Below are 72,089 nucleotides of genomic sequence, written 5' to 3'. Positions count from 1 at the left end.
GATCAAGGCCAAGGGAATTGAAGAAATTAACTAAGGTGTGACAAACTGGCCTTTCAGGGTAGTGACCTATACCTCTTTCTGGTCAAGAGATGTGTGTGGTCAGACCTAAATCCACACAGAGCATTTCTTTGCTTGTTGGTATCTATACTGAAATGTTATCTTAAGTCATAAAATAATAATAGTTTTGTCTGTGATATCTGTTTTTGATTCATTCTCAAATAATTCCATTCTTTCAAAGCTGACATTTAGCAGATATTCCTCTTATCAATAATAAACATAAGAAAGAACTTTTCAGATATGACCATTGATATTGTCATCATCAAGATCATGTTAGCTAACATTCAGTGAGATTCCCTAAGTGTCAGGTAGTTTGTTCTACATGCACTATCTCAATCAGTCCAAATAATAATCTTGTGAGAAATGACCAGTCTCATCCATCTTGTGCATATGAAGAAACTAAGGCTTATGGGGTTAGGTAACTTGTCTAAAGTCACAAAACTCATTAATGAGATTCCAGGATTAGACACCTGGCCTGTCTTCCTCTCCGCCCCAGCTTTAACATTAGTGCATAGGCAATCACTTCCTATGTCCTACCTGTATCACTGCACAGTAATTAAGTGGAATAGTCAGGAGTATATAGAATTAAAGTGCAATATGTACACAACTCCATGAAAGGTAAGTAGCATCAATATATTTATTTTCCAAGCTTGCAAATATAATTGCACCATTTATTCTTCACCCCATCAGTACTTTTATCATATCTCACACTATCAGAATAAAAAGGAACCTGGGGCCTCCCTGGTGGCACAAAAGGTTAAGGCACAGCACTATGAAGCAATCCGAAGCCACTGTAGCACAAGTTCAATCCCCAGCCAGGGAGGTGACCCACATGGTGCAGAAAACCTCTCCTGCCTCACCTGCTGCTCCCCTCAAGCAATGTATTTCAGTAGATCTGCCTGTTCTGCTCCCCACTCTGTCTCTGGTAAATCCTCTAACCCCCACCCAACACCCCTCTGGCCTGTATCCCAGCTCTTGTATGCATAAATATTTTTTTTTAAAGAAAGAACCTGATATTGATTATCTTTTAGTGTAAACAAGTCTCTATTAATTTATCCGCATGTGGAAGATAAGATGGTATAGAATTGTTTTTCAGAACTATCTAGACAAATGTGTATGTAGTGCTGCACCACCATTGTCTCCCTACTCACCTGAATTGACCTCATCCTCTCTCTTTTGTCCCAACAGGCCCAGTTCCTTGCCCTTCTTCCTTTTCTGGCTCATCACCACAAAATTTTCCAGGTGTGCCTGCATATGCACTTAGAACTTATCAATACACTGATCATATAAAATGTTACCTGTTTCTTTCATACCTATTATTATCCCTGGCTTTTAATCCTGGCCCTCTGACACACTAATAAAGAGAATATTTTTTATTAAAAGTTAAGTTGGATTTTTAATATCATATACATCACATCCTATACATCACATTCTATGATATAGCATTTAACTTGAATAGACAGATGACTGAAAAGATAGATAAATGGACACAGTATTGATGAAGCACATTATTAAATATGGCCATTCCTAGTGAGTTCCAACCTTAACTTTTTTTTAAGATTTATTTATTTATGCATACAAGAACTGGGGTACATGCCAGAGGTGTGGGGGGTGAGAGGATTTACCAGAGACAGAGTGGGGAACAGAACAGACAAATCTACTGAAATACACTGCTGAGGAGAGCAGTGGGCAAGTCAGGAGAGGTCTGCTGCACCATGTGGGTAGCTCCCTGACAGGGGATCGAACTCGTGCTTCAGAGGCTGCGGATAGTTTCATAGGTTGTGTCTCTACCCCTTGCACCACCAGGGAGGCCCCCCTTAACTGTTCTTTTTATGCTCTGCTCTGCATCATTTGTGTGTCAGTAATCGATAACCTATTTAACTGAGTCACATTTTCAGTTTAATTTCAGTGTAATTTTAGTTTCATAGTTGATGAAGCTGTTAAAAGGGAATAATTCATTCATTCTTTACAGACCCACTCTCTTCTTAGTCTGACTCTAGATTTCCTTTCCTTTGAATATCTGCTTGGGTTTTTGTGGTGGGAGGTTTGAAGTGAGAGATCACACCATATTTAGTCCCACCGTCCCAGTTCTACCTGCTGGGTCATAGTTTAGGAGTGACTGTTTTTCTTCAGACTACAGCTCCCACATTTACCACTCTCACAGGACTCTGCTAAATTGTTTGCACTCCTGAATACTTCAAGTTGAAGGACATTAAGGGCTTGCTGCTATTGGTGAGCATTAGATACTTCTCTATTACTTGTTGACTTCTGTGACACTGCCCATACCTCCATAAGGGGGTCATTCAATTCCTTTTTTACCCCTTTCATTGTGCCATTTGTTTTCCTTCTTGGTATAATGTAGACTAAAAACATCCTAGACTAGGAAAAAGGTTTTAAATCAGTCAAACACAAAATGCTCAGATTGTAGCAACCATGTAATTCTATCATCATCACAGAATAAAACTGGATGAATGTTCCAAAGCATATCATGTAGCTCACCAAGGCCTAGAATTCCAAAAACATTGTGCTTCTCTATACAATGTGATTCAAGGTATCTAAGGTGTATTTTCCTCCAAGTTTGTGTGTGTGTGTATGTGTGTATTGTGTATATTTCAACTAAGGATGTGCTTGTGTGACTTTAGTGGGTATAATAGTAGTATTGATATGACAAGAAGCAAATTACATGGATGTGGATCCCCCATATAAAATATGTGAATTATGATCTAAAAAGAAATCTTTTTTTGAGGTTTTTGTCACATAAAATCATTCTTTCCATTATAGTACATTCTTTAGGGGCCAAGGTTGAAAAAAGTAATACTTTTGTCAGCCTTTAAAAAAGGGTATTCGATACTCACAACCAGGCAAATTTAGAATAGATTATCTAACACCGTAATAAAGTGTTGGAATTGAAAGAACAGGAAACTTCAGATTTGAAGCTTACCACTACATATAAATAAAAAGGAAAAATGTAATTCATCTCCATTTGATTATTTCATTAGTATGATGGTTCATATCAAACCTATCAAACAATGAAAGAAAGCAGTTTGTTTTTAAAATTAATCAGTAGAAATAGCCTTTAATGATTGCAAAATAATCAGACTACAGGTGACTCTGAATAGGGCTTAGTTCCCTAATGCAGAAAGGTAAGGTTTAAACAACTACTCTTAATTTAGAATGATATATTTTCTTTTTATCTCTCCAGTACTGGTATTTACTTGTATTTTTAAAACTTTATTTTAATTTTGAGGGTTACAGTTTTGCTCTTCCATGTGTAGACACGTTCCACTCACCCACCATCAAACAACCTTTGCCAATACTCTGTTCCTGACTACCTGTATACATTTCTAATTTCCTCATTCAAATGCAACAACCCCTGAGTACCTTCTCCTAGGGGCTTTGAGGTTAGAAAGACTGGACTGCTCACTAGTGACCAGCTGCATCTGGAAACAAATGTATCCAAGGTGAAGATGATGTCAAAGTTGAAAGGTGAAGGCAGAGGAAAGGCCTGTATTCAGTATTAACATCAGACAAACTGTGTCAAAAGAAAATCAACCTACTTGCACTGTCACTATCTCAGAAAACAATGGTATTGCATTGAAACTGGGAATTTGATCTCATAAGCAGATAATAATGTAATGATTCCCAAAGTATATGCCAGCCTAGATCTCCTCTTTATTTACTTAGATGTCCAAAACTAGGTGTCTCATCTTCCCTCTGCAATCTAGCATCACTTACAGTTTTCCCCCTCTCATTAATAATAACTCCACATTTCCAACTCCACGAGCTAAAAATTTGGATTTGTTTGATTCTCTCATAAACCACATCCAACCTATTAGCAAATCCTATTAGCTTTGCCTTCAAAATATATCCAGAATCTGTCCTTGTTTCACCTCATCTGCCATTGACTCTCAAGCCATCATTACCTCTCGCCTGGATCACTGTAGTAGCCTTTTAATCCCCGCTTCCAAACTTGTCACATTATAGTTTATTCTCAAGACAGAAGTCAGCACAAATGAAAATCAGGTGATCCGCTCCGGGATGCCTACCTCTCACCCAGATCTTAGTGCTTTCCACTTTCTCACTGATCTTGAACATAACAAGCAGGTTCGCAAGTGTAAACATGTTGCACTTTCTGTTTCCTTTGCAATCAAGGTTGTTGCCCCAAATATATGCATAGCACTTCCTTTCTAATACTTCAGTATTTAATCAGAAGTCACTTAAAATTTTTAAAACACCCACCCCCTAATTCTGTCATTTCTCATCCCCTATTTCTATGGTGCTTATCTCCATTTCAGGTACTATTTTATTTGTTTGTTTGCCTGTTTGTTTGAGTATTCTATGTCTTCCCCCACTTTCACTGGATGCAAATTCCCTAAGATTAGAGATTTTTGTCCTGTTCAGTATTGTATTCCTAAGTACCTAGAACAGAACTTGGCAATGGTAGTCACATGCTAAAAATGATTAAATGAATATAATAGGTAGATTTTTAATAAGTATTTGAAATTGTTAATGTCTTAATCTTTACCTTTATTTTGGGGATTTTACCTTGTCTTAATACTGCTTCATTTGGCTTTTTCACTGTTTGTGTGTGTGTGTATATATTTTTTATTCCATATAACTCAGGCACTACTGTTAAGGCAGGTGACATGCTGAACATAATGTTATTATAGGCATATGCAGAGGGACCAGACCCCAAATCCTAAACTCTCTCTTACAGTTCACTCCTTGTGTAAACAGAGTTACATATAAAATTGCGAACAGAATGGAATCATTTGGGGAAGGTAGAATGGAAAAGTGAGTGGGTAGTTAGAGAGAAAAACACTGGAAGTCATAATTTGCCTTTCATAAATTCACACAAGTGAGAAATTCATCTAAAAATGGAAATTCTAAAACAACCAGGAAAAAAAGCAACATTATGAACCAAATCTTTGTTTTTCCTTCTCTTCTGTGAAAGTGTCTTCCATTTCCTGTGATTTCATCACCCAAAAGGGACCATCGACATTGATAAATGCACTCCTGGGTCACATCTGTCCTTTCATCTCTATCAATCAGCAATTCTTACTGCAAACCAAATGTTGATACCTCCCTGTTTGAAAATAATTAGACAATACTATCACTATTCTCCTTAATTTTTCCAATTGAAACGAGGAGCATTGGAAAGGCAACAGTAGTTCTTTAATTCACACTTCACTAAAGCTGAATTTGGAATTATTCAGAAGGTGGCTAGACTAATGTTTATACTGTCGCTAAAGAAAGTCTTTGTTAAATGAACAAATTTTACACAAAATTTCATCAAAACTGTTTAAGCTATTTTATACCAATATTTTCAAGTACCTTTAGGAATTTAAGATAACTCATTTACACATAATTCATTATTATGCTATTTAAAATAATCATGATCTATATTTACTAAGAACAAATCAGCAAAGGACATCTAAGCCAATGTTTCATTCAGACCTAATTATGGTACCTCCCTTTAAAAAGGGAGGTATTTTAAAGTATCTTCTCTAGAATTCACAAATTTAGCTGAGGCTTTGTCATATTAAACATAAATTAGAATGCCATACTTTGCTATACTTCTAACGAGTTTTTGAAACATCCTTATAACTAAGTTTTACAGAAATGAACACAAATGTTCATCTAGGTAGAGAAAGAATAGCACAGTTGGGGAAGGGGGGAGAAAGGAGGTAAAAGAGAGAAGTCTTATATTTAGAATCAATGATCTTATACTAAAACTGAAAAGTCAAGCAGTAATAATACAAGTATTTTTTTTTTTTTTAGTGGTATGATAAATGCCCAGAGAATCAGCTAAAGGGTGTAAAAGTGACTCTTTTCTGTGGAAGGGAACATACCTAGTGGGATGGTCATTTTTAACCAGGGTTCCATGAGAGTAGAGGTTTGAGGTTTAATGCCCTAAAGTGTCCATTGTATGTTGTCAATGAACTCTCTCCTATGTATCATGAAGGGTACTATTGCTGTACTATCCACGGAAGGTTTGGAAAATATTCACTCAGTATTCTGTAGAGCTTAGTTCTCTCGTGTCACCCTGGTTGAGAAAGATGTTTATTTGCACAGAAAAGTAAAAGGAGGAGTGAAAACAGCATCTTTCAAAGACTCAAAAGCTTCACTGTTAATAGATGAAGAGGAGGTTCTGATGAATCTACAAGGTCCCTGAATAATTTTAGATACGAGGACAGGCACTTCTTCCATAACTGATAAAGAGAGAAATGGGGTGGGTATTGTTCAATTTTAGGTGTGTAGCAGAAAGTTGAAGAAATTCACACATGAAAACTCTTCTCTGTGCAAAAAAAATGTTTTGCATAATTCTTCATTTGCCCCTCTATTTTGACTGTCAGCTATAAAATGAAGCCATTAGGATACCACAATGTCAGGAGATCACTTTGTCTTTTTCTAGATAAGTAATACAACTTCAGCTTGGTATTTCTGTCAACATCAGCTAATAATCATTTTCTGAAGTATTCTATTCAATTTACATCTCTCGCCTCCTAGAAGAAAGAATGTTAGTGGTGAGGAAAGCTGTCAAGTCTCTGATTACTGCCTACAAATGTTATCACTTGCTACTGTTCAACAATGTTCTGATGAAAATATTACTACTAATGGAACAACATGCATATGTTCTTAGGATAGAAATAGTGTCGCTACATTCTGTTTGCTTACAAGTAAAGTAAATTATCGCTGAACTGAGGTGAAAAGTAATTTCTTGAGCAAAGTTCTCATGAAATTTTAACTCAGAAAGCACACATTTCATAAAATATTACAATTTCATAAAATATTGCAAAAGATTTCAGACTTAAACACTTTACAAATAAATCCCACCACATAGTAGGGAGTGTTACATACACAATAATATAGTATATTATTATAGAGTGCTAATACTATGAAAGCAGTTAAGGCAATTCCTAGAAAACCAATTTTATATTTCTGGGGATACTTCATTGTGTTTGTTGTCATAAACTTCCCAAAGGGCATAATAAAGGACAAAAGTTAAAGCCAGAAACCACTGTCAAATCAATCTCCAAGCAATTTCACACACACCACCAACTATCAAGTTTTCTTTCTTAAATGCAAACTAAATTTTATAAAATCATGCCCACTATCTATCTTCAGTGATAGTGACAGAACTATAAATTTAACTGTCAATTAGTTTTAGTGTGTTAGTTTCAGTTATAATGTATTAAACAGCAAAGGGTAGATAGGGGCAAGAATTTTACATGAATATGGAATAGTGAAAAATACTTAAAACCATAGAAAATGTGTATTTATCCCAAGTCTTAACCTTTTCATTTACTTGAGTCAATAGTGAACTCTATTCTAAGGAAATAACTTTAAGTTTGGATGCTATTTAAAGGTAAAGATTTTCATCGTAGCATTATTTTTAGCTTAGAATGATTTTTAGTTTTAAAGTTATGAAGCAGGCTATGTCTCAATTCTTTTTTTTAAGACTTATTTATGTATATAAGAACTGAGGTACAGGCCAGAGGTGTGGGGAATGAGAGGATTCACAGAGACAGAGTGGGGAACAGAGCAGGCAGACTGACTGAAATACACTGCTGAGGGGAGCAGTGGGCTAGACAGGAGAGGTCTGCTGTGCCATGTGATTAGCTCCCTGGGCAGCTGGGATTGAACTCATGCTACAGAAACAGCAGACAGCTTCACAGTGCCGTGCTTAATCCCTTGTGCCACCAGGGAGGCCCTATATCTAAATTCATAAGGGTAGAAGTGGGCAGTAAGAAAAGGTTAAATAGACAATGATGTAAACCTATATTAACTCAATAAAAATAATGTTAAAATTAGGAATACACAACATAAAATCAATTGAATGAAATTTCTATGCAACCATCAAAATTATTTTATGATATAATACTACACAACTGTTTAATGGGAAGAGTAAATACATAGATGATTGATAGTATGATACCCAAAATGTATTATGATAAATGTATGTTGCCAAACTGTATATTAAGTGTGACCCCAGGTTTGCAGATATACAAATGTATTTATCTGTATATATGCATACCAGTTTGTAGTTAAATACTTAGGCAAAAATTTGGAAGGATATACAATGAATTTCACTGTATTTATTTATTTATTTATTTTTAATTAATAAATTTTATTTTTATATTCCCCACACAATTGCAATCCCCCCATTCTGACCCCAATCCCTCCCCTCCCGCCCCCCATCCCCCAAAAAGTGTCTCTGGTTCATAGTTTTTGTTGATTTTGATTTTCACTTTCTTATAGTTATTCATTTTCCTGGTCCCTTATTTAAGTATTCTAGATTCCTGCTATTTCTATATGTGGGACTATGGTTGATATATACACTTATGTATCACTTGAAATCTATATAGCATTCATGAATTATTCATATGAAAATAGGAAACAAAGAAATATCAATTTTTGCTTTAAAATTATGTTTTTAAGTCTTTAAATGACTAAGAAATCTTTATGTTCTAATATTAAATATGAAAGCAGGATATGAAATTATATACATAGTAGTCTCAAATATCTAACAAAAGATGCAGGACATGTGCCAAAATGAGGAGTAGGATTTTGAATGACTTTTTCATACACATTTACTTTTTCAATACTTTTCAAAATTTCAAAAGTGAATGTTATTAGTTTAAAAATAAGAAATAGACTAACATAAAGCTGCACAGAAAGTATGGAATTTACTAAACTATGAACTAATATTTACTGTTGGAAAATTCCCATGCTTGGATATGCAGAATACTTGTGACAGTTGTTTCCTCCCAAGTGATTTCACTTGAAACTTTTCATAGATTAGAGCTCTCAACTCTCTAGCTTCTGGGGCTGTAATATTGTTAATTAAAGCAAGTATCAACAATTCAGTCACTAAGGTAGTTAAGTTTTTAATGAAAAACTAACCAGTTGCATAATGTATCTTTGAGCTATTGTCAAGTGGATAAATACAAAATATAGATAACAATGCTTTAAATTCCAAGGTTAAAAAAGATGGTGCTGTTCTGAGTTATGAAAATTTAATAAACTGGTTGTAAAGGAGTGTCAGGAAGGCTAACATGTATAGACTTAAATTTGACTAAGATTAGGGAAACTACTTCTTGTCACCATGTACATAACTCAGTTGAAAATTAACCTTATCATGCAAATCTACAAGGAAAATAATTTATTTGCATATTATAATGGTCATAATAGTTATCTTGAGCCCAATCCTGTAGGGAATTGGTACAGAGAGCAAGTACTGTAGGTTAAAGGACACAAATTTACCAAATGTTGGTTTCTCAGTCTCTTAAACACATATTAATATGTTTTTCTTTTTTTTCTTTTTTCTTTTGTTTGTTTGTTTTTAAGATTTATTTATTTATTTATACAAGCACTGGGTACAGTCAGAAGCGCGGGAGGGTGAGAGAATTCACCAAAGCCAGAGCGGGGAGCAGAACAGGCAGAAGGACTGAAGTACACTGCTGAGGGGGGCAGCGGACAGCAGGAGAGGTCTGTGCGCTATGTGGAACCCTTGCCAGGCGGCCAGGGATTGAATCATCTCTGCAGAGGCTGCGGGCAACTTCTCAGCCCAAAGCTCAACTGCTGCGCCGCCAGGGAGGCCCCCCATATTAATATGTTAAAGATTAATGTTCAGCCTTTCAGAGTTCCTTCTAGAGCCAATAGAGGAATAAGTTATTCTATGTAAAAAGAATAGTTGCTTAATCACAGGTTCTTAAGTTTTCTGATCACATTTCCTTCTCCATAGGCCTACCACGGTAAATTGGAAGCATGGCATAGCTTTCAAATAATGGATTTGTTCAATTTGGTCATGGTCTCTTTACCAAGAACAGATGTTAATTTTGGACTAGTATAGTCTAAATCTCAGTCAAAAGACTGAATAGAAATGTTTTCTCAATTATCAAGGTGCCTCTTCCTTCCCATATTATGAAATGTCACAATTGGTTTCTTCCTAGGATAGCTACAGAGAAATAATCTCTTATAAGGAATTTAAAAGCACTTATAAGTCCTCTCTTTTCTCTAAGAAAGTGCCTAAAATTTTTTTAGGCTCAGTGGTTTGAAGTATAGGGAATCAGGGAAATAGTAATGCCAGTAATATTTTTTAAGCTTTCTCCCCCCGCCCCTTCCACCCAACTTTCCAATCATGCCACCCTCCTGCATTACTGACTAGAGGAATAATTGTCCACCATTCACTTGGTGGCTCTTGGTTCTCTACCTTTATCTCCTCTATTAAGAAACCTCTCCAAAGCACTCTGCCTTAGATCCTGAAGAAAGAAGGAAGGTATTGGGCAGAGACGATCTGGGCTAAAGGGCCAGCTACATGTTATGCCTTGTGATTCATTTAAAATTGCCCTTCCCTTCTGACTTTCACCCACTGTCTCTGGGCCAAGACTGTGAACCTCAGGTTCAGCCTGGGGTGACCAGCTGGGAACTGCAACAAATCTAGTTATTGGCTTTCCTATGAGACCTTCATTATATTTCAAGAAAGCTTGGATGTGTCTGATTTCTCCATATCCCAGTTTAGGTATTCCTGTGCCTCTCCCACCACTAATCAAATGAACTGTGTACCCACCAACTGCCAGGACCTGAACTTCAACTCAAGTTGAAATAAAAAGATGGAAAAGTTTTTCTCTACACTAAAATACATCAGAGGCTTAGGCAGAATTAAAGGTGGATTTGCAAAACTTTCAGTGTAAGAATGAACTGTAAAGGGTCTATGAGGGGGGTGGGTACTGGAGATGTCTGGAAAGTAAACTGGAGCTAGATTATAGAGAACCCTTAATTCTGAGGAAAAATGATGAAATGCAACAACTCTTATTCTTAAGCAGTGGTATTTCTGTGATTTATGTCAACAGTTTATTTTGGAATTTTAAAAAAAGTTATTTTGGTCACTTTAAATATACCACAAGCACATTTTTAAACTCATAGATTTTGTTAACACCTGCAGCTTTGTCATTGTACAAAATAAGTCACATTAAATGTTCAGTGGGAATGCTTAAATTAAAACTTTCAAGAATAGCCTCATCTGGAAACCAGTGCTTATGTGAGGTTTGGATCACTACTGCTCTAATACCATGCTAATCATTCTTAAATTTGACTCTAATAAATACTCAAAAAGATGTGAAGAAAGGAAGCAAATCATTTGCTGGTCATTCATCATAATCATTACTGCATATCTATTAACACATGATATTATGTTAGGTGCTACTTAGGAGAAAAGTAAACATGAATTTCCCCCTTCCTAGCCCAAATAAATATAACTCTAATGCCTTGAATCAGAATTGGTGTTGACATTTAACCTATCGTCATAAATCTTACATAATCTACTTTTTCAAGAACCTCTTGCCAATAATGCAAAAATACATTTTAGTTATTGAGTGCCTTACTCTATTTACTGAAAATCATAATGTGTCTGACCTTTATATATATTACCTAATTTAATCTTCACAACTCACAGGATAGATTTTACTACCCTCATTTCAAAACAAGTAACCTGACTCTCAGCAAAGTATAGGATTTAGTTACACAGCTAAAAAACCACCAAACCCAGTTTTGCCTGATTGTGAAAGCTGTGTTCTTTCTCTTTCATGTGTTGCCTGAGAATGAAGTTAAGAAAAACACTGTTAACCCTAGAAAGTTGACTATAGAACTGAGGCTACCAGAGAGGAAGAGGGGAGGGGAGGGGCAAGAGCAAGGTGGAGAGAGAGCACAATGGACTGTGATCATGGACTGTGGGTGTCTTTTGTGGTGTGGTAACCCTTTAGTGGGGAGATCCTATACTTCTAATACCACAAACAATGATGTAAACCAATGTTATAGCAAAATAATAATAATAATAAATTATATATAAAAAAGTAAAAGAAATGTATAGTAAAGAAGACATATATCAGGCATGGAGGGTTCTTAAATATCAGCATATCTCTTTTTGCTTAATAAAATTGGTTAGCAAAGAAATCTCCCCCTTGGAAAGGTAGAAACGTAGATCCAATTTTAAAGGACAAGTACTTTGCTAGCGTCATGTTCAAAGACAAATGAGTGAAAAAGCAGGTTGGTTTCAGAAGACTTTCAGGTGATTTGATCAATGTTAATGTACAGAGTAAGTAAGGAGAAGTGATATACTGTGAATTAAGAAGGGCATGTATCATAAAAAAGCTTCCAAAAATTTGGTTTGATAGGAAGGTCTCATTTCCAGAAAATGAAAGTTTCATTTAAGGGAATTCTATGGTTATAACAGGTTCCTTTGCATAAGTTGTGAAATGGAAATATGGCACCCGGACAAAAATGTTTTGCTCATTCATTAGTGATTTATTGAGTATTGTGATATGCCAGAAATTGTTTTAGGTGATGAGTATCTTATATCAACACCATAGATGGCTAAATATACTTTTCTATTTAGTATATTCTACTGTAATTGTTTGTGAGATTGACTCCCCCATCATCCATACCGGAACTTCCCATGGGTGTAGTAGAAATGTAAATTGGAGGACTGACCCCATTCACAAAATAGTAATGATTTTCCAAGTCAAATCTAATAATTCTATCTCCATTTCAGTGATTGGTTCCAGAAAATGGAGCTTTAAAATGTCCTTAAAATAAATCTTGTCCATAGGTGTACTCAGTCCAATTTTAAAAGACTGATGGATGGATTAATTGATATCTTATTTCAAAAAAAAATTTGAGGCAGCTTCAAATGTAGATATATATACAAAATATGAATAACCTAATGAAGAACTGAGAATAAATAGATAGTAGTGGCTAGCCACTAGAAAAAAGAAAATTTGATTCTAAATTTGATTACAAAGAGAAAAAGCATAATTCTTGAATATCTTAAAAATCACCTATTCCATGATAACAAAACAGTGATTTGTTTATACTTAAGAACTTATGTTCCAAATACTGTCCAAGGTGTTTATATTATTTAATTTATAGAACAATCCTATAAATGCAATAAAATTTTTAGACCCACCTTTGAAAGGAGTCAAAGTGGGGCCCATAATTACTAAATAAATTATCAGTCTTAGATCCAATCAGTGATACAGCTAGTGAAAAAGATTAAATCAAATGAGTAACTTAGGGGACACATAGTATTCCTAATATATTGTCAGGAGAGAAATCTCTCTCATGGGTCCTTATAAAGGTAGATTTTACATTATAAATAGTTAACTTGGTTGTGAAATAATGAAGAGAATTCCATGATGGGTAAATAAGTTTTTTTTTTTTTTAAGTGTAAGGATATGTCCATGAAGGATGAGACTTTAAAGTGAAATCTAGATACTCTGAATGGTCTTTGTGTTTCCCTTTGGTAGTTATGATCCTTTTCCCTGCCAGAAGAGTATGATTTCAAGTTTCAAAAATATAAGCTTAAACTGTGAAATGAGTCCTTCATTGGAAACTGGAAAATCTACTTGCCTAGCAACTATTTTTTAAATATATACATGTATGTTGTTATTTGAACTTTTCACTAGAACAGCTATTTTGAGAAATAGTCATTTCTGTATTCTTTCCTACAATAAATAAAATGGCAGGGCACCTTAAGAACTCATGTATTTCCAACATCAGGAACTTTTTGGATTGTCTTCTACTTGGATAGTGATTCTGACATTAAAATCATGGGTGAATCTCTGGTGCTCTACTACCAGACATGTGACCCAGATTGACATGGTCCTTTACGTAGTATCCTCTTACTACACCTGAGTCACTCAGTCTCTACTCCCACCCCTACCACACATATACCAGCCACACCCACTTTCCTCCTCTTGTTTTCATCAAGAGGAGTTCCAAGAAAGGATCTCCCATAAAGTTAAGAACAGGTGAAACATAATATCTGCTTTCATTTTAAACATGGAAAGAACCAGAAGGATTCCATCACTGAATGCAGGGGTTGTCTGAGGCTGGCCACATTTGGCCTTTTAAGAAAATACAACAAGTTAAGGGAGGGAAATAAGGATGAAAAAAGCAAAAGGAATAAATTTCACAAGTTAAACAATTTATATTTTATTCTTATTTAAATGCCAAAGGAGAAAACATTTTTTATGAATGAAGACATGAATGTTTTCACTATATCATCACATGGTAGATGTTATACTTGTTTTTGCTAAAGAAATTTCAAACTTACAAAAAGATAAAAGCAAACTTACTTTTCAAGTCCAATGCTACTCAATGTTTATCCACAGATCAGTATAGTTCTATGAGCTCTTTGCTATTGGTTTATAACAAGTATATATATATATATATATATATATATATACAGACATTAAGAATAAAAATTTGAGAGACAGCATTTTAGAGCAGTATGACAAAATGTCTATTGCATCAAATTATTCTAAATAATGGAATTTTTGTCTTTTTTAAAATATCCTTTTTCTAAGTAATTTATTTGTTAGATAGTATTTTACCAAAGAATTTGGCCTGCATTAGACTGGATATTTTTTTAAAAGTAACTATCTCTTCACTAAAGTTAGTTTGAGATGTATGAAACTAGACCAGAGCAGTGTGCTTCTCAACTTAAAGCATGTACAAGTCACTTAGGGATCAAGATTTTGTTTCAGCATTTCAGGGAGGAGCTCAGGATTCTGCATTTCTAAGGAGCTGTCAAGTAATGTGGATACTGCTGATCACAGGTCACACTTTGAATACAATTTAATTTTAATTGTTCTACAAATAAAATTTTTATTTTCAGTAGGATCCCCCCAGATGATTCTCTGGCATGTTTAGGTTTGAGAAGCACCGTCCCCAAGTTTTGTGGGTAAAGTAATGGCATCTGAATAAACTTGACCTCCTGCTTCTGCCATTTGGTGAACTATTGCAGCTCACATTTGTGGAAATCTTTAAATCTTGAGGTCTTTGACACACACAACACTGATGTGTGATACATACAATGCATGCACTTTCTCCTGTTCTCTTGGACTTACCTATTTCCTGCACCCTGAGATTCTTTATTCTTAACCATCACAGTGACTGATTCTATGAGAACCTACTTGGTTCTTGCTTCTGAGAGAATTGCATCTTCTGAAACTGACCTGCCTTACCCTGTGGAGTCCATTCTAAGCAATGGCAGAGAGTCACTAATGCACTTTCTTTTTCCCCTTACCTTTTTCTCTTCAAGATGCAGTTTTTTATAAAACCCTCTCAGGACTCCTGCAAGGTTGAGCAGATGCAATTGCTAAGCAGCAGCCATTTTTGTTTTGAGCTTGCTGAAGTGGTCGGAAGTATTGGCATGCATTTATGTCCCATTTTTCCCTGCCTCGCATCCCTTTTCTTTCACTTATATGCCGTAATTGCACTTTTTAACAAATGTTAGCATGCAAGCTTTGTTCAAGTTCTATTTTCCAGAGAAAATGGGCTAAGACAAATTTAGTATGTTTAAACGTATTTAATTTTGTGTTCAATGGGATAATCTGAATATTTTTTTCTAATATAAACTGGTACCAGATGTCAAAGATTTAATATTTTATAGATTAGTCGTCTATCTATGAATTCAACTTTTGTGTCTGTGTTTATGTGTCAATTAGAAAACAATTCCATTATCTTTGTTATCAAATGTGTATTGAGGAATCAATATTTGAGAAGCATAGTAATTAGGTAATAAAATACTAGATGACAGAAGATAAATCAGTTTCCCATGCATTGTTCGAGAGTAGCTAATTGGAGGGATCTCTAGTGATGGGGGCTGTTGTACTTTTGTGATTGATCATAAAGTATGATTAATAGAATCATAAAAAATAACATTAAAAAATCATGAAGTCCTACTTCTTTGTTTTAGCAGACGGACTCAGAATAAGGAAGAAAATGGAAATAAAAAGATGAACTCTTTGGTAAGAACTGTAGTTCCCATTAATACAAATATTAAAATGTCCTTTTTTGCTATTTTTTGAAATTCATAATCATACAATATTAGCACAAGAAGAAACCTTTGGTATCATAGAAAACAGCTTCTAAATTTTACATATAAGACAACTGAATGCTTAAGCAATTGGGATTCTCCTAAGTGAAGTGAAGCCAGAAAGAGAAAGATAAATATTGGATGATTTCACTTATACGTGGAATATAGAGAAACCAAACAAAGGACAGAATAAAGACAAAGTTTAAAAAAACAATTCTTGAAAGCTGACCATAGGTCTGAGGCATCCAGACAGGGTAGATATTCGAAGAGAAGGGGGGGAAAGGGGAGAGAGAGCTGGAGGAGAGCACAATGGACTATAGTGGAGGATTATGGGTGTTTGGGGGATGGGAAAACTCAGATGAACCCCCACCAAAGGAGAAAACCTATATTGTGAAAAACAAACAAGGATATAAAATAATGGGTATGTCTTTAATTTTAAAAAGACATAAATAATAAATAAAAAATAATAAATAAATATTTATCATAAATAAATTTTGTAAGTTAATATATTTTAAAAAAAATTTTTAAGCAGTTAAGTAAATTGCCCAGTACTTAAGGAAGGAAGATCTAGAGAATTAAAATCCAGGTATTTGACTCCCACTTCACTAATTTCATTTAGCACAGTATCATTAGGGCTTTTAAAGAACTATTATATTAATTCTTTAGGAAAAGTCTTCAACCAGTACCTAAAGTTGTAAATTTCATAAGAATGAAACATTGTTTGCTTATGTAAAACAATGAAAATACAATATTTATATAAAACTTAAATGATTAACTATAATTAGGGGACCAGAGCACTTTTGCCAAGTAAAGATAATTGTATCTGGGTGAATGATATATTCCAAATGATTCTAAAGTACAGTCAAGGTTGAGAATCATGGTTTTAATACTACTAAGTCCAGAAAAATTCCTGGACTTGAATATGGAAGTCTGTATTTTCGGAAAGCAACCCAGATGACACCAATGATAGACCACATTGGGAATTTCTGGTTTAGAGCATGTACACCCCAACCATTTAGACAAGGACCCATGTTTACAATTATAAAGTCTCAGAAAACATTGCCGATGGAGCTTTGAGACAGCAATTACTTGGTAATATTTTTGATTCCAGTTCATGAAATTGGAAATAACATCTTAAGATCTCACCATTTAGCAACTTGTAAATAGTACTTAGGAGTTGGAGGTTTAAGGTAAAATTTAAATGTATATTTTCCCCTTCAATTTACTAAAATCATAACCCTTCACATTGATCCAACATAATTTGTCTTTTACCTGCCAGGAATTATTTCCATATGCAAATTATATAAAATTCAAGCCTTATAACATAAGAGACAGAATTAAAAAAAATCACAGCTATGTAGCAACCAAGCAAAAACAGTGCTGATTTATGAAACTTCACAGATTTAGAAACAAAGCACTAAATATTCATGAAACCCCATACAGTCACATCTCAGTGATTAGTAACTTAGTTATAGGGAAAAGTAATCTGAGCACATCCAAACATATGGAACCTTTCAAATGTTAAGTTTCACTAATTTTTGGTCTTATTTTGTTTTGAGTCATAAATTGTGAATATGCTGTAAATGGTTGGCCATAATCTAAACCTCCCAAAGAAAAGTAAACAAATACTCCATGAGCAAAACAAGAGAGTAACTATGGAAAGAAGCACTTAATGAAAATGTTCTGTAATTGTAATGTTTTTGAAAAGTGGTAAAAGCCCTTTAAAGATGCAAGTGAATGAAGCAAGTAAAATTCTGTTATTTAACAAGGCAACATCTTTAGACTGTCATGCCAATAGAGAGTTAAAATGAGAAAACAATTTGCCATATGCTCTTTGGATTAATCATAAATTAAGAAACAATGTGATAGCTAATACAATAATCAAGGGAATCTTAAATTTCACTGAGATACCTTGCCAATTTTGGTTCCAACTTCAAAACATAATTATCCCAATTTTATTTAACTGTACTAATGACAGATGCAGACTTCAAATACAAATATTATGCGTGCAATCCATGTTTAAACTGGAAAAATTAGAAATGTATCAGTGGTAAAAATCTAAAAGTTCATCCAAGTTCTATTTATTTATGTCAAATCATTGACTTTTTAAAAGAAATATAATTCCACAAATTACCTAAAATCCATTATTTTCATTGAACTATTTTTTCCCCCTCAATGTGTAATAAGCCATAATTAACCCCAAGTAGCTCTGGAGTCCCAAGCTGTTCTTTAGCAACTGTTAAAGAACTTGTTGATTAGAAAAACATCTCATTCAGATATGTTGTTTTGTGTGTATGAGTGAAGGGAGAGTGTTTTTCAAATGGCCTTAGTTTACCTGTGACACAAATAAGTGCTCAGAGATAAAGTATCACCTCCATTGAAACACTTTTACCTTCTTAAAAAAGCAAGTGTGATACTGGGATGTATAAATAGTAGCTAAGCATTAGGTCTGTGAGGTGACATATCCAGTATAATACTACACTGATCAGACCCACATGAGCACAATTGTTTAGATTTAAAGATTTAGGACAGAGATATGGAAAGCAGTAAAAATGATCAAAGGATTTAAAAATAGAACCTATAATGAATATCTTGACACAATGAAATTATTCATCAAACAAAAATTGTAATAATGGTTCTCAAGTATATGAAGAGGGAGATATCAGCTGCCCTTCATCTTTATTGAGGAATGAATAAGCAAGAATGAGATTAAACTTCAGGAGAACAGACGTAAGTGAGATACAAGAGAATTTCCCAAATGAGTTATTTTCAAAAGAACAAGTCATCAAAAGGGTCTGTGGAATTTCCTTCCCCAGGGATATTTATAAATAAGACATATATATATCCTTGTTCAAAATGTTTCAGTAATGTCCTGTTGAGAGGAATAATCTACTGTCATAGAATCTCAGGTTAGGAAATCATGTTTCTTGATCATCATTTATTAATAAATATATTCACAATTGAGGCTTAATGTATAGTTAAAAGAAATTAACATTGTTACCTTAATAAGAAATATTAGTTAAAAAAAATTAACTTTGAGACATTCAAAAAATTTTACGATCTGTAGTTAAAATATTTAACCCCTCTAAGATAAACAGGAAAAGGAGAAACCATCCTCTTTTAGTTAACCAATAATTTGCCAAATGGCTTTATGACTAAACTACCTTTTAAGGAATTTATTCTATTCTTCTGTAAGAACAGAATATCGTAAAAATGCATTAAGATGTCAAAGTAAAGATATCCATATCTCAGACCATGGAAGAAATAAATAAAATTGTAGACAGGCTCTACACCTACCTAGAATCCTCTAACATCACATGAAAAGGTCTCTTTTGATCTCACGCCACACATTCATGGTCATTTTGTTGTCATTCTTCAGGCCATACTTTGTCCATTACGTTCAGCAGAAAACCATCTTATTAATAGTTTATAGCCTCATTTTGCACTTCAGATTGTTATTGGGCCATCCCAAATTTCAGTTGCTGTAGGAGTCCTTGAGTAATGATGCTCTAGTTCAGATGGAGTGAGTGAGTGAGTCAGATGGAAACATGCATACTTTGGAACAGGCACATCTTCAACATGTCATACTCTTATCACAGCTTACTCTAATCCCTTGAAGAAGTGTGGACACAGTAGTAATCTGCTGGTTCTACTGCAAATGTAAGAAAGGAGTTGAACTATATAGATTCTGCTATCAATAGTCAAATTTTTCAATATCAATCTGAATCCTGAATACACAGCTAATATTTATAAAGTACATGTGATACGCATATAATATATAAAATATTGTGACATATATAATATATAAGATATATCATATATAATGTATAAAATACTGTTGCCCATTTTAATGATAAGGAAAATTTGGCAAAGATATATTAACCAATTTTCCCAAAGTCTCCCAGATATCAAGCTATAGAACCAGGATTCAAACCCTAGCAGTTGACACCAGAGTCTGTGTGCACATCTGTGCTATAAAAATGTCACTCTGCAGTTGAATTAAGCTTAAAGGAAATAAGAAATCTACTATTTCCATTCCTCTTTTTACCATTCATTATAATTAGTGGAAAGACCATTAATCACTATTTTTCTAGTTTTGAACACAGAGAAAAATTCTCCAAAGTCAATGAAAATAGAATATTGCTTATAAATATATATAATTTTCAAGAAATAAAATAATAGCTTATTGTTGTGAATTCATTTATCCATTCTCAGAACCTCTTTTCTTATGTCTACAAAGGAAGAAAACAGATTGACACTAATAAGCTGTTTCTTATTTTTCATTGTAGTTTATTTGAAATGAGAGCTCATGAATTGAATTGATAAGAAGTAAATTAACATATAAGGATATGAAGCAGAATGTATTTACACAAAAAAAAACTGCTGGTGAAGTAAACTGCTAAAGTCAACAACAAACTCAAGTAACATTTTTAAAGACAAATTGCTAGAAGGTAGTATATAGTATACACATTCATCATATGCATTTAGTCTTTTTAATCATTGACTGGAATATATCATATATATATATATATATAATTATAACCTTGATGTCAAAAGTTCTAGAAAACATGAAAAATCAGGTTATAAATGCAAATATAGCTGTCATGACCCAAGTTTATTCTAGCTAATTCAAAAATTTATCTCCATCTCAAAATATCTCATAGAGAGCTTTTCCTGACAATTTCTTAGACTCCTGGTTTTCATTACTTCATATAAGTTCCAGCAGATTCATCCATTCTTCATCAACCTATGTCCTTTCCAACCACTAATCCTCCTGATATGCCTTCTCCCCAGGGATGGTGTTCTTTGCCAGTGGCAATTGCTGCTTGCTGCTGCTAACATTCTTCCCTCAGGGATGGGATATGAACACAGGTTTGTTCTAAATTCATGATATAAGACCTAATGCTGGTTATAATCATCTTAGGTTTCAATTTTATAGACTGAAGGGTCAAGGAAATTAAGACTCAGAAACTGCCCAAGTCAGAGTCTCATAAGACATTCTAATTTTTAAATTTTGACCCAGAAGCTTTCTTTCTGTAGACTAATAGTCATCCAGAAGTAAACCAACCTTCACAATTCTTAGCAGGGAGGTATAACTTGGTGAACACAGTAGATAGCAGAAGAAAACAGTGTATTTGGGGGAGAGGCAGGGAGTGAAAATATTGGGAGGAGGGTATCCCTGAGAAGTTGTGACTTTAGGCTGTCTTTGCATACTTCTGCAGTATGCAGTATGTCATTCCGAGAAACTTGCACTATACATGGTTTAAAGTGGTCCCAGATTAGCAATAATGTCTCATAAGAGTCAGAAGCAAATTCTTTTTAGAAAAAGTTTTTATTCTAAGAATTTTCTCAAATAAAATCTCACATGCTGTGAGGGTGCATAGTTAAAACAAAAGCAAGAACAAATGAAAGAGCCAGCATGAACAAGAAAAATAGAAAATATAGATCCCCAAAATGTCAGATATTAGAATTAGCTAACGCATCATATAAAATAGCTGTTATACTGTTTTTTAAAAAGAATTTTATATAACAAGTTTGAAGATTTTCGATGTACAGTGAACCCGAAAAACTTCCCCAGTTGAATTGAAAAAGGACTAAATGACATATCTTCAAATGAAATCTTAAATAACCAAAGTTAAAAGATCAACAAATATACCCACATATTAGAATGTCCAAAATCTAGAACACTAGCAATACCAAATGCTGGTAAGGATGTGGATGGAGCAAGAACACTCACACATTGCTGGTGGGAATGCAAAATGATAGTTTGGAATGAAGTTTGGCAGTTTCTTATAAGACTAAACATACTCCTATTATATGATTCAGAAGTATTGTTGCTTGGTATTTACTCAAAGGATTTGAAAATTTATATCCACATAAAAATCTCTATGCCAATGTTCATAGTAGCTTTATTCATAATTTCCAAAGTTTGGAAGCAATCAAGATGTGGTAAAGTAGATAGTAATTTGATAAAATCAAATCGAATACATTGAATAAAATTTAACTATGCTGTATTTGTATGCAACACACCTAAGACATAAAGAAAATAAACCAAATACTACTAAAAATGTATAAAATAACTGTAATACTACAAGGCAAATAGAATTTAAGGCAAAAGATATTGCTAGAAAAGTGTTACTTTAAAATAACATCTCAGTTCACCAAAGATTTCATCAAACATACAGCAACTGAAATTTGTAGATAAACAACAAGCCTTAAAAACAAAAAAGGGAGACTTCTAGGGTTTATTTTGGTTTCATTTTATCTGTTTCTTTCCTTTGTTTCTTTATATTCAACATATGAGTGAAATCATCTTGTATCTGTCTTTCTCTTTCTGACTTATTTTGCTTAGAGCTACTATAGGGAAAGGATTGGAGTGGGAGAGAGGCTCCAATGGACTGTGGTGGAGGATTATGGGTGCTTTGTTATAATGTACTCTGAAGAGCTGTGAATCTATACTCCAAATACATATACAATGCTGTACACCAATAAAAAATAATACTATTTAAATAAAATATGTAAAAGCACTGAAAGTGAGGCAGTAAATATATAACTGCCTACAATATAACCCTTTATAAAAATAATTACATTATAAATTATGCACACTAGTTTGAAATATAATGCATTGAAATTGCTAATTTTTCTTGTTTTGCAGAAGTTTCTATAATGCTATGTAATGCTTTGATTTAAAATATAACAAAAATTTAAAAAGCATGTTTACATAAAGATGATTGAAAAATAAAGTTTTGTTGCTGAAACAAAAATGAGAGAAGAATATAGACATATAAGGAGAGAGAGAAATATACCAACAGTGGAAATTTTCACTGTGGAAATTTTAACATAGTTCTCTCTGAATTTGATAAAATAGACAAAAAATAATCAGTAAAAGTATAGAAGATATAAAGAAAATTACAAGCAAATTGTGTGTGTGTGTGTGTACTTGCACACTATAGCACTTTATCACTCTAGAGTACAATTTTTTTCATAACATACATGGAATATTTATGAAAAGTTTATGAAAACCACAAAAAAAGTTTCATCAAATTTCAAAGGACTTAAATCACACAGAGCATGCTTTCTGACTAGTGTAATTTAGAAAGAAATTAAAACAAGCAGATAAAACAAGTTATCTAGAAATTTTCTATTTATTTGTTAAGAGAGAAACTAACCCCTAAAACAAAGAAGACATTATCATTGAAATTAGGAGTTTCACCCAAACACCAACAGAAATACTACAAACACAATACACATAAATCTTCAGTTTAAACAGTATGTAGAGAAAAAAAATGGACTTAAATATTGCTAAATAAATAGGCATACATCTTAAGAAGTTAAAATAATCAACAGCAAAATAAACACAGAGAAAGAATGAAAGGAATTAATAAAAAATAATCTTAAAATCAACAAAGTTTAAAACAAGTAGCCAGTGCAATGCATCAGTAATTTTAAACATTAGGTTTTTGGAAAAGACTGATAAAATCGTAGACTTCTACTTTCTACATTCTACAGTCTAAGTTGAAGAAAGAGAATAGTTACAAATTTTGTACCAAAAATGACAGAGGGAATCATACTAAGGATGCTGGAGTTACTAAAATTATAACAAGAGTATATTATGGAATGCATCAAGTCGGTAATTTTTAAATTTAGGTCAAGTAGGAAATTTTGTGGAAAATAAAACTTAAAAAAATTGAAAATCCTGAATATAACCAATAATTTATATCCTACCACAATTGATAACCATTAGAGAACTTATTTAGAAATTTTTCTTGTGACCCAATTCCATCAAATGTCATAATTTATATAACTCGTCCATAAGATAGAAAAAGATGAAATGCTCTCCAACCATACATAACCAGCATAATCTTATTTTTTACCTAATAAGTAAGTATAAGAATTGTGGGTCAGGGGTCTCACCTGGTGGTGCAGCGGTTGAACGCTGGCCTGCAAAGCTGCCCGCAGCCTCTGCAGCGCTGGTTTGATCCCCGGCCACCGGGGGAGGGTCCCACATGGCACCCAGACCTCTCCTGCTGCGTCCGCTGCTCCCCTCAGCAGTGTACTTCGTCAGTCTGCCTGTTCTGCTCCCCACTCTGGCTCTGGTGAATTCTCTCGCCTTCCCATGCTTCTGACTACCCAGTGCTTGTATAAATAAATAAAAAATCTTTAAAAGAAAAAAAGAAACTTATAAAAAAATTGTTGGTCAAACGTTCATAAAGATACATGAAAAAAACTTAAGAAAATATTAGCTGAGTGAATCAAGCAATGTATGAAAAAGATAATGCATCATGATTAAATTGGGTTTTTACCCATTTAACATGAGAAAAGAAATCTGTTTCACATAAGAAATCATTATAATTTAGTATAAGTTGACAGAGAAAAATCATACTCAAAGGATGCAGAAAATACATGTGACATAATTCAAGTTGCTTTCTTGATTTAAAATAAGGAAACTTTCAGCAACCTAGTAATAGAAAGGACATACTAAACCTAATAGAGTATTTCCCGATATAATATAGCAGACAAACAGCATACATAATAGTAAAATATTCAAAGTTTTCCTGCTCAAGATTACTAATAAGTATACCTCCTTGTCTCACCATTTCTAGTCAACTTGGCATTGGAGGTTCTAACCAGTGTGGTAAGTCACTGGGGGAAGGAGGAGGAAGGGAAAGTACTAGGAATAGAAAGAAGAAGCAAAATAGCCACTCATTTTTACATGATGTGATGCCTTATATATAGAAACCTTTAAAATTCACAAATTTTAAGAACTATCACAATATGTAATAGTCACAATATCAAATATAGCCCTTTGTAACCGAAATACTATTTTCAAGAGATTCCATTCAAATAATATAAAAATGAAAAACCTGGGACTATATGTATTTACATATGAAGAGATTTCCACAGAAAAATTATAAAACTTACTGTCATTATAAAGAGTTATTAAATTGAGAGAGCATATTCATTGATGGAAAAGTAATTATTATAATGCCGATTTCCCCTAACTTAATTTATAGATTTAATATAAATCTAGATTAATAAATTGTAAATCTAGATTAATATAGATTTAATATAAATCTATAAATAAGTAAAAATATTCCCCCAAAATTTGTGGAACTTGAAGATGATGCTGAAATTTGTGTCAAAGTATGAAGGGACAAGACTAGCCAAGATACCCCTGGAAAAGAATAATATGGAGGCCTTAGAATTCTACTCAGTCTAGGGCCTCCCCAGGTGGTGCAGTGGTTGATTGTTGGGCTGGTTCGATCCCTGGCATGCAGACCTCTCCTGCCATGCCTGCTGCTCCCCTCAGCAGTGTATTTTGTCAGTCTGCCTGTTCTGTTCCCCGCTCTGGTTCTGGTGAATTCTCTTACCCTCCCACGCTTCTGCCTGTACCCAGTGCTTGTATAAATAAATAAATTAAATAAATCTTAAAAAAAAATTCTACTCAGTCTAAATCTTACGTGAATAAAGAAATTCTTCTGATTTTGCTTGTTTTGTTTTGATTATAAACTGAAATGCAATGGTTTTGTCTGAAGGGCAAATTTCAAGGGCTAGTGAAATGAGTAGCAGCAAAATAAATCAACTATATCTTTAAATTTCTTAAATGGCAAATTGACTATTGATGATATGAACCAAGTTTCTCAAAAAGTGTATTGACCAGGAAGGTAACATCGACTAGCTGATGATTCAAAATACCCTCTTGAGGCTAATATAAAATACCCTCTTGAGACTCTGATGTAATCTCATTTCTGTATCATAAAATTTTCTTCTTTCTTCCTATTTGTTTCACTCAGTTTTATCTAATATCTCGTCTTCACTGTTTATTGTGCAAATTAACAGATTTCCAAGTAAATACTCAGTAAACACACACAGTAGTCCACTTAAATTGTAAACAGTTACAAAAACAAACTTGAAAGCATTTCTACCAATGTGAAGCTCTGTGGGAAATTGTTTTCTCCTAGTATTGTGGGTGATTATTATGAAGAAAACAAATGAGGTAAGGTAATGTTACAATAATGATCTGGAACTGTGAGTCAAATGAGTAAGATTAAAGGCACAAAGAAACTCTTCCTAATAAACAAGCAGATAACTGCTGGAAAGAAAAATATGTTCCTTGTTTGAAATTAACTGCCAAACATTCTCAACCTACACAAAGCTGTCATAAAGGACATCTAAATCTGTCCTTGTTTGTAACATGTGTTGTGACAAGATTTGACAGTTTATCAAAGAACTATAATTGCCACCTAAACATCTAGCATTTTGTCAACTGCAAGTCTGTTTAGTGAAAGCATTTATTTTACTTAAAATACAACAACCATTTTTCTCCACTTTCTGAAAGAACTAACTGAATTTCTTTTATCCTTAGCTGATCAAACTGCATCAGGACTCTGAATTATTTATGTTGGAATTGTGAAGGGTAAAAGAATAATCAGTAAAGCAAGAAACTATTACCAAGATAATGTGTACATATTCCGGATATTGACTCAAAAGACCTTGAAAATACAATCCTCACAAATCTATAGAGATGACAGTTACATATGATTGTCTTAGGAAGGAAAGGTAAGAAATTTTCTCTATAGCACAATTTTTTTCCAGAGAAATTTATTAAAACATGCTATATTAAATAGCATCGTTCCTACCTGTAACTTTTATCAAAAACCACTCAGTGATAAGATAGATGTCTTTCTCAAACTACAAAGACCAACAGACTGGAGTTACATTCCTTTACAGCAGATTCTTGAAGCAGAAATATCAGAGTATAAAAATATTTCCATGGCATTACTAATGGTTTGGTTTTTTTCTGGAATTAATTTTTAAAAGAAAAATCACTTTCCATTCTCAAGTTTAGGGGTTTGTTCTTTGTTTCAGTAGTCTGAAAAAAGTAAAATGTTTATGCAAAAAAAAAATTCTTTTTAAAATTTTTTTTATTTTATTTATTTTTTAATTTTATATATTTTTTACATCATTCTTCATTTTTATACAATGTATGCTTTCTCATCTCAGGTATAGTCCCTGTGAAATTCCCACCACCATTTCACCTATATACCATCACCATTATCCCTTATTCTCTTCCCACCCCTGTTTTGATCTTATTCCCTCCTCCCCCGCCTGCAAAATGTCTCTGGTTTATAGTTTCCTGTTGATTTTTATTTTTACCTTATTATAATTACTTATTTAAAAAATTCTATGCAACTTTTCAGTTTTTCCTTCAATCATATAAACCTCAAAGAAAAGGCCTAGAAGTGGTATCTTAGAAAACATTCTCTTTGAAAATTTGGGAATCCATATTCTAGTCCACAGTTTACTTCTAATTTACTGTTAGATCCCAAGCAAGTTGATCATTTCTCTGGGCCTCTGTTCCCTATCTGTAAATTGGGATGTTATGCTGAATTATCTCTAAGGCCATTTTCATCTTTAACATGCTATGATTCTAGACAAATCCCTGAAACTATGAGGTGTTGCAACAGCCAGAACTGGAAGCAAAAATAGTAAGACAAAAATTTCTCCTACTTAACACCTCAAGGAAAATGCAACTGACTATGGTTTTTTAATGTTTACATTAGCATTCAGTCTTATTTAGGTAATATTAAGTCTATTTAAAAATCTGTTTTGTTTTTCTTTAAAAACTGAAAAATGTGTGACATGTTGAGAACGCTAAGAGAAAAATCATTTTAATTGAAGCTGCAAGTACTTTTTAGTGCTTCTAAATTAAGTCACAGAATTTTCTTTAGAAATCACTGTATGTAGTCTGGCTGAGGATGAGAATCACATGGTATAGGTGGGTCTGTTGGTTTTATGACAGTGAAGAACATGAATTAAGGGTTGTGGACAGAAATAAGCTGGCATGCACTGTCAACCATGAAGTGTCTGATCTGAGGAGAAAATCATGTTGATGTCAGAGAAGGATGTGATTGGATCAGTAGCCCTTTTGACACAGCTGCTTATATGACTTTATAATAATAACTCCTTCAGTATATAAAAACACATTTTTATGGCAAAGTAATGTGTTTCACAATGTCAAATTTTACCCAATTTTGTTGCCTATCCCATTCCTTACCCCATTCCTAAGCTTATCCTATTTATTTATGAACCCAACACATTGGGGAAAAATTCAAAGTGCAATGTGAAAATATATCCAGCAAATAATTTAGTAATTTCAGTATATGAAGGAATGATGGTTTCACTTTAGGCTAAATCAAATTTCTGCAAAATCAAATGTCAGTTACACAATTAGCAGGATAAAAATATATGATCTATATCTGATGTTGCCATTATTTTTATAACACAATTTGTTGTTAAAATTCCTAGTATCTGTGATTCATTCCACTTTTTACCTCATTACTGACACTCCCAATGCACTCTGGAAGTTATCTACTAAAACTGATGCATTATTGATAATAAACACTTAATCATTTTGTCTTTTATAAGTATAAAAGTAATTAAATTTCAAATACTACATTAATGGATGGCAATAAAATGTGGTAGTCTTCCTTCATCTTAACACCCACCAATGTACTCCCCTCGCCAAACACAGTTATAACAAAAGGGTTTTCAATAATGTTTTGTTGCTTTGACTATTGCATAATTTTAAATGCTGAAATATCATAGTATGCAAATTTTTGTAGCTGGGCTTTTTACATTTAAAAATATCTTGGAGACTTTCCATATGATTTCTTATAAATCTGTCTCTTAATGACTATATATGTACAATGCATTATTTGATATTTTACCTGTTATTGAATATTTGTAAGTTTCCAGATTTTGCTTTTAGAAGCAAATTTTAGAATAGTGACTATTTGTCATTCATCATCATATGCTCTGTAAGTGGTACAACACTGACACACAGAATGCCTCAGGAAATATAAACTGAATTAATAGGGCAACAAATACTGTTGTCAGTATATTCCATCAATGCGTGTGAATATTTCAAGTGAGTAGATTTCTAGAAATAAACACATTGAGTCAAAGGTTATATGAAAAATGTCCCTTTCAAAATTTACACTCAACTTTCTATTAGAATAGAAGTTGTCCTTTATTTTTGATCTACTTGATATGTGAAATAATTAACTTTTTGATTACTAGCATTTTCCCATGTTTATTAGCTATTTATTTTTTCCTATTTTCAAACATTTACATTTAATTATCTTTTTCTGACTTAATTGGAAGAACTCAAAAATATATTAGACGCATTCTCCTGTCAGTAGCTTTCCCTTTAAATTTGTCTTTTGCCTGTAGTTTTATATAATATTTTACGTATTTAAATTTGTTTAAAAAACCATATGAAAAAAAATACATGCACTTATGCAAAAAAAAAAACCATAAACTGAAGAAAATTTGGTTCTTTAGTGATAAAGTGTGAAGTGGGAACCAAGCAGACTTTCTTTTTTTTAAAGATCCAAGGGCGAGGTAGAGCTGCACGTGCTACAAGGAACAGTTAGCTCCAGAAGCCGTTACAATCTGTGGTTTGTCTTCTATTGTAATCTGGGCAGCAGTAGAGATCGCTGGACCGAAGAGTGACTAGGGTAGTTGATCAAAATGCCAAATATTAAAATCTTCAGCGGCAGCTCCCACCCGGATTTATCCCAGAAAATTGCTGACCGTCTGGGCCTGGAGTTAGGCAACGTAGTGACTAAAAAATTCAGCAACCAGGAGACCTGCGTGGAAGTTGGGGAGAGTGTTCGAGGAGAGGATGTCTACATCGTGCAGAGTGGCTGTGGTGAAATCAACGATAATCTAATGGAGCTTCTAATCATGATTAATGCCTGCAAGATCGCCTCAGCCAGCCGGGTTACAGCTGTCATCCCATGCTTCCCGTATGCGCGGCAGGATAAGAAAGATAAAAGCCGAGCCCCAATCTCTGCCAAGCTTGTTGCAAACATGCTGACTATAGCAGGGGCAGATCATATTATCACCATGGACCTACATGCTTCTCAAATTCAGGGCTTTTTTGATATCCCAGTAGACAATTTGTATGCAGAGCCAGCTGTCCTGAAGTGGATAAGGGAGAATATCTCTGGGTGGAAGGACTGCACTGTTGTTTCACCCGACGCTGGTGGAGCTAAGAGAGTGACTTCCATCGCGGACCAATTGAATGTGGACTTTGCTTTAATTCACAAAGAACGGAAGAAGGCCAATGAAGTGGATCGCATGGTACTCGTGGGAGATGTGAAGGATCGTGTGGCCATCTTGGTGGATGACATGGCTGACACTTGTGGCACAATCTGCCATGCAGCTGACAAACTTCTCTCAGCGGGAGCCACCAAAGTTTATGCAATCTTGACTCATGGAATCTTCTCTGGCCCTGCCATTACTCACATCAATGGTGCATGCTTTGAAGCAGTAGTAGTCACCAACACCATACCTCAAGAGGCTAAGATGAAGCTTTGCTCCAAAATACAGGTGATTGACATTGCCATGATCCTTGCAGAAGCCATAAGGAGAACTCACAATGGGGAATCAGTTTCCTACCTATTCAGCCATGTCCCTTTATAATAGATTATTTCAAGATTAGTCTATTGTAAAATAAAGTATGGTACAATAAAGATACACCCTGCCTGTTGTTTTCCCCTATTTGATGAAAAGCTTAGCATTGGAGTCAACTTTATCCAGTGTGACTTTTGTATACCACATCAAGAATATTAGAGTTTATCTTACTCAAATTGAGAATAATCACTGGGGTCTCCTACCTGGGTGGTCTCATTTTGTCTCCTTTGATGATTTTGTGAGCCTTGCAGCTTTATTTACATTTCAGCTGCTGATTTCAGATTTTTGAGGGTGTTGTTTAGAGGTGTCTGAAAGTAATTAAGGAAGTATAGGCTACTTTACATGTGAATGTTTCAGGATTTACTTTGCACAAAACACCTAGCAATGCGAACAAACAACCCAGTCCACCACCATCCTCCACCTACTTCTAATCATCCAACTCCCTTTTAATTTCCCTCCCACCCTGATTTGTCACAAGTTCTGAAAGGTCTGTGTTAAATTGCCCAGAGTCCTGGGCCTACCAAAACTTAATTCTCCTGATTGATGATAGCTCTGCAAATCAGGAGCATCAGCTTTCAACTTGAACAACTACTGGATGAGATGGTGAAAGGAGACTACAAAGTGCAATAAATGCTTCTTGGGAGAAGACAAATTTTTCCCCGTCTGGAGACGATATATATTAGATTCTTAAATCGTTGTACCTATTCTTAGGATTAAACTTTACCTTGAACTTCTTGAACTTTTTCTGGCTAAATATCTTATTGGGTCTAATGTTCAATGTACCAGTCAGTCTTCTGGAAAGCAAATTTACTTTCTGCAACATAACCTTTTTAATATTTGCATTAGATTTTTCTCTGTAGATTACTTAATCTTAGCCTACTACTCTGGTCAATTTTAAGTAATGACTAAAAAATTCAGCACCAGTAGACCTGTGTTGATTGAGCATTTGATCAAGCATTTTGATTAAGACTTAGAGCTTAGCCACTTTGAACATTTACTAAAAGTATCACTTGAGGATACTGAAAACAACCAAGAATATGTGGGATAAAAGAGATAATGCTGAGTAAAGAAAAAATTAAATTGATAATGCTGAGTAAAGAAAATAAATTGATAGAAAAAAATTATCACAGTAATTATGAAGAAAATCACAGTTATTAAAATAAATTCATATTAAAATTATATCACTATGTGAAGTTAGGAAATGTTAGGGTTAGTCTAATTACATTAAATAAATAAAGGTATATTATCCAGTTTGAGAGGGAAATTATTGATATCAGTAACTGACATTATAGAAAAACCTAAGTTTAAATTTTTTTTGTAAAATTCAAGGGCAAAAGAAGAAAAATAATGGGAAAATTACTTCCAAATACCTATATTTTAAAAAACAGTATAGGCAAAGCTAAACAAATTAAAAGAAAATAGGAAATAAATAAGGAAGAAAGCATAGAAAATAAAAAAGACCAAATATATGTATCTCAGCCAAAGTCAATATGTTGTAACAATCTTGTAAGAGATAGATTTTTTGGTTGGGAACAACAACAGAAGGAAATTTTAACAAAGTGCTCTCATAAAATAGCAATGAGAGGTAGTATAGGATTAAATAGCTCCATTAGCACAACTTAATAATTATATATAGAAATCAAACAGATAATTCACCTTTTTTGCAGCATGAATGAAAACATTTATAAAATGTAATAGCTGAGGGCCTCCCTGGTGGCACAGGTGGTTGAGCGCCGCACTGTGAAGCTGTCCACAGTATCTGCAGCATGGGTTTGATTCCGGCCGGCCGGCCGGCCAGGCAAGAATCCCACATGGGGGCAGACCTCTCCTGTCTCGCCGGCTGCTCCCCTCAGCAGTGTATTTCAGACACTCTGCCTGTTCTGTTCCCCGCTTTGTCTCCGGTGAATCCTCTAGCCCTCCTGTGCATGTGGCCTGTACCCGGTTCTTGTATAAAAGTCTTGTTAAAGAAAAGTCTTGTTAAGGAAATTTACAATGAATATGCATAATAAAGTAGCTTTACTACAATCATCTTAACAACATTGTAAAAATAAAAAAACTCAGTAAATCGAATAGAGTTAAATTTGCTTAGCTTAATGAAATCTACTAGAGATATACAAAGATAATAATTGTGAAAAGATTCCCATTAAAATTAGACAAATTTCTAAATCAATGAAATAAGGCAAGAAAAACAATATGGTAATACTGGAAAGAAAGGAAAGAAGCAAAACACTGGTGATTTGCAGATATCATAATTATCAACAAAAAAAATCCATTAATCAAAAACTATTTCTAAGTCAGTAAAGTGACTGCCTGTGAGATAAATTGCTTTTCTTATCTACCAACACAATATGTTTTTTAAAAAAAAGTTGGAAAAAACTTCCATAACTAAAACAATAAAATTACACAATAGCCAATAATAAAACCCCAAACTGGAGGATTAGTATAAAAAAAATTTACTAGAAGATATAGGAAATACCTGATGAACCTAGAGAGGAAAAAAAGAATATTGCAAGTGTAAGAGTTTCCTCAAGTCATTTATAATTATTGTTACAATATAGTATTGTCAATATAAGCCCAATCAAAATTTTAACAGGATTTTTTAGAAAGAGAACTTGATTTCTTAAAATTCATTTGGCAAAATAAGTGAGCCAAAGAATTCAAGTTCTTTCAGAAAATATTCTTGTCCTATATATTAAAACATTATAGAACTACATTAATTAAAACTGTTTTACTGATGTGGGAATGTACACATAAATTAATATTGCAGAATTTAGATTCCTGAACCAGATTCATGTATACTTATGGGAATTTGGTACACACATACCCTATTTAATGGAGTGACTGGGAAAAGGAGCATTACTGGGAAAAGGAGCCTGAATCAATTCTACAGGAGAATCACTATTACAAAGTCCCCATGGAGATGCTTTCCTCATAATCCTGCCTTGGCAAATACTTCTGCAATCTACTCAGATTCTCTGAAGTGGGAAACACTATCGCAGTTTGTTTCTAAGTACTTATGTTCAATTGGTCAAACCAGATCACAGTGATGCTTGTGATGGGCTTCTTAATGCCATTTGTCACTTATCAATACCTAGCTTTTTGATGATCTTAACTTTCTGCTTCCTTGATTACATCCTGAAAAGTACCTCAAGCCTCTTAAAGAGTTCTGCTTTAAACCCATTATAACACTATCACCTTGTGTATTTGAGTATACCCGGTGTTATTTCATGCATTTAACCAGTTATTTTTGGACAAACTACTCTCCAGAATACAAAATAAACAAAAGAGAGTACATGGAATAATAAATAACAGACTTCATAATATATTCACAGTTTAGTTATGTTGCAGGTTCCCTCACTCATGGTATGCTTATGCACATAGGCCAAGACTGAATACACACCCTCACCAATTGTTGTTGTTTCTAGCCTTTTCAATATAGGCCAGTCTCACAGACATGAGATCCTATCTCCTTTTGTGTTTGATTTGCATTTCCCTGATGGTAGTGATAATGAGCATTTTTTTATGTGCCTATTGGACATCTGTATGACTTCTTCACTTGATTTTTATGACACCATAATACAAGGCTTTTCTCCCATCTCTTGGCTCTTGTCAAACTTCTTCCCTATCCTTCTACTGATACAGCTCATTCTCTGCCATTATAGGCAAACTTGAAGGTCAAGACCTCTTCATATCACTAATATATCAGGTGGACATTTGCCTACTCTAATATCCTGTTACAGAGTCCTTCTGCACTGGTTATTTTTCTAAAGTACTACTTTCATTACCTTGCTCCAATAATCAAAAACTTTGACAGATTGTTTTCATTGTTTACAGGAAAATACATCCTTATTTTTGATAAGACATTATCAAAATGTGGAGCGTTGCTCCGACTATAAACTTTCTAATCCACTCTTACTGGTCTATTTATTGCCCCAGAAAAATACCTGCAAATCTCTTTTATGAATTTTTTGCATGCATTAACCTAACCTCCTTAGCCACTCTGTTATCTTTCACTTGGCTCTATCCTATTTTTCTTCAAGGTTCATTTCTTTCACAAACATCACAATATCTGATTGTCTCTCTCTCCCATAAATCCCTATTGCCTGCACATTCTTTGCAGTGTTGTCTTCTCTTGTGAGATTAATGTGGGTGGCTTTTAAGGATTGGGCATAGTTCATAAATTCTCTGTCTCTTCAAGATGCCTTCCATAATATTTAATATGTACAAAGCAGTTACTATGCTTTAGTTTTTTAAATTGATAATAAACCTTACCTAGTGATGGATAAACTTAGCAATAGGTAAGAAATACCAACTCAAAGATTTTATCAACTTAGAGATTTTTTAAATTTATATTAAAAAACAATAAGGACAATTGTATCATTTTCAGTATGTTTTCAGAAGATGAGGGTGACAGTGAAAATACTTTCTGAAAAGAATGCAGCAGCATTGTGCCAAATGAACTGGACTAGAAAGACTCTATGACTGGGAGAAAAAATGTGTCTATTTTTCAAACAATATTTTTTTTCAGACTTAGAGTGAACAAAGAAGACTTCATGTTCCCAATCCCTAATGCACACAAGGGATGTTTACTGGAATTCTGTCTGAGCATAAATTTCTAAATGTAATGCTGACAGTATCTCTTATCAGATGACATGATTAATGATGTTTTCTTCAGAGTGGCTTCAGTTAGTGTTTATTAAGATGCTTCCCAAATCCTAATGCTATTTCAAAGATGCAGTCAGATGATTATACTTATGAGCACCTTGCAAGAATAAGAAAAGATAAGGCAGTGATTGAATGATTTTAAATAACTCATTTACCCAGATTTAATTATTATGCAACTAGTGACTTTCTACTTCTTTGTGTTATTTCTCCTCATCCTGTATCTTTCTTTTCTAGGAAAACCATTATTTCCTTTACCCCAATTTCATTGCATATGGTAGGCAATGACTAGCATAACTCATTACTCAGAGCTAGGGTAGGGAACCTCCCTTTCACAACATTAAAGGTTATTTGGTTGTCAAATAGGCAGTGAATCTGCTGCATGGACTTAAAATTGTACTTTCTTTCCTCTCCTTGCTTACCATTTGATTTTTGGTTTTGTTTTTTGATTTTTTTCACTTAATAGACTTAATACTTAAGGGAGGGTTAGAAATGCTCCGCACATAATATATCATGCAGGGGAACGACAAAGGCAAATACATTGAAGTGGGAAAACGCACGTGTTATAGAGAGAAAACCAGTGTGTGGGAGTAGAGTGAGCATAAGGATTAACAATAATATTAAGTTGGGTAGAACCAGGTATGATAGATAAGCTATCACATGCTTTGAACTTCTCTGCTCACCAGTCCATCACCTGGCCTGTAAATACTCAGATCTCTATTAGAAAAATTATGTCTTAAATAATTACTGTTTAATCAGTTAATGTTTGTCTTTCGCAGAGGCTTTCCGAATATTTTAGCAACTCACATATTCCCAGACCTGCCAGATTATAAAATCCTGGCATCCCACTTAACCTCCTAAATCTCCCTGAACCAGGAAACAATATTTGAAACAATTAACTGAGATGATGCTTATGATCAGGCAAACTTAGGAAACTGCCGAAAAAGTGAGACTGATAGAGAGAATTTTAGGTGTGGCAGGCAGTTCTGAGCTGTAGCATCCAGAATCACAGAGTACTTTACTATTAGTGTGGAAGTTCTAGCCAAAGTTTGCACAGGAGCAGCCATTTTTGTCTCTCATAACAATGACCTTCATCCCTACTGGATCCCAGAACTCCTTCCTGCTGATTGTAAACATGACTTCAGGTTCCTCCTCAATGCAAGGATCTAAGTAGACACTTCAAATTGATAAACCTAACATAGGAGATGAAATGTATATGCCCTTGCTTTTCTTAGGTTGTCCGGAGAACAGGGTCACTTCTTCACTGATTTTTATTTTGAGTAATATTAAGTAATGAAATTTTTATTTTGTGTGTGAGGTTAGTCTGTGAGATTGACTTTGTTTTACTCACCCAGCAATATATATAGATATAAATTTCACAACCACAGTATCCAAAAAAATGGATTTTAACAATTTCCTTTATTAAAGTTTATATATGGATGTATTTATCATATGAGGCAATGAAATTCAAAATGAGCTTCAGAATTAAATAGACCTTAATTTTAATTCTGACTTTCTACTTACCAGATTTATTAATAACTAATTAATATATCTCTTTGAATGTGAATCCTCATCTCTATAATGAAGACAAAATACTTCACACTTGCTATGATTCACTATGAACATGTGTGAAACAGCTAGAACAGTTTTTGTCACATGGTGTGTACATGAAATAAAGCCTAGATTTCCTCCTTTGCTTTGCTTGAAACAGAAATCTCCCTCTATTAATAGACTTGCTTACAAGACTTTTTCCTGTGTTCCTCTATTTGGTAACAGAATTTGGATAGAGTGTAGAAATTTTAAGAAGTATTCTGAGATGTTATTTATTCAAAATTTGATAATTAATTTGTATTCAAAAAAGCAAAATCCTCAATTAACCTTTTCTGTGTGTATAGGTGTATGCTGTAGACTTGTAAAGAAACCTTGGAATCACAGTAACTTAGAGTTAAATGGGGTCCATAATTAGTGTAACGTACACTGAATTCTTATAGCAAATGATGAGAAAATAAGCTTTAATTGTGGCCTCATTTACAAAAATGTATGCTATGGAGTTAATATAGAATTTTCTAGCATTACACTTTCTGCTTCTTCAGTAGAGTAATGGTTATGAGTTATGTACAATCTTCAATTATTGAAGTAATATTAAATTATGTGCATTGTGCTATCATGACAAGGCAGAAAGTTAAGTAACTTAAGAAAAACAAATATAAGTTTAACTCCCCCAAAATCTTTCTCCATTGCTCAGATAATCAAAAATCTAAATGAATCAGGGCAATCCAATTCCTAATATTGATAGTTATTCAACACTTCTCTGAAATTCAATGTAAATGTTTCTGAGTTTTTCCCAGCCCCTTAGGCACATATACTTCTTTTAAAAATACATCAACAAGACCCTCCTGGTGGCATCAAGGGTTAAGCACAGCACTATGAAGCTATCTGCAGCCTCTGCAACATGAGTTCAATCCCCGGCCAGCCAGGGAGCTACCCACATGGCCCAGCAGACCTCTCCTGACTCACTCGCTGCTCCCCTCAGCAGTGTATTTCAGTCATTCTGCATGTTCTGTTCCCCACTCTGTCTCTGGTGAATCCTCTCACCACCACCCCCATACCTCTGGCCTATACCCCAGTTCTTGTATGCATAAATAAATAAATCTTTTTAAAAAATACATCAAAAGGCAAAAATATCAAAAAGTTAAATTATAGGCTTTTACTACTTGTAGAATTAATCCAAAGGTTAACTGTTGGAACTCCCACTTCTCTTCAGCCACTCTCAAGAATTTGCTAGTTTCAAACTGATCCTAACAAAGTTAAAATTAAAACCTTTAAATCTGCAATATAACATAGGCAGAATTAGTCACAGCCATATAACAGCTAGCCATGGTGGTAGGGCTCCTATATAGCCTTTGTTTCTTCTTTACTGCCAACATAGCTCAGCCCAAGTTCTGCTAGGTGAGAATCAAGCATTCCTTGGTTTAGCAGACTCTGGAAAACCCTCTTGCATTGGTCACGAGACCAGGATTTTCTCTGGTTCTCTTTCTTCTCCATATTCTATCAGTTCTTTCCTGTGGTCACTGTTTGGACTGGGACCCCACATTTTACCAGATGATGTTAATGGCTCTGGTGTCCGCATGCTTTCCTGAGAAGAAGTCTGAAATATTGTGGTTTTTGTTTTTTTTTTTTTTCCTGCAACTGCTGCATTTTCACAACTGGTCAGCTCTCTTGTGCCATCACCTAGATTTCCTCTTACTGTGTTCTACCCATCAAATTAACTCTTTGGATTCTGGCAGTTTCCAGAATCAAGCCAAAGCGTGCCTTTTGGATGCTGTGCAATGGGAGCCTCATCTGACCTCACTGGAGCCACCCTCCTATTTTCCACATCTTCATCTCTGTCACACAGACTTCATGACTTTCCACCCAGTTTTGCTCTTGACCTATTTCCTATTGAGGTCCCATGTGTCTTTTAAGAAGATCCACCTCAGTAATTTCTTTTTTTTTGTTTTGTTTTTAAAGATTTATTTATTTATACAAGAACTGGTGTACAGGCCAGAGGCGAGGGAGGGTGAGAGAATTCACCAGAGACAGAGTGGAGAACAGAACAGACAGACACCAAAGTACACTGCTGAGGGGAGCAGTGGGCGCGACAGGACATGTCTGCCGCGGCATGTGGGTATCTCTCTGGCCGGCTGGGAATCGAATCTGTGCTGCAGAGGCTGCAGACAGCTTCATAGCACTGTGCTCAACCTGCTGCACCACTGGAAAGGCCCCCACCTCAGTCATTTCTACTGTTCCCTTGCCACTAATATTTAACTGTACAATCTGTTCTTCATAATACTGAAAAACTAATCCTCAAAGTCATCGTTTAAATCTCATCACCCTGATGATCAAAAACCCAATAATAGAATAAACTATTACATTGAATAAACTCTTCTTTTGGTTTAGGAGCCCTCAAGGGTTTATCCAAATTTCATAATAAATTCCCAAGAGTAAGATGTGACTTCCTTACGTAGAGTCCTTTCCTCATGCTGTAGGTCCCACATAAACTACCCTTTTTCCTCCTTCCTACAGGTCTCAGTCCTAGCCTTTGCTGAAAGACAAACTCAAGTAGAAATCCCAGCATGTTAAATCCTACATGCTCTTCGGCAGGGTGGCCCAAGATTTTCTTTTTTAACAATATAGTACTTAATTCTTTCCTGATTGCTTCATTTGTTTCACTAGTCCTGACTTTTCTAAGATGTTCAGAAGAATGTTATAAAAATGACCATTTTCTCTATTCATATATCCTTGACAGTATTGAGGATAGTAATAGGAGGCATGAAATAGACTCATACAGCAAGTTCATTGGGTTTTAAAAGTGCCCTTTTAGAAAATCTTTTGCTTCCCTTGAAAACACACTGGTCACTTAGCTGTGTAGTGATTCAGCTATGTATGATATAATAGGTCAGTTATGTGGTGCTTGCCTCTGTCAAAAATAAATGCCGTGGAAAAAAATACAGTGATTCTGCCTGCATAAACCAAAAACAGGTTTTATAATTGTGGAAACCTATTCAGAGTGGTAACTGGGATGGTACCTGACATAGCTGTGTTAAAAGGTCTGAGAATAACAGTTTCCTGATTGTTTCGTTGAGAGAAAATTTTGAGGATATTCATTTCAAATAAGATGGAGAACGGAGGAAAGATTAGGGAAGGAGCTATACTCCCAGGAAAAGAGGGGAGAGGAGAGAAAGGAGGGGAAGGAAGCAGAGGAGAGGAGAAAAGAGGAGAAGTAGTAAGAGTGGGGAGGGGAGGATAACGAATATAAATGTAAAGATTCTCCTGCTACAAACCACCTAAGAATTTAATCAGAAAAGGAGAGTTGTGCCTGGCAACACTTACCTTGTATATAAATAGTGGGGTGCTGGTAAATGTTTAACAGCCAGCTCTCTGGAAAACAAAAGTCCTGATCTGTACAGTTTGCAGATCTACATATTTTTAAGAAATAAATGCCCCCCTTTCCAAATTCAAGTTACCAGTGTACTCTCACTGAACACTGGGAAGAATGTGCACAGCTGGGTGCTGCAAGCCTGCAGGAGCAGGCAGGAGCTGGTGCTTTGGCACCTCTGCATAAAAGTTTACGACAGTCACTGTGAAACCTTTCTGAAATTAACTTGAGGGCTTGTAAATTCTTTTCTACTATTCAGTTTTTTGAAGTGGCAGACAGTGAATTTTTTTTGTTGAAAAGGGCCTGATTTCTTTTATTAAAATAAGATCAATGAAAGACGGAGTCCTATTCTATAATAACCTTTGGGAGCAAGCATCCCAATGTTGCATAATATATGGAAAGATTCCCCCCCAAATTTTTATGTTCCTTAAATAATTTGTTTTAACTATTTTTTTTAAGACAGAAGCAATTTGGAGCAAACTTTTAAAGTTTACTAAAAACGTGGGGGATTCTAATGCTGTCCTTAGCTGAAATCATAAAATATCAGCGGCTTGGATCTTACCTTCAGTAATTACAAAAGTCTTGCCCTTTGCTAGAGGCCTTAGGAGATTTTTATGAGAATGTGATTTAACAGTCAGTTCAGGTTGCGATAACAAGATGCCATAGACTCAGTGACTTTGAACAAACATTTATTTCTCTCAGCTCTCGAGACTGGGAAGTCCAAGATGAAGGTATTGGCAGATTGTACATCTGGTGAGAGCTTACTTCCTGGTTTGTAGGCTTTTTGCTCAGTCTTCACATTTCACAAGTTGGAGAGCATTATCTACCACCTCCTCCTCATTTCATAAAGATATTAACCCCATAAAGAATGTCCCACCCTTGTGACCTAATCTACGTCTATCTACCTCCCAAACACCCTACCTCCTAATAGTATCACACTGGGAACTAGAGCTTCAACATATGAATTTGGGAGAGATACAGTCCATTTTTATATAGCCAATAGAAACAGATGGTGGGGAGAGGGGTGGAGCTGTGGTTGGGAAATTGGGGGCTGGAGTGAGCTGGGGAGAATAACCTACAGCAGAGAGCCTGGTAGAGTGCTCACCTTACCTGAAAATTTTTCTTTCTTCCTCTTGGGTCAATAGAGATAATAACCAAGATATTGTAGTTTTTTAAAAGTTAAGACAAGTATCTGTTTAAGACAAAAATAGGTAAACTGAGCTAACTGAAAGGTTATAAAAATAAATTGATATTCGTCATCTATACAAAGTAGGTTTGGACAACTTTGATTTATTTAAATGAATAAAAGCAAAATGTTAATTTATGGACATAATTCGGTAGACTAATTAGTCATGCAATACAGCATTGCCCTTCCACAGTTTATTTCCATCAGCAGAATTAATCACAGCAGAGCAGATGTAGTAGGGACAATCCAAGGTTAAAACAAATGATACAAAATAATGAACTAGAGTACAAGATGATAACCTGGAGAAAGTAGTGATTTATTATTCTGCCAGAGTCTTCTGTGGATTGTACAAGCTACTTTATGCAAGCCTGTCTCCCTTTTAACCAGATATCTCTGATTGTAGTGATCTTTTACTTTGCATTAATTTTATCTGCCTTTGAAGGTAATGTAACTGTGATAAGAGTCAATTAGTTTTGCACCATCGAGAAGCACAATGAAATGTGACTTAAGAAAACAAAGATAAAATTAACTGTCTAAATGAGACTACAAGGCAATCAAATCTCTGCCATTTTCTTATAGGGCTAGAGTGCCATACGTTCAGCATCATAAACTGAAGGACAACTATAAGGATATTTGAGTTGTTTCAAAGACATGCTGTAATGAACACAATTCTTCCAGAGTAACATTAACCAGTAATTTAATGCTAACTTTCCACAGAACCTGAGATCTATATCTACAGATTACATTGCAAGCAAATACAAATGTCAAGGTAACACTATTGGGAAACAAATTCCTTTCAAACTTCATGTTTGGGATTTTGATTATGAAATAAAGCAAGAAATAGTGTTTTCAGTTGAACATCATCTGGCTTTATTGTGCCATTATTATTGTTTTCCCATTGCTTCAATGTACCCAGGAAAATTGCAGAGTTTCAACTACAAAGGTGTTGTAAAAAGGAGAAATTTTGGTGACACTAAACCTTTGAATGTCTGTGTTTTTTTTCACTTACACTAATGGTAAGGAATAAATGCAAAAAATGATTTAATAATACAAACCTGTTACATTGTTCTATGTGTCATTTACTTGTAGAAGTAGCAAATTTAGTCTTCATAAAGCTTATTATTGAGGGCTAGAAAAATTGATAAAGATTATTTTTTAAGTCAAGAAATTGATGTGAAAAATGAAAACAAAAGGAGAGTAAATCATTTCACTTAAAAAAAAATCTGTGTAAACAATCCAGTTATCTCACTTCTGAGTATTTATCTGAAAAATACAAAACATCAAGTTAAAGAAATACTTGTGTCCCATACTTATTGCAGCAGTATTTTCAATAGTCAAGAGCTGATAAAGGGATATAGGTGTGGTGTATATATACAGCATGGGATACTATTCATTCAGCTATTAAAAAAAGGTAACATACTGTCATTTGCAACAACATGGAGGGAGCTAGAGGGGATTATTCTTAGTGGTAAAAACAGGAAGACAAACACTGTATGATTTTACTCATATGTGGTATATAGAGGAAAAAAAAACACAAAGATGAAATAAATAAAACAAAAATAAACATTTGGAATCTAAGACCAATTAGTGATTATCAGAAGAGAAGAGGTGAAAGGAATGGGTAAATCAGGAGAAAAGGGACTATGGTATAGGGAAAGATAGGTTTTAAATCCTAGTGGTGAAAATATCATAGTAGTGCATGCATGTGTTGCTTTTTAATGATGCATATCTGAAATGCATATGTTATAATGCAATGGTATTTCAGAAAAAAAAGTCATCAAGATAAAATCTGTATGGCAAACCATTAATAAAAATCAAACAACAATCTTGAATATCTCTACAATACATAACAAAGAATGTATAGCATTAGTAGAAAATGTGATAACCTCATAGAAAAATGAACAAAAACACATGTATAAATACTTTACAGAAGAAACAGTCAAAATAAACTGAGCAGTGGAATTTAATGTCCCTAGTAAATGTGAGAAATAAAATACTGCATCATTTACTTCAAAATAGAAACAAATTAAGAAATGTTCAACATTAGCTATGGTTTGGAAAAGATATTCATGCTTGTTTGTAAAATTGTAAATTGGTGAATATTTTTTAAGGGCAATTTGGAAATTTGTGATACAATAATTTCAGAAATAGAAATTTGTCTTAAAAAAAACTAACCATGGTTATAATAAAAAAATTTCTAAGAGGATGTTCATATTAGGATTGTTTAAAATTATGAGAACTAGGGTTAGGGGAGGTGTGGGGGGAAGAAAATAAATTGTGAGAACTAATAACCTTAAAACATATGCATTGAACAACATTAAACAGAGTGCTTCCATTCAAAGGCACTCTACAACCATTAAAGCCCTCACTCCCAAACTTGTCTGCAATTTAGAATCCCCTGGAGATCTTTAAAATTTCCAATCCTCTTTCTTGTTACCTTCAGAGCTAGAAGTCTAATTTATCTGATACAGGTATGGCTGCCCCAGTTTTTGTTTGGTGGGGATGTAAATGGTGGCTAAAGGCAAAGACTGTTACAGATGATGCCACCTGGAGGGTGTTGCTGATGAGGATAGATAGCCCCAGGGAAAATGCTAAAAAAGTATTGCATTTTTGGGGTGGAGTAACTGATAAGAAATATAAAGGACTGCAGAAGCAGACCCCAGGATTCAGTGTTCTGGATTCAGCGTCTGAGTATTAAGTGTTTGGGATTCAGCATTTTCAGATCTTCAATGATTCCGGGGTCAGCGATTTCAGCCCCCACCTGCCAATTTTCCAGAAGGCTGGTGCAGGTCTTTGAAGGATGTGGAAAGGCAGCAAATCTCAGAGAGGAAAAGTTCTGATTCTTTGCAAGCAGCTGAGCGACTGAAACAGTTCCCAGTTTTGCTGCTGTTACAGCCTGGCAGAGAAGGTGAAGACTTGGAGTCCTGGCGCCTCACTGAGCCATGTGAGTGTGGGCCCATTGTTGGGTCGTTTAGCTTCTGCTGTTGCTGTCTTTAATGTCGTTTGTCTGGTGCTATGCTGGGACATCTCAGCAGCTCTGGAAGCATCTCCTGTTGTTTCTTCTGTGGTCTTCATTAGTTGGAACCTAGCCTAGAGTCAGGCTGCCACGTGCTCCAGGCATCAGTGGTGGGAAGACAACATCTTAGATGCTTTTTGTTTAGGACTTGAAAACACTGGACACTGCTTTGGGTGAGGCAAATGGCCATTTTTGGCCTCAGTAACTCTTTGTTTTTCCCTGGTTTGTGAAATAAATCCCATTATTGTTGTTCTTTGAGACTGAGTAGTCTTGTGGTTGTGCACGCAGGTGAAGATTTCAAGACAATGACCAGTAAACTATTTGGGCAGTATCCTTGGCCAGTTTTAGTGCCTCTTGCTGCCCTGTATCAGGGATGGGTGTGCTACATATGCTTGTAGGATTGCATTTACTTTGATCCTATGTTTATGGAACTCAGATGTGTTTTGTTATCTAATCTATCCAGCTACTCTTTGCCTATCAATTGGTGGATTCAGTCCATTCATATTTAGGGTGATACTTGCTATCTAAATTTGCAATTTCACCTTTAGTTTAGTTTTTTTTGGTTTGTTTTTTTTGTTCTATTTCCTTATTCAATTTTTTTTGAATTTTCTTCTTTTCTAATTATATAGAAGAGCTCCATTCAATATTTCTTATAAATTAGGACTAGTGTTTGCAAATTTCTTCAGCTCTGTTTGGAAAAACCTTTATTTGTCCCTCATATCTGAAGAGTAGTCCTACAGAACATAATATTCTTACCTGGCAGTTTTTATATTTCAGTGTTTTGAATATGTGATGTTATTCTGTTCTTACTTGTATGTTGCTTCAGAGAAATCTGATGAAAGTTTGATAGGAGTACCTTTTATAGGTTATCTACTTTTTGTCCCTAGCCACCTTCAACATTCCTGTTTGTCTTGAAGTCATGTACGTTTCCATAACTATGTGTCTTGGTATGTGTCTCATTTAATTTAGATATCCATGTGTTCTTTCAGTTTCACAGTCATCTATATTTAGTTCTTTCCCCAGGTCTGGAAAATTTTCCTCTATTATTTATCTAAATAAGTAGTTCTCTCTTCCTTTTCTTTCTCTTCCCCTTCCAGAATACCTAATATTCTTATGTTGCCTCTCCCAATGGCACCAGTTCTCTAAATATTTCTTCTTTTTTTCCATTTCATTTTTTATCATTGATTTATCATTGATTTATCTTCCAGTTAGTCTATTCAATACTTTCATAGCTTCCTGCAGAATTTTTTATCTCTTCTGCTGATCTTTTTACATCCTGTATTCCTGTTATTTTCTTATTTAATATATAACTTCAACTATCTTCATTAATTTTATTTCTCAGGTTGTTCATTTGTTGTAGAGCCGCCTTCTTTTAATTTCTTTACCATCACAATTCTGAACTCTTTATCTGATAGGAGATAAGATCTTCCATGTCTGTGGATGGATTCTGGAAATTTGTTCTCTTCTTGTGATGATATACTCCCTTGAGGTCTCATGGTGCCTTGTTTTGTATTTTTCCATGTGCCCATATTGCTGCTTTCAATTTCCCTTTTTTAAAAAGTAACAGTACTAGTAATTTAGAGACTTGCCAGCAGGTGGTGCCGAGGATTTTTTTGTTTAGCTTTTCCCAGCTTTATATGCCTTTAGACGTTTGTCCTCTCTGGGCTTCTGTATGTAGATATGGAGGCCTGAGCTTGTAGATGGTGAGTTAGGCAGTGAGGTAAGGTCTTGGAGGGATCCATATGCTGGTGAGAGTGAGAGTGGGAGCAAAGGGTTTACTTGTGCATTTGGTATCCCCAATATACCTCCTCTCTGGGGTTCTAGACCCATCTCTGTAGACTTCAGTGACTCCAGCCCTAAAACGGTGGGTTGAGCACAGCCAAAAAGGGTAGGTAAAACACTCCATGACGTTAGCCTCAGCGATATGTTTGCCAATTTGACTCCTACAGCAGGAAAAAAAGTGAATATTAACAAACAGGATTACATCAACTGAAAAGCTTATGCACATTAAAAGAAACTGTCTTTAAAAAAAAAAAACAACTTAATGAAAGAAAATATTTAGACATCATACACCTGACAAGAGGTTAGTAGCCAAGATTTACAAACTCCTAAAAATCAACAAAAGGAAAACACAAACAAAAAATGGGCAAGAGACATCAATAGACACTTATTCAAAGAAGACATACAGTTGGCCAACAGACATATGAAAAAATGCTCATCTTCACTTATCATCAGAGAAATGCAGATCAAAACTACAATTGGATACCATCGCACATCCGTGTGAAAGACCCATATAAAAAGACTGGAAAACAGTAAGTTCTGTCAAGGAGATGAGGGGAAAGAACACTCATACACTGTTGGTGTGAATGTAGACTGGTTCAGCCCCTATGGGCAACAGTATGCTTATTTCTCAAAATATTAGAAATCAATCTATCGTATGATCCAGCAGTTCCACAGCTATCTATCTACCCAAATAATGCAAAAACAATAATTTGAAGGGATATATGACTCCTATATTCATTGCAACATAATTTACAATAGTCAAATTATAGAAACAACCTAATTGCCCAAAGACAAATGAGTGGATTAAGACGATATGGTACATACACACAATGTAATACTACTCAACTATTAAAAAAACAAATTTTTGCTGTTTTCACAGCATGGAGGAAGTGGACGGGACTGTGCTAAGCGAAATAAGTCAGAAGGAAAAGTGTAAAAATCTGATGGTGTCAGTTATATGTTGAATATAGAAAAACAAACCGAGAAAAGGATCTGATAAAACCAAAGTAATAACAAACCCCAGAAATCTGACTGTAGAACTGAGGCTAGAAAGGGAAGAAGGAGAGCAAAGTGGGGAGTGGATTCAGTGGGCTATGGTGAATGACATTCAGTACCTTGGAAGTGGTTATGGTATGGTGACATATACCTGAAGGGCGTGATCTTATATCTAAAATCTTATACAGCATTATATATCAATGTTACCTCAATAGGAAAAATAATAATAATAAAAAAGAGTGCTATAACAATTTTAATTTTAAAATCTTAGTATTTTAAAATTAGGGAAATGACACATTTGGTAACTACTAAACTCATGAAAAAATGTAAATTTTACCTTAAAATGAACAATGGGGTATCTATGTTCAAAAAATTTTTAGAGAGTAAAGGAAAAATTTAAGATTCATAAATGGGGCACTTCAAATTTAGTATTTAATGTTTTCATGACATGGCAAAAATTCTTATGGAAAACCTTCAAAATGTATTGTTTACTAAATCACAATTATAATATATGTTGCATTTTTTAATTAAAAATTTATTAATTTGTCATTAATTTACAATACTGGATAAATTTTGATAGTACCAATTTACACTTCTGTAGAATCATTGCAATATTTAAAAATCTAAAAAAAATTTAGAGGATGCCTAAATTTTAAAACTATCAATTTTAACATTTATATCAATTATTTGAAGTATATTAATTTGATTATAATATTTATTCAATTACTAAACTCTTAATGTTATCCCTGAGGAGTGGGATCATGAATAATTTTTATTTTAATTTTGTTGAACTTTTTTCTGACCTTTATATCCTGAGCACATATAACCTACATTGTAAAAAAAAACCAAAAACCTTTAAAATAAATCAGTAAAGTGTATACTTTACACTGTAAACCTCTAATCTGGACATCAAACAGTTATTCTCGGCAACAATAAAAACAACAAAAATCCCTGCAGATTTAGATTCTTTGATTGGATTTCTGAAGATTTATCCATGACAAATGCTAACATAAAAACTTGCTTCTTGACCTAAATTCAGTTGTCTTTATCTAGGAGTCTTAGGGCATTCATTCTGCATAAGGAGTGCAGAATCAGGTCCCCTAATAGCAATGGTACTACATCACTAAAATTGTGCTGCGTAAGTCTTTATAAAAAGGCCTATCAGCAGAAAACATATTCTATAAAGACACCTCCTGCGTGGTCCTGAATTATGTTGCCTTAACTGAAAAATATAGAAACTAAAGAACATAGAAATAGTAGTCAACTTGCATTCTACATTAAGTTTGAATTATTATTCTTCAAGGAGTTCTGAGACTGTTCAGTGTGTATTAAATCTTGAGCAAGTTACAGGTTTTTGGAACAGAACAGTAATTGGTTTGTAAAACTGGCTTAAGCATTTCCATCTGCACACATAAAATTTTGATTAATTTTGTTTCTAGTTATATGGTGAGGAATAATATATATTTTTTGATATTGAGCTCTTATCCACATTTAGAGGACCAAAAGTTATTATACTTTTACTCTTTGCAAAGACATTTCTTGATAATAATAGACTATACAAAAATAGTACCAGGTGATACTTGGCTAGCAGTCAGGTAGAACTCTGCTTTGTCTATAAATACAGTTTGTAAAAGACTCAATTCTACAAACACTTGACTCAAAATCTGTTTAAGTTTTATCTTGCCTATCTGTGTATGTTCTGATGAGATGATATACTCATTATCCTCTATCAGTGTACAATTCTTCCTTCATCTTAACGATTAACTCCAAAACTCCACCTTAATTTAAAATATGGAAAAAAAAATTTGCAGGGAATGTAACTAACAAAATTCTAGTAAACAAAGATGAAATTTTAGTGTAAACTAGCTCAGTGAGTTAATGAAATAAAACCTTGAATTCCAAATGGGGTTGGCAAGATCATTACATCTTAAATCTACGTTTATTTCAAATGTACAGCTTATGGCATTCTATGGGTTATATCTAAATACTGAGATATTTGAACATTTGAATTTCATGTAGAAATGGGCATTATTATTTCTCTAGAAGTGGGACTTTGGTTGAAATAGGTAGTTTTAAAACAAACAATGAGAAACAATTTCTAATATACTTTGATTAGAAATGAGAGCTCATGGAGTGGAGAAACTGTACCAAAGTTTGAACCACCACCAAATTAATTTCAACTACTAAAAATCTATTTTTCATTTTCATATGTAAGTTATTTGTCCGAGATGTTGCTGAATATAATATAGTGTATAAAATTCCTCATAAAATTACAACTTTTGCTAGCATTTTGCCATCTCTTCTTTCTATCTAGATGTTGTGCTCTCTCTGTAATTGTGCACTTAGCCCTCAAAAAACTTTCTTAGTTTATTTAGAAATTGTCAGTGACTACCAAAATGCCCAATGACATTTGTTGAGATGTTTGGAACAACAGATTTTTTTTTATATTTATTTATTTATTTTAAATAAATTTTATTTTTATATTCCCCATACAATTGCAACCCCCTTATTTTGACCCCAATCCCTCCCCTCTCCACCCCCCACCCCCCATAGAGTGTCTCTGGTTCATAGTTTTTTGTTGATTTTGATTTTCACTTTCTTATAGTTATTCATTTTCCTGGTCCCTTATTTAAGTTTTCTAGATTCCTGCTATGAGTGAGACCATCCAGTATTTTTCTTTTTCTTTCTGGCTTATTTCACTGAGCATGATCCCTTCCAGCGCCATCCGTATTGCTGCAAATTGCATGGGTTTATCTTTTTTGAATGCTGAGTAATATTCCATGGTGTATATGTACCACATCTTCTTGATTCAGTCATCTATTTTTGGGCCCTTGGGTTGTTTCTAAAGCTTAGCTATTGTAAACAGTGCTGCTATAAACATAGGGGTGCAGGTGCTCTTTGGAATTGATGTTTCTGTGTCCTTTGGGTAAATACCTAGGAGTGGAATTGCTGGATCATATGGAAGCTCTATGTTTAGCTGGTCCAGAAATCTCCACACAGCTCTCCATAGTGGTTGGACCAGTTTGCACTCCCACCAACAGTACAGGAGAGTTCCTTTTTCTCCACAACCTCACCAACATTTGTTGTTGCTAGCTTTTTTAATATGTGCCATTCTCACTGGTGTAAGATGGTATCTCATGGTAGTTTTGATTTGCATTTCCCTGATTACAAGTGATGTTGAACATTTTTTCATATGCCTGTTGGCCATTTGCATTTCCTCTTCAGAGAAGTTTCTTTTTAGCTCTTCTGCCCATTTTTTGACAGGATTATTTTCTTTGTTGTTGTTGAGTCTCATCAGCTCTTTGCAGATTTTTGTGATCAGTCCTTTATCATTAGTGTTGGGTGCAAAAATGTTTTCCCAGTCGGTGGGGTTTCTCTTTGTTTTTGTTATTGTCTCTTTTGCTGTGCAGAAGCTCTTTAATTTGATGTAGTCCCAGCTGTTTATCTTTGCCTTCACTATCACTGCTTTGGGTGATGTGTCTGTAAAGATGTCTTTGATGTGCATATCACGTAGTGTTTCACCTATATTCCTTCTATGTATTTTATGGTTTCAGGTCTTATGTCTAGTTCTTTAATCCATTTTGAGTTGATTTTTGTGTATGGTGTCAGGTAGTGGTCAAGCTTCATTCTTTTGCATGTAGCTACCCAGTTTTCCCAGCACCATTTATTGAACAAACTTTCTTTGCTCCCATGCATAGTCTTTGCTCCTTTGTCAAAGGTTAGTTGACCATAAATCACAACAGATTTTTTTTTTATAATTTAATTTACTTTTATAGATATATTTTACATTATTATTCCTTTTTGTACAATGTATGCTTTCTCCTTTCAGGTATAGTCCTGAAAAATTCCCATCACTAATTCATCCATTCATTCACCATCACCATAGTCCATTGTGTAAGTACACACTCCCTCCACTGTTTTGATTCCTCTCCCTCCCCTCCCCTGCTGAGTGTCTCTGATTAATAGTTGCCTGTTAATTCTGTTTTTTAATTTATTATAATTTTTTCTTAGTCCTTTTTGGTTCACCTACATTCCTCCTATAAGTAAAGGCACCCAATATTTTTATTTTTCCTTCTGCCTTATTTCACTGAGCATAATCCCTTCCAGCCCTATCCATGTTGCTCTGAATGGCATCAGCTTATCTTTTTGATTGCTGAATACTATTCCATATATATATATATATATATATATATATATATACACACACACACACACGTATAAATAGGCTATATATTGGGATATATATATACACATATACATATACATACACATACATACATATATACCACATCTTCTTGATCTAGTCATCTATTTTGGGGAATTTTGGTTGTTTCCAAATCTTACCTATTGTAAATCAGGTGCAATAAACATAGGGGTGCAGGTATCCTTTTGAATTAATGTTTTTGTGTCCTGTGGGTAGATGCCTAGGAGTGGAATTGCTGGGAACAACAGATTTGAACAACAATTCTAACACTGACAGGATTTCATCATTGCTGTAGTGGAAATAATAACCATCTCCCATTACTATAAGGAGTAAATGAGATAATATAAAGGGAAAAAAATTCTCCCACTGTTTCTAACACATAATAGTTCCTCAAGAAGTATTTTGTTATAAATTATATCCTACTGTGCAGCCTATTGGGTTGCATTTATTTAATATTAGCCAGGGAAATTTTTCAATAGCAGTAACACTAAGAACACAGTAACTATTTGAAAACATCATTCTTCTCATGATCAAAGTCTGTGGGATTTGTTCAGAGATAAATCTGTATTAAATTGAATTCCATGACATTATTGGTTTGATCATGTTCTGTATTAAATCTCACATGCTCCAGTGTACTTACCTTATTGGTGCATTTGTTTAATGTCCTTAATAATTTTGTCAATGTCAATGCTGTTTATTCTAAACTTTTTAATTGCCTTTGGACTTTAGCTAGCACAGTGCCGCTATATTAAAATAAGAATATAAAGCTTAAGAACTTAATTGTTATCTAAATGTGGTTTTATTTGGCTGAAAACCCACTGGCAAATGGTGAATAAAGAATTTGCTGCCTGGGATAGATTTACTTTCAAAGAAGATCAAATTATTTAAGTTTTATTGCAAAGGAAAATGTATTAATAAAAATCTTCCTGCAAATATAGGATTAACTGCAAAGCAATTAATGAAAAGTGAACATCACTCATTCACAAATGAAGAAAATATTAAATAGTAATTTAAATGCTGACATGCCCTTTATTTCCCCAGGCAATGACGGCTTTGAAATCAATCAAAGCTTAGGCAATAATCACAATAGTAATTGGGTCTTGTTGCCATTCAGAATTTTTCCTGGGACTCTAAATTCTCTTTTCCTGGTGGAATTATTTAAAAAAAAAAGGTGATATTGAAGTATAATATGTAATGCTGTTCTAGAAACTTCCATGGATATATTAAAAGCACAAGTTAATTAGAATGAAAAGAAACAACTACTAGTTTTCTTCATCACTCCCATCTGTTGTTAAGAACTCATAATTATAACATACTTTCACTGATGAAAAGCACAGACATATAACAGGAAACAGAAGGGAGATTTACAATCCCTTTTCCTACTGGAAAGGTTCTAGCTCAATTCCCCTCTAACTGGTACATTGAGTAGATAAAAACTCAATGTAGTAAAATTTCTACTTATGCAGTTCAGTATCACCATGGAAACATCTCCCTCTCAGTGAAATAATGAGATGGTAATGAAAACAGCTGCCACATAATGAGCCTAGGCACAAACATAGCTGAGTTGCTCATGCCAAAAGTTAGTGACAGGAGGGTCAAATAGATGGAGTTGGGATGAGCAAAGAGCAGGAAGAAAGCCCATCAGTGAGTATTATGGGAAGGGGTGGGAAGAACTGCGTGGAATTCTAATACTGAAACTTTCAGAATTTGATCATTGCAAATTTTAGTACTGAGTTATTGGCATTCCCATTGCAGAGACAATGGAATGTAGAATTTGGGTTTTGATTATTTGAGTTCAACCTAATGCTTCATTCATTTGACCTTTCAAACTCAAAATATGTAAGTTGGGAGTCTGGTGAGATGGCAACAGCATGAAAATGCTGGGTTTGCCTTTTTTACATATTCACAACCAAATTACAGTAAATAAGGACAAGAGCCCCTGAAAGATGACTATCACATACATCAGGAGCAACAGCACAATGGAAAGGGAGTTGAAAAACCTGCAACTGAACTGTGCTTGGAGCGATGCCAAGGCAGGACAACCCACAACACAGGGAAAGGCAGCTGCTATAAGGAGCCCCTCTGCCGTTGTGAACTCAAGGGCACATGCCACGTCAGGGTCTTAAAAAAGCCAGCATTCTACAAGGAGAAGGTGCTGCACAGAGTCAGCATGCAGGACAGAGGGCACACCACTGAAGAACTGCAGGCGTGAAGATGCAGAGTGGGGATAACTGGCTTGATCTTGAGGCAACCAAATTATAGAACAATTGGAACCCAAATCAGGGCACCCAGCTCTGATCACCTGTGACCCTTCATAGAAGAGGCCACTATTTGCAGCCTGAAGCTATGACATAGGAAAAGCCTGCCCTACTCCTTTCCAGGGTCAAAATTGAAACAACTAGGTGCTTTAACCAGAGTTTGAAGCACCTAGATCTTAACAAACTGAGTCAGTGCCTCAGGGTAAGGATCCCTACACAGAAAGCAAAGAGAACAATTTCTGACTTCTGATCCTATCTCAAATGTAATCCCCATCCAGAACTACATCTATTGCTCAAGCACAGCCTAAAGATTGAGGCTGGCACTACACTGTATGAGGTCTTTTGGCTGTTGTTGAATTAGGGGAGGGGATGCCTGGGTATCCCTAGCACACAACTCAGGTATCCACAGCACTGTAGGAAGATTGAGCCCTTGGTAATGATGGGAGGAAAATTTTGGTGCCCCGCTGCCCCAGTTCCTTCTTACCTATTACCCCTTACCATAACCAGATTCCCCAGACAACTGAACAGGTACAAGGGCATCAGTGAATGAATTAATAGGCATATAAGATCTTGAGTAAAAAACATATAATTATACCCAACTCCTTGTAAATAGGCTATAAAGCCACTCGATCAATATAAGAAAAGAAAAACTCCTATGTCAACCCATAAAACTAAAAATGAAGAGGCAGAATAATAGATCACAAAAGAAAGAGCAGAAGCCCCCAGAGAAGCAGAACTGTTTGCAGAAGCAGAAGCCCCCAGTCTTAATCCAGCAGAACAGTTTGCAGAATATGCCTGATGTCAAGTTCAAGGTAACATTTATAACCATACTTGCCAAATTAAGAAAAACAAGGAATGATCAAAAACAGAAACACAATAAACATCAGAAATATGACACTGTTACAAGTAGAGCTAATGGATCTTAAAAACACTATAACTGCATTTTAAAATACAATAGAGGGCTTTAGCGGTAGACAAACACAAATAATGGAAAGACAGTGAGCTTTGAAATAACAGTGGTGAACATACAAATGGAATAGCAAGGAGAAAAAAAATTGAAAAATATGAAAGCTATACAAGAGCTCTTTGGGGTAACATAAAGTGAAATAACATCATATCAAGTGGGTCCCAGAAGAAGAAAAAGAGAAAGGCATAGAAAATTTATTGAAAGAAATAATAACAACCACTTCAGTTTGGAAAATAAACCAGATGTCCTGGTCAAAGATGTCAAAGAATTCCAAACAAGATAATACCAGATCAACACACAAGTTAACGTGTTCATTTTTTCCCCTTAAGATACACAGTGTTTTACCATATTTATATCCTATGAGGAAAAAGTTAGTAGACTGAGGTCAAAAGTGCAGAAGTAATAAATGATAAAGACCTAGAAGAAAGATGGATTTGAATGTGATAATTCTCAGATAAATGGTGAGGGGTAAATTGTGGTAGGTCTAAGAGGCAGGGGTTCAGTTATCTACTCTTTCAGGGATATAGAAAGTGAGGATAACTGCTGGAAACAATTGAGAAGTTTAAAATAGCCTGTTGAGAAGTTTGCTGAGCCACCTAGGGGTTAAAATGTGATGTTTTGGAATTAGAGAGGGGGTCCTTTGCAATCCGACTCCTCCCTGTACTAACTGACCAGAAGCAAATGACTTAATGTTTCCAAACCTAGATTTCTACACCTGTAAGATAAGGTGTTAAGGTGAGACAATAATAGTATCAGTCATGAGGTAGTTCAGAGGATTAAATGAGATAATGCTTATAAAACACCACGAGCGCTCATGAATATTAGTTATTATTTATATTAATACAAACAAAAGGACTGATAGATGACTAAAGCTTTGGGGAGACTGTACATAAGTACATACATTTTTTAAAAATTATATTAATGGACCAACTGAAATTGGGTAGTTGATGTTTGGAATGGCTCTATTCTGTACAAATAGGCTGTGTTTTTATAGCTGTGTTTTGCAGCCTGGATATAAGAGGAGGAAAAGTACAAATTGTACAAGTTATACAGAGATGAGAATTTGCAAGCAGGATTTGACCTAAAAACTATAAAGATGCTAGTGAGAGAAGATTTCCCATTCACTGTGAGGTACGTAGTGTGTATAGAAGCGAGTGTAATATGCAGAAATGGATAAAAGTGAAGGCATTCAAAGAATGTAGATAAACTTGAAGTTGGAAGGAAATAGAGAGCAAGTGAGAAGGAACCATCTAAGAAAGAGTTAAGAATGGAGAGTAGTGATTTAAGAGAACTCCATCAAAGTCCTGTCCAGATAGATACAGTGTGCCTTTAAAAGCAGGTAGGGCTGGTGATTGTCAGCAAAACCCACATTATGAGGTCAGTTACTTAACTCCAGCTGACCAGACTAGCTTCTGCACACTGCCTATCTCCTATTCCACTGGAATTCACCTGGCTTTTTCAGCTGGCTCAGGGACCCTCTCCTTGACTACCTGATATTGGACCCCAGTTTCTCCATATTAAGCAGTCCTAACAACCAGGGGTTCTGCAAGTGTTCTGCCTGCTTTAACCATTGCTCTGCCCTGAGGTATTGGTCAAACTCTTCCTTTCAGATGTCCCTCTGAGCCTGGCTGTATTCTTGATTAAGTACATCTTTATGTACTGGCAGATTGCAAAAGTTTTGGAGAGAATGTATACAAGTACATGACATTTTAAAAAAGATTCTCAAATGATGTTTAGAGACCAACTGAAATTGGGTAGCCAATCAGTAGCATCTGCCGCAATGCCCCCAGCTACCTCAGAAGAGCACACTCAGTGGCTGATGCAACTTCTCCCTCTGACTGACCTTGGTTGAAGCAGATAGCAGAAAAGTTAAAAATTTCATCTTTCTATGTATCCATCAGAAAACCTCTGCCGGTGACAGGAATGGATGCTGCAAGACACCAGCCATTAGACAATATATCATTCTGGCAGTTGCGTTTAGTAGGTTTAAATTTTGCAGTCATTACTCAAACATGTTAAAATGATGTGGACATCTCCTACACTTGCTGTTTCAATATTTTAAACTCTTCTTTAAAAATTAATGTCTTCCAGGTAGTGAAAGAAGTTTTCATTTTTCTCTTCCTCCTCCTCTGGCCCCTCCTCCCTCTCTGACATCCTCCTCTTAGGTCTTTACTGTTCTCGCCTAAGTTTCCTGGGGACTTGTGTACCACCCTGGAGTATAAGTGTATTGAGGGTGAGGAGAGGGATTATCTTGTCTAAAAGTTGTGCTCTGGTTAACTACCTTGTGTCCCATCTGGTCTTCAGGCATTGTAATTTGGTATTTACTATGGCTTAGCTCCCCTTGTAGGCCTTGGGTTATCATGAGCTGGCATCTACTGCTGTTTCCTGTCATGTCTCTTACTGTGCCTAGTCACAAGATCTCATAGACTTGGAGGTTTTCTCATTCCACTTCGAGGCCTATTTCTGTACCCTGAGCCTCTCAGCACTTCCATATACCTCTTGAAAGCTCAAGGACACTCAGCTATTTTCCCCTGTCCAGGAATATGTGGGCCTCCATAAGTGTGCCTTCAGGCTGTGCTCAAACACCTCCTCCAGCCTTAGACATCAATTTTGTATAGCAGCAGGGATAAAAGCAGGCGTCTATTTTGGATTTCAGTTAGTGAAGACAAATAGGAAGTTTTGAAGGCTGCAAGTCTGAAATCAAGGTGTCAGCAGGGCTATGCCACATACAAAGTTTCTAGGGTCACTAGTTATAATTTCAGAGCATTGCAGTCACGCCTTGCAGACTCAAAAGACAGTGATCAACATGGCGCGAGGGACACTAGGATCAAGTTCTCCCATAAAAACAACAGGAAGGGAGGAGTAACAGTGAGTTCCTGATGGGACCTGAAAGCTTTGGACAAGATTGATTCACCCAGATGCAGAGGAAAGTCGTATAGTTCCAGGGTTCTTGCAAAGCTTCTCCAAGTGGTCTGTGTTCTACTTTGCTATTTCCCTTGAATTCCTCCATAACCTATTTGGGTTTTCTAGCTAAGGCAGAATCTAAATCTCAGTCATATCCCTCTCATCTTCTTGACAGCTAGTTGAAATTTTAGTTTTCATAGATAGATGTTCTGACATTAAATAGTAGATACTTGCTGTTTTATGATTTGTAGAAAGCAAGTCATATATTTTTCAAACCATTAACTGTGACTCACTAATAGGTCATAATATCATTTATTTTTGTTAAAATTAAATAGAATCAAACAGAATAGAAGATAACACTGTTCTTTATGTAATAAGGCTAGTATTATTTTATAAGTATTATTCACTTGTCAGTTGTATACTTCCTCAAGATGTGAAATGTATTTATTTCTGTTAGTAACTATGCAAAAAAATTTGAAAGACTCTTCCGAAAACTTTATTCAGTTCTCCAAGCTCTGACTTTTAGGGACCTATAATATTTTTCTCCTTCAAATTGATCAGCTCTTACAAATCAAACTGCATAGACCTATTATGGGTTATGCCATAAAATTTCAGAAATCAGTATTAGTCCTTTATTTTTGTTTCTCTCATATCTTCCTTATGGCAACTAACAGCACTAGATGATTAGGCAAAGATGCTTGTGACAAAAAACAGGAGGAAAAAAAATGTGGGATTAAATTCTTCACAAATTTCCTGTTAAATGGTCTCAGAATGCATACAACAATTAACTTATGTGGGTAAAATAATACAATTCACATTTTTGTATAATTGAAACTGTGACCAGCATCTCATGCAATAGCTCTAACATTTGTTGAGTATCGATCATGTGCCAGAGACAGGAAAACAGAAATGAAGTAAAAATTTCTACTTGTATAATAACTGGTAGACAGACATAAAAATTAAGGCAATTCATTAGGTACTATAGGCAGAAGTAACAACAAATATGGCAAACATACATGAGGACACAGTGCCTATTCGAGATGATTGGAAGGAAGGCAAAGGGCAGAAGTGTATGAAATGGTATTGCACACAAGGAGCAAGGACAGACTGAAAAATAGGAGGTTCTTAACACAGTCCTGATAATAATATATATTACTCATTTTACTGTAGGTGCCACACTTAAGAATTAGAACTCCCTTTTGTCTGCAGAGGGGAATAAGAAAATTTTAAGCAAATGAATGATGTTGTCATTTATTTTAGAAAGACAAGTGGAGAAATGACACAATGTGGAGAAAGTTGGTAGAATTAAAAAAGAATGTGCAATGACCACTTGGAGGTGGAGGACAAGGCAGGCAAGGGCATTCCAAATTCGCCTAGCTTGGGATGATGTGTAGATGGTGATAGTGGTACTTGAGATACAGTTCATTAAAGAGCAGATTTGAGAAATACAGGATCATTGCATAAAAGTAGATATATACAATATAGGTCAGCAACAGTGTGAGGAAATTTACTTTAATGTGGGCTCCCAGGAAGGAGGATTGACAATAAAATGTGTCACTCATAAAGACAGTCTTTTGATGAGATCTGCTGTCTGCAACAAAGTTGTGCAGACTAGGAGAATATTTAACCTGGATCTAAAGCTGTGATAGGGTATGTGCAGTCTGTGGCACCTGGAGTGGATAGAGGCACTAGGTTGTAATAGAGGCAAACCACAGCGAGGGAGAATTTTTCGTGATGTGAGGAAAGCATCTTGGGGCAAACAACGTGATGATATAGAACTCAGAGAAGCATAACATCTGGGAATCCCAGCAGGCAGACCACTATTTCAGGCAGAAGACCTGTCAGCAGGATATCTTGAGAGTCAATTCTTGTGCCCAAGAAGGAAACTAACAAGATAGGGGACAACAGACCAATAGAACACCATATGGGTATTAAGTCAGGAGCTAGAGAAAGAAACAAAAACAAGGATCCAAATATAAGGCTCTGGGTACAGTTTCGGAAGTAGGTCTTGAACAGGAGACAGAAGCCTATTACCAGCTGACCAGGAATATCATGGAGAAAGGAAGTGATAGAGTACTGAATTCAAAAGTATTTGCCAAAGTTTCTCCAGCTTATGCATACATTATAATCTCTAGGGAAAATTTGAACAAATATCTTTACCTAGTAGCTAGCCTAAATCAATTTTTATAATAGGAACTTCTGGGGCATTGTTATTTAAATTAAAATCTACCCAAGTGTTCTAAGTCAAAGTCAAGAAAAACTAGTCCAGAATATCCTCAACAATAGCCACCTTAATCACCAGGTTAGCTTTGAAAGCAACTTGAGGCCAGCTTCTACCCCAAAAGGAAAGAAAAAAGAGATTCTACTCCAATATATTCTAATTTAATAAGTGTCAGCTTTGGCTTGAGCATCTGGAATTTTAAAAGGTCCCCTAGATGACTTAAGGTAGCAACTGCATATTTCATTTCACATTGTTGCTTGAATGCAATTTTTGTGGTGAACTACTATTGGACAACATCATCCTTTAATAATATGAGTAAGACTAAAGAAACTATTGTTAACTGACACAAAAATTTGAACTAACTCAATCAGTTGCTTTCTTATAAAATCTAAAGAAAACTTGTGGGGAAAGAAATTAAAGTGTGGACTTGGGGGGAGGGCTGTGCACACTGGAGAGTAGGATGAGCCTCAGGGAGGTTCTACAAAGGGCACTTAAGGCAGGAAGATGAAACTGAAATTGACTGGACCAAGAGGAGATAAGGAAAGGAAAAATACCAAAAAGAAATCAGAAAGCTTTTTATTTGAAATTTTGCTTGTTTCCAAGGAAACAAGGGAATGAAATCTAGACTTCCTTTTTTTCCTATTTGCAGTTTCCATAAGTCTCACTAATACTATAGTATTAAAGTTTAGTGATAGTGAAAGTTAAATAGGTTTTTAAAAATTAAGAATTGCCTGTGTGTATAGAACACTGACTGCTAAATGGAAAATTCCTTACAAAACATAGCCATAAATAGCACCTGGATTTCCTAAATGGTAGCACATGTAATAAATCTGGAATAAACTAAGCATATAATACAGACAGGGAGTAGTTGTTTTATAGCTTGGAGCTTTTCTCTCTCTGTGGGCTAAGATTCTTCAGATGGATACTTTGAACAAGAAGGAAAATGTTCATTCTGCCTTCATAAACCAGTCTGCCCTGACAGGCAATGTACAGTCAAGAACAGTAAAATGGGTTTAGGAATCCAAACTTGATTAGTAACTTTGAGTCAGTGATTTTTTAAATAAATTATGTTTTATATTCCTTGAGAAAGAGATTTCTATTTCTCCTATCACTTCCTCATACGAGAATGTAGATTACCTAAAACCAGTTGAATCTGTGCAACATGTAGCAAATATAAGATTCTTCTTTAACATAAGGCATTCTACTTGGGGTACATACAGAACTTTAGTTGGGTAATAAAAAATAAATTCTAGTTAAGTAAAGGGGGTCATGTGAAGAAAAGCAACTAGGACGATCAAGATAATTTTGTATTTGATAGTCTACTGTAAATGTATTATTGGCTATAAATGTATTATTATCGTCACAAGGACAGACAAAACAAAACAGTAAAACAAACCCCTCCCATAACTTTTGTGAGAAGACCTAAGTTTGACTGAAATTTTTACAGAGGAAGTTCCAAGATGACAAGAGCAATGTGTTTTAGTCTGTAGGTTTGTGATGTTTTGATCTTCACTTATATTTTGGGGACTTTTTTCCCCTCATATTTATAAACCAAGATGTACTGCCTAAAACTTTGAACTGTTTTCTGAGTCCCAGAAATGTCTCTTCATGTACTGTATTTCCCTCATAATCCTAAGGATTTATCTACTTTTCTCAGCTCTATAGCAATGGCTCTGTCTGATTCAACCGACTATATAGTCAAATGCTGCTTTTCAAAAAGGTACAGTTTACTGCCCACTGTTTATAGGTTTGTGAGGTAAACATTTTTCTTATCAAATAGCAAATGATTTCCTTTTTCAATAAAAAACAAGTTTGTGATCCTCATAGTTTATAAGGAATTCATATTGAGGCATAGAAAGCAACTGCAGGAAGAGTTGAAGAGGCTTTGTTACTAATGTCACTAAGCCTCACAAACTCCTGAAAAAAATGTGGCAATTATGGAATTTGCTGTGTAACAAATTCCCACAGGGCTTTTATAGTTCATACTTCACAAGGAGCTTATTAATTTTGTTATAATGTACTCAAGTCTAATTTATCAAGATAACATTGGCCCAAATGGGCAAGTAGGTTGTAATAATCCATAACATCTCTAAATAATTTTTTAGTAAAACACTGTCATTTTGTACTTGAAAATATTAAATTTTAAATGAATATGTGATTGCCCAGAATAAAGACTACATTTCTTGGCTGCTCACAGAGCTAGATATGAACACAAAATAATATTTAATGGGATAAAATGGAATTGATGGTCACAATTTTTGGGAAGCATTATTAAAGTAAGAGTGTACAGTGGGTTAAATTATGACTCTTCAAAATACATGTCTTCCTGGGAACTGTAAATGTCACTTTATTATTTGGATGCTTATTTGGAAGCTTATTTGGAAGATGGGTCTTTGAGTGAAGGATCCTGAGATGAGATCATCCTGGATTTAGGGTGGACCCTGAACCCAATGACAAGTGTTCTTATAGAGAAACACAGAGGGACATTCGAGACACAGACACATGTAGCAGATGCAAGGTAGCAGACTGGGGAGACAGCAATGAGAACACACAGCAGAGTTAAGCCTTATACAGCCCCAAGTCATGGAGCAGATAGAGCCATCAGAAGTTAGAAGATGCAAGAAGGATTCTCTAGTTTATGTAAATCAAGATTTATATGTCTTTATTTCAGATTTCTAGCCTCTAAAACTGTGAGAAAAGAAATTTCTGGGTTTTGATTATTTGTTTTTAAGACAGAAGTTCATTCTAGTTCTGGACATAGTTCTGGACACTTGTCTGTTTTCAACCATCAATTCTGAGTCAATTTGTTTCAGCAGCCCTAGGAAACTATTGTAGAAGGAGTCTTGGAAATGAAAGCCGGACACATTGCTGCCATGTTGCCACCATGGTTTATCAATGGGACTGACCTCCTCTAAAGTTCTTAAAATGAAAGAGAAATAACTTTACATTATTGAGATTTTGAGTTTCTCTATTTCTCACATGTAGCTCTAATGTTAACCAATACTCTTTGTGTGATACTTATTTTGTGTGGTTGACTTGTCATATTTGTGAGAGCCAACCTGATATGGAATTCATCTCTGTGCACACATCAGGTGTTGATGTTAGTACCTTACATACTATAGTCACTCAATTAATATTTGTTGATTAAATGGATGGATTATATTTTAAATCTTCCTGTCAGTTATGAAGAATATGTTTCTGAACTTAAAATATCTTAAGGTTTAATAGCAAAGACAGCTATATGGTAGGCACATAAGAGAAAATTAGAGCAATTAAGAGTTTGCAGTCATTTGTGAGAGAGTATAAAAGAAAGGGGTACAACTTATTTTTAAGTTCCCATGGATGTTTATTTCCGATTCCCCTCTTCATCTTGTTCTTGCCCAAATGAAACACTCTATTCACAATAGTGTATTTGTCTATAAGTGAGGATGTGCATTGAACCGTCATGTGAAATGTGGTAGCAAGTTTTAGAGGACCAAATAATGATTCAAAGAGAACTAGAGTGTGAAATTTAATAGTCTTCTTCCTAAATCACAATTTAGAAATAGAGCTGGATGAATTAAATTATACATTATAGTGAATATGGGACTTTTAAGGGGTTTTATCTCCAGAGCCAGCATCTTTCATTGGTGGGGGTAAGGCTTGGGTGGGTGTATTTTACAAAGCTTATTCAAATCCAAATAACTATCAGTGTCACTGACCTCAAAGAGAGAGGAACAGAAAGGTGAGTGCAATTAATTTATAATTGACAGTTCCAATGTTTCCAATAATCAGGAAGGGTCAGATTTATAAGTTTAGAATGTTGGTCCATGTAGGTAATTAGAGTCGGGCAATGACAATAAGCTTTTGAAAAGAAATTACAATTTGGTGTGAAGGTAGGTCTAATACACATGATTTCCAGATTCTTATTTCCAAAACAGTTGGAGTGATCTCTTTTTATTTTGCTTTCCTATACTTAAATATCACTCTCTTTCTCTATGGCCTGTAATCAAGTGAGCATAATAAAATGTTGACTCTAAATATATTCAAGCTCAATACTCAATGTCATTTGATTTTAAGGGGGTTAGTAAAAGAGTAAACAATTATTATTTGCATGCTGTACTCTTATGTGTATATTCATTCATTCTATATTAATATATATGACTCTCAATTCCAGAATTACTAAATTAAATGAAATATGAATCTTTCAAAAAGTTTATATTTCTCATTGGTGAATGGAACAGAAATTAATTGATTAATTGACAACTGTCTCCAATATCATCCTCACTTTCTCCTCTAGAGGTCACATGGGGAAAATTACATTTTCAGCTGACCTTGTTGGTAAATGTGAACATGTGATTTAATCCTGGCTAATCGAATATAAGTAGAGGTGCTATATGCAACTTTCAGAAAGAGTTCTTAAAGTACAAAAGTAAAGCAATTCTTCCTTCTTCCTTCAGCTGATTATGTTGCTGATACAATGTTCCCAGATTGAGCAGCCATCTTGGACCATGGTGTTGGAGCCATGTGTCAAGAAAGCCAGCAACAACAGAAGAAGAATCTAGGTTGGTGGTGCTGTGGACCACTGAAACAGCTCTTAGTAACTTCTTCTGGACTTTATGTGAATGAGAAAACAAAATAATTTATTTAAGCTCTTATTTTCTGGGTAAAATTTGGGAATTTTCTATTATATGGAGCTGAACTTAATCCTAGTTAACACCAGGATATAAGATCCATATAGGACATGGAATGACCAAAAAGAAAAAAAAAAAATGATTGAAGTCACTTAAATAAGGAAAGGATTAATTTCTGTTCAAGGAAAACAAGAGAGCTACAAAGGTTGTATCTGAATCATGTAGAATTTGGGTATATGGAAATGAGGTGGAGAAGGTGCATTACAATGTGGCACATGGAAGGATATTGGTGGAAAATGGAACAGGAAGGGCAACCTGGAGCCAGATAATATATGGGCTCAATTACCACTATGAAACTCTGGGTTTTATTAAATAAGCAATGGGGAATCATCAAAAGCTTTTAAATTGTGATTTCTTTGAGATTACTGAGCGATCTTACAATTATGGAACATATTCAGCCCTTTGTAATGAGACTGCTTGATGATGACTCTAGAATAGTTCTTTCCAACATTGTCTAGATGAGCTTATACATGGAAGTAATAATAAATGTATAGCAACCTGGGTTATAATACGAAAAGGTTGGTTACTGCTGAAGTCAACTGGCCCCAAACACAGCTGCTCCAGGTCCCAGCTCAAAGCCTTGAGACCTCTGAAGAGCAGTACGTCAGCATACCTAATACCTGTTCCCTCTATGACATGCCAGTTAGAGCGCTTTGCCTTTGGGGATTAATTTGGTGTAAGATAGAAGATGTTTTATTTAGACATTTATGTGAATCACTTAGTAATGGAACTTGAGTGAAATAAGAAATAGCATTCTATTAAGAGTTGATACCATTGATTTCTACATAAACTGAAAAATGTCATTCAATAAGATGAGAGTGCAGATGGTGATGATATTACAATGCATATCTCTATCTCTGCACTCATAAACACACCCCCCTCAGGAGAAGTACAGAAACCATTCCAAGTTTTGCCAAAAATAATTTTATATTCATTTTTATAAGCAATTAGACACATCGTAGAAATTGTTCATTTTCTCACTTCAGTGACTAATATCTTCACCCCCGATGCCCATACCATATGGCTTTTTCCTTTATTCCTTTTACACAAAGGAGAGTATGGAGACCAGAGTGGACCCAGGGGAACCAAGAGTGTGCAACTCCTAAATGAAAGTTTTTTATGAGTTCGTCACATGGATCAATCTTCTTGAGACTCTCGTTGATATCCTTTTTAAATAAGAAAATAGGAATAGTAAGAAAACCTAATATGCGTTGGCTGCTGCCCTTTATTGTGTATAAACATAATCTTATTTCAGGCTCACAACAACAAAGAGAAGTACTGTTATTAACCCCATTTTTTTCAAAGAAAGAATCTCAGGAGAAAGTTTAAATTCTTACCCATTTTCCCCCTGCTACTACTAAAAAATGAAACAACAGTGAAGTATAGCAAGTTGCTTAGGTGGCAAGTGCCTGAAGTTATCCTACACAGCCCTTTATAAGGTCTTTAAAAATAGAAAACAAAGCAAAATATCTCATACAGATGTGGTTTTTAGGTGCGATGGAAGCATTATTTTTTTTTATCATGCAGTCTGAGTACTTTGGTTTTTGACAACCTAACTAAACTTTAAGTTTGGCTATTTCCATCAATGAGGCACAAAGAAACACAGATATGAGTCATTTTCCTTTTTTACAAGGCATTTTCCCTTCAGTCATACCATTCAACAATCTCAGAAAATCCAGTCTTGGACATCTTTAATATTTCTGAAAATTAGTGTATTTATAAGAAAAATATTCAGAGTAAACTCTGTTCTGTATGATAGAAAGACAGGCTTGACATAGAACTATTGTCATAATTTGAGGATTATGTTCCTTCAAAATGGTTAAAACATTTATCTTTTTTTTTTTTTTGCTTCATTCCATCAAGTTAATGAAACCAAAGCTGACAAGATACATGAAAAACCTGCATCTCTAGCCATGATTTTATTCCTAAAATCAGATCTATTTTTAACAGATATTGAGAGCCAGAGACTAATTTTTGCACAAAATTATGCATTCATGGAAAAACTGTGAATGAATCTACGGCTTGTTAAACGAAGGTAAGTGATGGAGTAAACTGCCACCTAGAGTTGAGATTTTCACTCAGCTCAACATAAATCATATAAAAAAACCCCTTTACTTCTGAAAGTTCATGTCTCTATAGATTTGAATGTTTATCGAAAAAAGGTAATATTTTATGAGAAAAAAACGAGACTACTAGAATTAAAATATATTAATATTTATTTCCTCCTTGTAGAAAAATATTTCCTTTGGGAAAATATATTTAACAGATTAACATATGTAAGTGCTCTAAAAACAAAAAGTTCAATTATTTAGAGTGTCTCATGTCATAAATTCCTGGAACAAACTTCTCCATTCATACCTATTCAATTTTCTGCTTCACTACAAACACTCTGGGATCAAAGGTTTCTCCAGCAGGTCAGAATCATTGTTAAAATCTGACTGAGCTATTCAAATATAACTGACAGTTGTTTAGAAGTCTGTAAAGCTATTTTCAATTCCTTAACTAGATTGCTTTAAAATTACACCTTTGTCAAAATTCCTAAAATTAATAAATTGGTCATACTAGAACACAGTTGGCTCAATAAATTGTGAACAGTACATTCTTACCCAAATTTACACCTACTCATAGGTGTGAAAAGGAGTTCTACATCCTAAACACTCATGTGTAGCCAGGATCAAGCCTTAACTCTGAGTGTGTGTCATACTTTGAGTATGGATTTTCTGCATCAAGCTGAGATACTAATGAAATGAATGTTATTTATGTATTTTTTATTGAGATATAATTGACTTATGGCATTATATTTGTTTCAGGTGTACAACTTAATGATTCAAAGGCCTATTCTTTAGCAACTTTTATTTATTTTTTTTTAAAGATTTTTTTTTTAATAGAGGCATTTTATTTATTTATTTATTTGTTTGTTTGTTTTGTTTATACATGCACTGGGTACAGTCAGAAGCGCAGGAGGGTGAAAGAATTCACCAGAGCCAGAGTGGGGAGCAGAGCAGGCAGAATGACCGAAGTACACTGCTGAGGGGAGCAGCGGGCGGCAGGAGAGGTCTGCGCGCCATGTGGGACCCTCCTCCGGTGGCCAGGGAGCAGCCGGGGATCGAACCGGCGCCACAGAGGCCGCGGGCAGCTTCGCAACCCAGCGCTCAACCGCTGCGCCCCCGGGGAGGCCCACTTTAGCAACTTTTAAATATAAAATGCAGTATCATCAAGTAGAGTTGTACACGATATCCTCAGAGTTCATGTATTTCATAACTGGAAGTTTGTACCTCTTGACCCCCTTCTTCATTTTATGTACCACCCACCTGCCACTTATGGAATCTACCGATGTGTTCTTTTTCCATGAGTGCAATATTTTTAGATTCTGCATGTGCTTGGGATCATATAATATTTGTCTTACTCCATTTGATTTACTCCACTTAGTAGAATACTTTAAAGTCTCTCCATTTTTTCACAAAGGAAAATATTTCATTTTTTTATTGCTAAATAATATTTCTTTCATCTATTTATGAACACAAGTTGTTTCCAAATTGTAAATAATGCTGCAGTGTACACGGGTGCATATATATTTTCTAGTTAGTGTTTTTGTTTTCTTTGGATATATACTGAGAAGTAAAATTATTGGATCATATGGTTGTTCTATTTTTTTTAATTTTTGAGGAGCCACCATATTGTTTTCCATAGTGGCTACATCAATTTACATTGCCACCAACAGTGCACAAAGCTTCCCTTTTCTCTACATCATTGCCAACAGTTGTTATTTCTTGTCTTTTGGTAATAGCCATTTTAACCTGGTGCAAAGTGAGATCTCATTGTAGTTTTGACTTGTAGTTCCCTGAAAATTAGTGATGGAAATAACTTACTAACCCTTTTTCTGCACAATTATATGACTATATGTTTATCACCTGACTGCCCTCAGTTTTCAACCCTGGGCCTGTGCCTGCTTTATCTTTAAATCTCATGGTGCATGGAAAATAGCCTGTTGATTCTTTCTGCCTCATATAACATCCTACTTCTTTTTTTTTTGCCCCAGGACTTCCTCATTCCTATTTCGCCCACCCACTTTCTCAGCACAAATTTATTATCCTTATATTCTCTTATAAAATTCTTTTTTGACACTCACATCCCCTTCATTTCCATTATACTCTTTTTGACCTCTCTCGCCAATCCTCTGAGGGCAAGTTTGTGTTTAATCTTGTCTATTACTCACAGTTTCCTCCACTTCCTCTAAGCTCTCCCAGATGTCTATGTGTCTATTATAACTTCCCCTAAGAAGCTCTTGCCTTCACTGCTTCTACAATCAGCCAGAAAGGAAAGTTTATAGGTTTTCTTCTCACTCAATTTCTGTATTGTTAAATTGTGTTCTTTTACATATCGTTATTTGACATTTGCATCTTACCTCTGTTTAATTTGCCTTTATGCACTTTCACTTCTTTCTTGTCCCTCTTTCACTAAACCATTGTGAAAGCCTCTACTTGAGAGGCTGTCAATCCTCATTGCCCCCTTGGTTTCTACTCCCATGCAGAGCCATAACATTTAGCGTCTTGCCATCTATATTGAAATATCTTGCAACATAATTTGAATAACTCCTATGTGAAAGTCACTATTCTATGTGCTTTGTGTTTTGCAGTAGAAATTCATGTTTTTAAAAAGTTCTATGAAATATTATTATTCCCATTTTGCAGATAAAGGAACCTATGTACCGAAGAGTTAAGTAACTTGCCCAATGGTACACAGGCAATAAGTAGTAAAGCCGGAATTTGAACTCCAAAGCTTATATTCCAGAGTCCATACACTTAGTCACCAGGTTCAACTGCTTCCATGTCTCAGCACTTCTCTTTTCTTCCTGACCACTTCCACTGCATACTAGATATGAATATCAAAATATATCATAAAACCAAGATTTAGGTTGCTTTTAGAAAGGGCTGGAAAAGTCAGTTCACCTCAGACATCACAATGAAAAAGTACTATTGATCCAGGCAACACTGTTATAAATAGAAAAAATGGAAGGACTCAGTCTCTAGTGGGAAAATATACAGACACATTAAATCATCTATCAGTGTGTCGATTAATATACACTATACATATGTACATGTATGATACACATATATGATATGTGTATGTATACACAAGTTTGGGGGAGGTATTAGATGAGATGAATGATGCAAGTCAAACAACTCACATAGTGTAATGTCAGGCACATAGTAAGCCTTCAGCAATTATTAGGGATTATATTAGCTGTTGATTTCATTACTGTCCTGTCACTCTCACTTCCCTATTACTGAATCTATCACTTGACTGTTAAAAGCCTAATATTTTATGCAGGTAAAAGTAACAAGGCATGCCCTCTTGAGAAGTAGACACACCTCTGCTTTCACAATTGTATATTTTCAAATTTATCTAATAAATTATACTACTCACACAGCACCAGTTGTAATTTAGCTGAATTTTTATCTACATTATCTTTTATAATTCTTTGATCTGGATAAGCTCTCAGAACTTATCCTATAAGGAAAAAGTTGAAGCAATATCAATCATTTGTTTAGCCTGCTTTAATTAAAGGTACAGCAGTAGAAACTCCTTTAGTATTTGTGGAAGGGAGCCAACAATTATTTTCTTCTTTATACTTATTCCAGTCTACAGACTTAAAAATCTTGTTGTCTTTCATCACATAACTCCCAAAGAATTTGTACTAGTTGTTCATGTTTTAGAATGGCTTGATAGTTTCACAGCAATTTCAAATACTAAGCAACATCCCTAGGAAGCAGATCAGTGCCTTCATCTTTCAGAGTAGGTCAGCAGGACACAGTGGGGTTAATAATTTTTTTTAGGTCATGAACTAGCTCACCATTTAAATTGACTTCCTATTAATTAGATAATCTGTGGTTCAATATGGTATCCCAGCTACAACAAACAAAATACGGAAATGCTAATTTGTATTTTGTAAAATTTAGTGTATCATCAGTTTATCCTCATGAATCTGAACTTTGCATCTAACATTCTCACTACCTGAGATGACCTGTCTTCATGATTTATAACTTAATGCATACAAAAAGTCCCACTTAAAAGCCCTCCCCTGCCTTGCTGTCTCATGTCATCTCCTATTCAATGTTCATATAGCACTCAAGCTCTTACAGCATATCTCTTTTATGGCACTAACTGGACTCGATTGTGACAATGGGTTGGCTCTTTGAGTGAAAAAAAATCTTTGTCTTTATATTCCCCAGCACAATATGAGTAAATCATATTTGCTCAATGAATATTTTTGAATGAAGAATGAATACATGATAGATATATTTGTCTGGGTAGAAGAAGATATGCCATAATTATAATCACAGCCTAAGTTTGCCTCTCACTTAATATAAATATCCAACACAGGTCAGAAGGAAGCTCTTTTCCAAAACTCAAGGAGACAGGCTGACAAGACTCCAATATTTTGTGTTGAACTGGACAATCTGCAGCAGTTAGACTTCTAGATTGCCAAGATAGGAGAAGAAAATGTTGGAGAATTGCACATGGAAATAAAATTCTCTAGTGATATTATTATTCAAAATCACTGGCCAACAATTCACATAGCATATAAGGTAGACCATCTCTTACATCTCCCTAAATCCTATTCCATGTACATTCACTGGCCAGCACCTATGACTTTTCTTCAATTGCCCACTTTTATGCTACTAGAACTCCTTTGATCTAACTCAGAAATGTTTGGTATTCACATGTACATATCCTCAAGTGGTTGTTGATTAATGACTGTATCTTGTGGAAATAAGAGTTCAACTCCCTTTCCTCAGTTTAGGATAACCTAGAGGTATTGCTTTTCCTCCAGAATTCTCCTTTGTGGGATTTTTGTCTAAGCCAATAATCTTGCTTGACATTATTTAATTCTTTGTTTTGTTTTCCTCACTTGTTACCAGTATCCCTACAGAATGTTTTTAATACATCACTTAATGCAACACATACACACACTATCTTGTCTTAAAGACTGCACCTGAGGAACTTGACCTAAGACAGTGCCACTCAAGTAAAAGGTGAGCAGGAAGTGTGATGCATGTTTCAAGAAAGAATAGAACAGATGTAGGTGAAAATTACTATCATAGCACAATGAAAAGCAATTTGGTGATTACACTAAGGGTTAAATAACATGCTTTTAGCTATCTAAGGCTATCAATAAGGACCAGACATGGAGAAGTGTTACATGCATTGACATTCTGACAGATGGCAAATGAAATAGAGTGGCTTAAGTTATCAATTAAAAAGTAGCTACTTGTTTATGAAGACACTGATAAAACAAACATGCAAAAGGGGAGAACAGATAAAACTTGGCTGAGCCTAGAGACTCCTCCTAAATAAAAATTAGCAGGTGGCCCTTATACTATGTATCTGGAAAGTAGCATAAGTACGGGCACCATATGTAAGGCAATTTCAGATGCTTATGGATTCAATGCCCATAGTCCTACAGCTTTCTCCAATTTTTGGAAAGAGCTGCTGTGGATGCTCACTCTGAGAAGTGGCATTCAAGTCCCTGCAGGTGGATGACTGCCAGGAACTCTCCAGGCCTGTTGGCTCTACATTGCCAGTCTCCCAAGCTTTGCCAAGAGATTCATTATTTTCCCTTATGGCTGCCAATTGAACAGTATGCTTATATTATTGTAATGTGGATTCCCCTCCAATAAATTCTTATTACTATATGCATTTGGGTTGAGTCATAAGTGGAAGCTTCCTGTTTCATGGAAGTTAGTGCTCTCGAGATCTTAAGCCTGCTATAATAAGAAGGAATTCAGGATTATACAAGAAAAGAGTCACTAGAAGCGTAGCTTCTCTGTCGGATAAAATGCTGAGAAAGCCAGGCAAGTAGTCCAAAATGCAAAG

At 35.0% G+C, this 72,089-nt stretch overlaps 1 protein-coding gene and 1 long non-coding RNA gene across 2 annotated transcripts; both read left to right on the top strand.

Moving 5' to 3' along the window:
- Nucleotides 1-29,374: 29,374 nt before the first annotated feature.
- Nucleotides 29,375-30,515, top strand: PRPS1L1 (phosphoribosyl pyrophosphate synthetase 1 like 1). Its single transcript, XM_037514406.2, has one exon. It carries the CDS (start codon nt 29,477-29,479, stop codon nt 30,431-30,433), a length of 957 nt encoding a protein of 318 aa, XP_037370303.1. The 5' UTR covers nt 29,375-29,476; the 3' UTR covers nt 30,434-30,515.
- Nucleotides 30,516-55,974: 25,459 nt separating this feature from the next.
- LOC129145238 (uncharacterized) lies at nt 55,975-65,292 on the top strand. The gene is made up of 3 exons (XR_008550478.1): nt 55,975-55,998; nt 63,978-64,082; nt 65,264-65,292. It is a non-coding gene; the product is annotated as an uncharacterized LOC129145238 (long non-coding RNA).
- The last annotated feature ends 6,797 nt before the right edge of the window (nt 65,293-72,089 follow it).

This window comes from Talpa occidentalis, unplaced genomic scaffold (assembly GCF_014898055.3).
Source record: "Talpa occidentalis isolate TD23 unplaced genomic scaffold, MPIMG_talOcc4v2.1, whole genome shotgun sequence".
Classification (NCBI taxonomy): domain Eukaryota; kingdom Metazoa; phylum Chordata; class Mammalia; order Eulipotyphla; family Talpidae; genus Talpa; species Talpa occidentalis.
Note: the sequence above shows the minus strand (reverse complement) of the source record. Positions and strands in the feature narration are given on the sequence as shown.

Bases quoted from the DNA above. Each gene is read 5' to 3' on its own strand.
- PRPS1L1 (XM_037514406.2), top strand. From the start codon at position 29,477: ATGCCAAATATTAAAATCTTCAGCGGCAGCTCCCACCCGGATTTATCC.